Source organism: Triticum aestivum, chromosome 7B, assembly GCF_018294505.1.
Source record: "Triticum aestivum cultivar Chinese Spring chromosome 7B, IWGSC CS RefSeq v2.1, whole genome shotgun sequence".
In the NCBI taxonomy this organism is placed as follows: Eukaryota; Viridiplantae; Streptophyta; class Magnoliopsida; order Poales; family Poaceae; genus Triticum; species Triticum aestivum.
Window position 1 is genome coordinate 3,640,730 of NC_057813.1, and position 71,886 is coordinate 3,712,615.

Genomic DNA, 71,886 nt, shown 5'->3' on the forward strand with positions numbered 1-71,886 from the left:
CCACCACCAAATTTCTTGGTTTGAAGTGTTTCACTCATGGCGTTATTGTTGAATCTATTCGCATTTGATTTCTCTTCAACTTTCAACTTATCTTCATGATTTACTTCACTATGTTGAGTTGATTGCTTATATATATATATATATATACTAGTATTATGTCCTCTACAGCATTCACGTATAGCTATGTCTTCATTTGTGAATCTTTTGAACTAAGTGAATGTGATCGGACCCTAATCTCTCTATGCTTTCTATCTCAAACTCTATCTGTCCAAATCATATGCATTCTATTGAAACTGTCAAATGTCTTCTCTGCATCCTTGTCAGCAGAAGACACAGAGACAAACATCAAGTCCTTTTAAATGATTCATCCTTATTGTTGAAATCCGGAGAAGCCGGAACAACCATCCGACAAACTTGGCGGGCGTGGGAACGTGGGACAAGTCTGAGTATGTTGCATGCTTGCCACGTGTCCCACGGATGTGAATAGGCAGGGGCACCTGCGTAATTGCGCTATGCCACACACCTACTTATAAATACGTGTCCCCTGCGGTCAAGAAAACCTTCTTCCACCTCGTCAAAACCCTAGCGCCACCACTAGCTCTCGACGACGCCGGCGACGAAGCGCTTAGCTGCCGCGACTTCTCCGACGCCATCCTCACGCTGGCCGCGGGCATCGTCCTCTCCGCAGCCGCCGTAGGTGTCCTCCGTCGCCAAGTTAGGGCACGGTGGATTGAACTGCTCGGTCTCCTATTCATTATTCATCCCATCTAGCAGTTCTTCGTGTGGTAAATATAACTCTATTTTTACCATCTTTTTTATCCGCAATGATTCATCCTATTTACCAAAATTGGTTTCTGTCTACATAATGTTAGATCTATTCTGTATGCATCTCATACTGCCTAGTATATTCACTTAAGCTTCATATATAGTTAGATTCCTCACTTGTACTTATTCACGGATTCGTACAAATCTGGAACCAACTCTCAACATATAAGTGAATGTCTTCGCAACATGAGGTCAATGTCTTCAAACTGATTTATCTTCAAAATCTTCTGAGAATGCATATGACCTCTTCCCCTTCCCTCGCATCTCTAATGCTGTCACGGTACATGTCTGTGGGAGAATCCCTTGGTTCTCATAGTCTGCATTCGTTTGCAGAATTCTTACAGCAACACATTAACTCTCTTGAAGCTAGTTCCTATTTGACCAGCAAGCGAAAGCCCTTGAAGCCTTTGAACATATTGAAGCCATTTAGTTTGAAGTTCATGGCTGCAGAGAAATCAGTAAGGAAGGGTGGCAGACAGCGTCGAGGGGGAACATCAAAAGATTTGCCTAATGACCTCGCAGAAATCTACAAGACAGATCCTAAAGAGGATTATAATCAGCGCAAGACCCGAATCCAATGGATTCGACGCTATTGGGCTGAACAATGGTTCAAGTACAAGTTCGTGACCCAGGAGTACGCTGAGAAAAATGCTATCAAGAGTCCTTGGGGTGATATTCTCTATCGAGGCCTCCCCCCCAAGAACAAAGCTAAAGCTATTGCACAAGAATTCTATCCTTGTATGGTCCGTGGACCACAGCCTGAAAATGCCGATCCATCCTCATTGCTCTGGTGTTGTGACGATAATCTCTTCAAGCACAACTTCCAGTATGCAAAGGCATTGGCAAAGGAAAACAAGAAGTCATGGGGATTAGACTTCAATCCTGGTCCCTCTGCTCCCCGAAATGTCGGCACACGTGAAGCTGAAGAAAATGAGATCAACCCCTTCACGAACCTTGATGGCCTAATCTCATACATCTTGGTACAAGGTGCCAAAGTGGATCATTCTGATAATAATGTTGATACTGATGAAGCCCCTGCTCCTCCTCCAAGGCCGCAGAAGCCCAAGCAAACTAAGGCTTCATCATCAGCTGCACCTCCAAAAGCTTCTCGTGTGAAGCCACTGGCCGCTGCACCTCCTGAAGATAGTGTGCAGTCTGAAGATCTTTCACGCATCTCCAAGAAGACGGAGAAGAAAAAGAAAATCATCAAGAGTACTGATCAGACATTGACTCCTTCTGCCATTCTGCGTGAAGAGCACATTGATCTGTCCAGCGATGACGATCTTGCAGATGATGCTCTTGAGCAACTGATCAAAAGCAAGGAAGAAGCAGAGATCTTCAATAATTTGCCTCTCTTTGACGTGGCAATCATCCATAACTTCATTGATGAGTGGTTTGACACACCAAATCTCAGCTTTGATGACTTCCAACTTCCCATTGGCCTCAGCGTCTCCTTCAATGGCGCTATTGCTTCTGAGCTAGCTATTGCTCAGCGCATCGTCGAACTGAAGCACAAGATTGACTATGAAAAGGCTCAGTTCAAGAAGCATGTGGCCACGCTCAACGTGCAAGATGTCAAAAATTTCAAGATCATGCTACACGAGCTCAAAGAAGCCTTTCACAAGAAGCGTGAAGAAGCTCGAGGCTCTAGAGAGCGCATGAAGAATCTGGCTGACAAGTGTGTGCTTGCCTACAATGAGGCAGAGAAGCGCAAGGCTCTTGGCCGTCCTGGCATCGACCCCAGGATGGCTGCAAAGAAGAAGAAGCTATCCACTGTCCAACCTGCACCTTCAAGTCAGGATGAACCACGCATAGTCTTCCCAAGCAGCATGACTGGCTCGAAGCCAAAGGCCCTGTCAACCGCTTCAGAATAGAAGAAGACGAGGGCTGCAGAGGCTGAAGCCAGGAAATGGAAACCCTCAGAAGCCTCTGATGCTGCTCCCTCCAAGAAGAAGCGCAAGACCAAGAAGAATCGGGCTGCTCCCACAGAGCCCCTTGTTGTTGAACCTATCTCAGTGGTTCGCCCTGCATCTGCAAATCAAGAACTACGAATGATTGTTCATGAGCCTGCTTCCACAGAGGCTCATGAAGCTGAAGACATTCCAGCAGCTGATCACATCGCTGCTGAAGACTTTGGTCACCATGACAATGTTGAAGATGATGAAGTTCTTCCTCAGATTGAACACAACGTGGTATCATCGCCTGTTCTCACGAACAGCGAAATCATCAGCATTGGTCATCCTCTGACGCCAATTTCTCAGGATGCATCAGGGGCTGATAGCCCGCAACAACAAGACTCCCCCAGTACTCCCCAACAACAACAAGTCACATCATCTGTGCAAGTTGAAGAGGATGAGGGCCTGCCTACTCCATCTCCAAAGGCGTCGCCTGTATTACAAAGGCTTCGCAAAGGACCAAGGCCTCAAGTCCCTCTTCCGAGCGTTCTAGAAGGAGAAGTGCACCACCAACCTGTTGCACGTCAAGTGTTTTCAGAAGCCACTCCAACTGTGAATGTCTCCGTGTCTGAAGCCCAAGGTGCTGAAGACAATCCGGCTACATCAGCCGATGACGAACATCAAGAAGATCATGCCCCTACTCCCCCATTCCTGAAGTGAATGTGTCTGTACCAGACCCTCCATCTCAACAAGTGGAGGTCGAAAACGTTGAGGCTCCCACCACCAACACAAATGAAGCCACTGACGTAGTCATGGGTGAAGCTAATGTGGAGCCTGCCCCAAGCAACATGCCAGAAGTCAATGCTGCAACCGCTCCTGAAGCTTCTGTTGTGCAGCCTAAAGCCACTGTTGCTACCACTGCTCCTGTTCCGCCACCAAGGCCCTATACAATTGAGCAAGCATACAACCATGGCGAGCTAATCACAGTAAGATGGCCCGTTCTGGTCCCTCCGCCTAATGTCTCTGGTCCTCAATTTGATTATCACATTGAGCATAGGCCTCAGGTCCAGAAACCAAAGCCAAGACTGCCAAGGTTTCCAGGTACTGCCACATCTGTCGGGTCCTTCAATGCAAATGGCTTCAAAAGCCACAACACCTTCTTTGACAGCTCAAAGAACCCCTACTCAAGGCCAAGAATATCATCTGATCGTTTCTGGAGTCATCAGCAGCGAAGCTATTACTCCTGCGTTCTGTATGATCAAGGGCACATTTTCCCTCATATGCGCCTCGACACTGAAGCCATTGCTAGATTGCCATGCTTAGAAGAAGCACTTGACTGCTTTCGTGATGCTGGTCTGCTCAGCTTTGTGACAGACAAAGAACATTGGAATAAAGAACTTTTGCTTCAATTCTATGCTACCCTCCACATTCGCGGCTACAACAGGGATACAAAAACATGGATTCTCGAGTGGATGACCGGAAATGATCATCATGAAGCCAAAGCTCTTGACATCATTGAGCTCACAGGCCTATCCACTCCCAGAGAGCTATACAAACCTGGTTGTCAAAACCACCGCAATGCACTGGAGAGCATCTTCCATAAGCCTGAACCCAACATGACTCAGATGTTGAGCATGATGAAGCCATTGCCACATGACGCTGAATACCCAAAGGAGTTCTTTGTTGATGACCTTGAGTATCTGCCGCGCACCATATATCACATCATCAGGCGGACTCTATGGCCTATCAAAGGACATTCATCAGCTGCAAAACTTGAAGGAGCCATGAAGACATTGGTCTTTTACATCCTCAATGGCATCAGCTTCAATGGACAAGATTTCTTCATCAGGCAACTGGATGCATCTGGATCTGACCTTTTTGGCCTGAAATTCTATGCTCCATGGGTCATGCGCCTCATCAAGCAACACTCTGCTGTCAACTATCAGCCCTCTGCTCGCAATCATGTGATCTTTCTACTAGAGGTTGATATGTCAGTTGAAGCCATATACCCTGAGCCTGCGAAGAAGCCTCTTTGTCTTCAAAATGCTGAACATCAAAGCTTCACTCAGCCTATGGAAGGAGTCCAAGCTGTCACGCGTGTCTATCCGATGGCTGGAAACACTCGTCTGCCTCATCATGCGCCAACTGAAGCTACTGAGAGCACAATTGCTCAAAGGCCAAAGAAGCGCTCTCGGGTCCTAAATGACCGAGAACTTCTTGTGGCTCTGCATCAGAAACAGGATAAGCATCATTTTTCGCTCAAGCGTCAGATGCAAAGTCTCTTGGTGGATGTAAATCGCATTTGCAATCTTGCCACCAAGAATGCATTTGTCACTCACGAAACCTGTCGGCGATCATGGAAGAGTTTGACCCTGCTCAGTGCTGAAGCAGACCTTCAAGACGATGGCTTCACTGAATGATTCAAGTTTGACTCCACTCCTCCATGGAATGCTATCCTACGACGAACTCCATCCCTTGAAGACTCTGACTATTCTTCCTCCGCGGCAACCATGAATGCAAATGTGATCGATGATGAAGACGATGCTACTTCACCACCCCCTACTTCTGCACGCATCGACACTGCACCAAGTTCGTCTGCACCGCCAAACGACAACGACAACCCTGCTGCTTCATCTACTCCTCATGAGGACGAGTAGATGCTCTATGTCTTCAAACCTTTTTGGTCATTATTGACAAAAGGGGGAGAAGCGTATGAGTTTGATAGTCTTCAAGCGGGTTCATATGGGCGGTTGCTTTATATTTTGCCTAGTGGTTACAACTCTTGCTTTTGATACATTTCGTTCGTTGAGTTGTAACACTTAAACTCGATGGTCGTCTGCTACTTATCTGCTCTTTCATGTGCGTTGATAACTTCCACACTTAGATCATTCTGCAGATGTCCATTTTCCATTATGCATGTCATTCTTTGAGTTATATCATTTCATGCATGATGAATTATCTTCATAAGTTGAAGAGGATCTCCACAAGTACAACCTGCCATGTGCATTTGCATTCCAAAAGCAAATTACTTATATGCACATCCTCAGGGGGAGCCCTTGCCACTTATGAAGACAATACCCTATCCTTTACAATTTCATATACTTTATTCCAGTTGAAAACTTCAACCAGTTTGTCATCAATCACCAAAAAGGGGGAGATTGTAAGTGCATCTAGTGCCACCCCTAGTTGGTTTTGGAGTATTGACGACAAAGTTGGTTGTGGGACTAATGTGTTTGTGAGAATTGCAGGATAACGCAGGTAGTGTCCCTCATTGATTCAGTTTACCTACCGAAGATGACCCCTAAAAATGTATGAAGACATTGAAGACAATGGTGGTATGTGAAGATATTCACATTGAAGACTATGACATGAGAAGACATTGAGCGAAGACTGTGGAGCGCGAAGACTGTGTTGTTTCGTTGTTTCCTTTTCTTCTTTGTTGAGTCATAGGAACCACCGTACTGTTAAGTGGGTCCAAGTGAACAAAGTCAGAGTGACTGAAGTGATGCTCAACCCAAATCCTATGTCTTCGAGCGAAGACAATGAGAGCAAATCTTATCCAGAGCTGGATGAGTCAGCTTTTCTTGTAGCCCAAGTAAAGTTGCCGTGTGTGTTTGAAATCTGACCGTTGGAACACGTGTCAGTTCCTTAGTGACCCAGGGTCATTTCGGACATATTAGGTCGGGTTGCCTTGTGGCTATAAATAGCCCACCCCCTACACCATAAATTGGTGGATGCTCAGAGTTAGTTTACGGCTTTTGTCGTTTTGAGAGCAACCCACCTCGAAGCCTTTGAGAGAGAAATCCTTGCGAGGACAAAACCCAAACACCCAGAGCCAAAGAGTGTTAGGCATCACTGAAGTCTTTCTGTCTGTGTGACCTGAAGACTTATTACACTTGAGGATTGTGTATCCTCCAGCCGGTTAGGCGTCACATTCTGAGCATCCAAGAGTCATTGTGGATCGCCGGTGAACGAAGTCTGTGAAGGTTTGGAAGTCTACCTTGAAGACTTGCCAGAGTGATTGGGCGAGGACTGTGTGTCCTTAGCTCAAGGGGAATAAGGTGAAGACGCAGTCTTCTGAGTTGAATCTCAACCTCCCTAACCAGACGTACAGTTGTCACAACAACTGGAACTGGTCCGACAAATCATGTGTCTTCAACAAGTGACTGGTTCTATCCCTTCCCTCCTTTACTTTGAGTTTGTCTTCGTGAAGTCATTGCTTATTTGTCTTACCTATTTGACTTCATTGCTTGACTACTATCGTTGATTGGCTTCATACCATCTTCCATCCTGATCCTTACTACCTAGTTGCTATTAGTCTTTGAACGTTCACATTATTGCATACTTGACTATGGCTTTCTTGTCGTAGTTTATCTTCCGCTGCATATCAATTAGGTCATTTCTACTGTTTGTCTTTGAAACTTCCAAGTTTTGAAGACTTTGATAAAAATCGCCTATTCACCCCCCCTCTAGTCGATAACTAGCACTTTCAAGTTGGAAGTGTAGGTTTGTTCTGATGGCTCTCTCCACGAATGAAGAGGAGGTGGAGGGGTATATATAGCCTCCACACAAAATCTAATTGTTACACACAATTTACCAATCTCGGTGGGATCGAATCAATAAACTCGGTCGGACCGATTCAGTATACCTAGTGACTGTTAGTGATTTCGGTGGGACCGACATGCAACTCGGTGGGACCGATATGGTTAGGGTTAGGGCATAACATAATCTCGGTGAGACCGATTACACAAACTCGGTGAGCCGATTTTGGTAATTAGCTAACCAGAGAGTTGGTCAGGCAAACTCGGTGGGACCGGTTCGCTCATTTCGGTGAGACCGAAATGTTACAAAAAGGAAACAGAGAGTTTACATTGCAATCTCGGTGGGACCGATCACTCAATTCGGTTAGACCAAAACGTTACGAAGGGAAACAGAGAGATTACAATCCCATCTCGGTGAGACCGAGATCCCTATCGGTGAGACTAATTTGCCTAGGGTTTGTGGCAGTGGCTATGACATCTGAACTCGGTGGCGCCGGATAGAAAGAATCGGTGGGACCGATTTTGACTTTAGGTTTAGGTCATATGTGGATATGAGAAAGTAGTTGAGGATTTTTGGTGCATATCACTAAGCACTTGAAGCAAGAGGCTCATTAAGCAACACCTCATCCCTCCTTGATAGTATTGGCTTTTCCTATAGACTCAATGTGATCTTGGATCACTAAAATATAAAATGTAGAGTCTTGAGCTTTTGAGCTTGAGCCAATCCTTTGTCCTTAATATTTTGAGGGATCCACTTTCATCATCCATGCCATGCCATTCATTGAGCTTTCCTGAAATATTTGTCTGGGAATAGTATTAGCTCAATGAGCTATATGTTGATATGAATTACCAAAACCACCTAGGGATAGTTGCACTTTCACTCTCCCCCTATTTGGTATTTGATGACAACATATAAATCAAAGCTTCGACAAATGATAATAAGATTGAAAAATATCGTCGCTTTGAGAAGTATGTGATAAGCAAGAGCTCCCCCTAAATTTGTGCATAGTTTAAGATTTTCTTTGGACTGCAAATGCACAAGGAGTTAGGCTCATGGGTTACTCTTCCATGTCACATACATCTTGGTGGAGCGCTCAAAATAATAAAGATTGAATACATGCACTCATCACCAAGCAAAGTGAATGATCATATAAGGATAAATAAGATAATATCATCTAACAAGCATAAGTGTAGCTTATGATCAAACACATGATCATCAATGTCTCACAGATAATAGCATAGTATCTCAATCAAGCAAAAGCAAACAAAGTTCAACCAAGAAGACAAGAGAGAACAAAAGCAAACTCTCTCTCTCGAAGCCTATGATCTATACATTTTTCTCCCCCTTTGGCAACAAGTTACCAAAAAGTTCCTAGAAAATGCATAGTACTATATCGTCTCTCAGGCTTGGTCTTCAGTTGGTGGTGTAGAGATGGCTCCTTGGACGAAGACTTCAGTTGATGTGGATGGAGCTGAAGGAGTTGGTGCTGGAGCTGGTTGCACTAGAGCTGTAGCTGGTGCAGATGAAGTGGCTCTGGTGTCTATCACTGGCTCTGCAGCTGATCTCTGAGCTCGAGGCACTCTGGCAAATGCATCAGTAGTTGTCCTGCCCTTCCTCTCCTGCATGTCATCCTGTAGCTGCTCCACAACTGACTGAATCTCAGTTACTTTGACATCTAAATCATAGAATTTTTGTTCCATGATTATTTCCAGGCTCTCCTAGTTTTGAGTTAGGGTGGACAACCCCTTCTCAATCCTCAGAGTTGATGCTATCAAGTAACCAAGTTGGTCCTGCTTGCAAAAATGCTAGACTTATGAAACCCAGCTATGTAAAGCTACGTTGTTTCCTTAACGCTAAACTAATCCCCCCCCCCCTAATTTTCAGGGGGTGGGCCTGGGCCTATTTTCCCTCCAACCAAATCAGGCCATGTCACTTTTTACGTAGGTTACGTAAAAATCTTTACGTAGATGTAGCAAAGCTCGTCCTGCTTGCTCTTCAAAAAGTATTCAGATGCCTCCTCTAGAGTTGGCATCTTGGCAGCCTTCTCTTTCTTTGCTCTTGTGGCTGCTTTTGGCAAATTGCTAGGAGTACTTCTGTTGCCATCATCTGAGGAACTGGAGGGACTGCTGCCCTCACTCATCTGAATCTGCTCTTCTTCCCTGTTCTGGCTGTCACTTTGGTCTGACATGATGAGAACTCTGACTGCTGACCCTGTGAATAGTTATGGATGAGATAGAATGGATGAGCATCACAAAATGCGGAGATTTTTGCAAAAGAATGATTCAAAAACTTAGTTTTAGTTTTCCACAGAAAGCATTTCGGATCAACCGATTTTCAAACTCGGTGATACCGAAGCAGTTTTGGAACCTAAACTACTGATCTCGGTCAGACCGAGTCACAGTTCGGTGGCACCGAGACTGCTAGGGTTTCACTGAGTCCTAAAATCGGTCACACCGATTAGCAATTCTCGGTCGGACCGAGAGTTACTAGTGCAATGGCATTAGCCGAACCGGTGGGACCGAGTTTTTCAACTCGGTGGGTCCGACATGGTTTTGGCGGAAACCTAACCCTAAAATTTCAAATCGCATCTATTCTACGGATTGTTTTGACTGGATAGATGTGTTTCAATGGTGGCAAGAATCATAATGTACACAATGTGCTGAGAATCAGACGAGGATAGCACTGTGATCGAGTTCATACCCAAATTCGGCGATGAACTCGCTACGGCGGCAACGGCGGGGATGAAATCCATTGACGGCGGCGGAGACCAGTGACAGGAGGCGGCTGGCGACGAAGTCGACGATCCGGAGACCTAGAAGTCAGAGCGAGCAATGAGCAGGCGAGAGGTTTGGAGAAAGTTTTCCAAAATTTTGCCCGTGTGTATATATAGCCCGACACTGTCGGTGTGACCGAGTTGAGCAACTCGGTGGCACCGAGATGCATAACTATTGACAGTTACAACAACTTAGTGAGACCGAAAAGTTCGAATCGGTTGCACCGAGATTGAAAACCTAGATCGACTTAGTGATCTCGGTATGACCGAAATGGAAGAATCGGTCAGACCGAAAAACACAAACAAGTTTTAGAAGTTTAAGTCTATGATGAATCGGGGACTCCAAGTGCTCCTCACACAGAGTGGTTCGAATCTGACTTGATCAAATTTTGTGATGTAGCATGAATAGAGTTTGAGACAAGAAAAGCATAGATAGCTAGAGAAGGTTCTTAGGCATTCTTGTCCATCCACTTGGCAAAATAAAAAGAAACCAATCAATCAAAGCAACAAGTGGATGTCCTCGAATGAGTTAAATATGCAACCAACATGCTCACACAATAAGATGGCAAATGAAATATGTGGCAAAGCATACACAACCAATTCTAGCATCCATCAAACAATTGGCGATGACTAGGTCATCTATATATGAGTATATTATCTTAGGAGTCAAATTAGAACATTTGATCATAGGTCATACTCATCATTTAAGCTCAAGTGGGGTTACCACTTTTACATAATGCATTGATGTGTTCACATCATTAGAGTTGCTTTGACACAATTCTTAGAGTTAAGCTCCCCCTAGATGTGAGATCCCCCCTTAGAGGGATGAACTAACCTTGGGTTTTGTCGATGATGACTTCATGTAGGTGTTGAAGATGTGGATGCTTAATGTTGATGTAGATCATTTGGAGCAATCCTTTGGAGTGAGTTGCACTTTCAATACCTACATGGGTTAGTCCCACAAGGAACAAACAAGAATATCCATAGACATAGAGTGATGCACACACAAGATGATGTCCATGAAAACATTAGGTTACCTTGTCCCTTGCCTTACCAACATGAGGGTTTGTGACTCCTTGAACTAGTGCAAGATATGGAAGTTGATTGCACTTGTCCTTGCCATAATGATATGAGTGAAGAATGTTGGCGGAGTCACCCTCAAGAACTCTCTAGTTCTTCTTCTTCGGGATCCACATCATCTTAATGGGAATCCTTGGAGTTGTAGTTGTACTTGATGAAGTAGAACTTGACGTAGTCTTGGGAACCCACTTGACCAAGGCCTTAGGTGCTTCTTCAAATGCATCAATCTCCTCGTGAAGCTTGTCCTTGCCTTTGTTCTTGTGGTCTTGAGGTGGAAGATCATCTTGTGCTTGTGTTCCCTTGAAGGAAGTAGGATCATACTTCTCTTGTTGAGGAACAAACTTAGTCTTGGGGTATTGATCTTCTTCCCACTCAACTCCATTGGCATTGAACTTTCGTTCAAAACCAACACCTTGATTCTTCCGGTGCCTTCCTTGCTTGCGTACAATTTCCTCGAATTGCTTACTCCCGGCAAGGCTTTTGTAAACACCTTTCTCTATAATTCCCTTTAATAAGCTATTTTCTTGCTCAAGTGTAACTTGTCTAAGAGATTCATTAGTGGAATCAAGAGAACTACTAGAAGCAACAATATTGGATTTAGCATTATTATTGTTACTACTACTAGAGGAAGAATCCTTCTTGTTCTTGTTACTAGACTTGACTTGAGGCATGTAAGTAGATAAGAGTAAACGCTTGGCAATGTAAGAAGAACTTTTCTTGCGAAGATCATCATTGATTGCCATTAAGAACTCATGCTCTTGCTCAAGATTGAGCTTTTCAAAGCGTAACTTCTCACGAGTCCTCAAAAGTTCTCGATGATCCCCTAAGATAGTTTCATGAGCTAACTTAAGAGTGTTTAGTTCTTTAGTTAAAAGCTCAATCTTCTCCTTATCATTGCCATTCGTTTTATCTTGTTTAGCATGATTAATTGACGTTTCATCATAGTATTCATCACTAGAGTTGTCAATAAGTAAATCATCCTCACCTAACAAGTCATCTTCATCACTATTGAAATCAACATACTCGGGGTGAGTTCCCTTAGGGCCTTTAGCCATGAAGCATCTTCCAATTCCTTCATTTGGTGAATCAAATATGTCGTAGGAGTTGGTCGACACAAGTGCTAGACCGGCAACACCTTCATCTTGAGTATGTTCGGAGTCGGAGTGATAGCTTCTCTCGGAGTGATGTTCAGAGTCAGAGCCGGATACCCATTCACCAACATGAGCTTGATGTCTTTGTTTTGTGTAGCTCTTTGATGACTTGTCCTTCCTTTCTGAATCCTTGCTTCTCCGGGATGTTCTTCGTTCATAACGATCATCTCTACTCCTTCTCTCTCTTGGTGGTGATTCTTCTCTTCTACTTCTTCTCTTGGGAGAATCTTCTCTTCTCTTGTAGGGTGCCGTACACTCATTGGAATAGCGTCCGGGTCTCCCACAATTGTAGCAATTGCGCTCTCGACTGGAAGATCTTTTGTCATTGTAGGACCTTGACTTAGAGCTTCTTTCTTTGCTTCTACTCTTGTAGAATTTGTTGAAATTCTTCACCATTAAGCTCAATTCTTCATTGAAGGTTTGTTTATCACTTGATGATGTAGGAGCTTCACATGAGGCTTTGTAAGCATCACTTGACTTGTTGTGAAGTTCCTCTTTATCCTTGAGTGACATCTCATGAGCAACGATTCTACCAATGACTTCTGTTGGCTTGAGATTCTTGTAATTGGGCATCATTTGAATCAGTGTGCACACGGTATCATACTTTCCATCCAATGCTCTTAGGATCTTCTTGATGATGAATCTGTCGGTCATCTCTTCCCTTCCTAAGCCAGCAATCTCATTTGTCATAAGAGCAAGCCTAGAGTACATTTCAGCGACACCTTCACCATCCTTCATTTTGAACTTGTCAAGCTGACTTTGGAGCACATCCAACTTGGATTCCTTGACGGAGTCGGTACCTTCATGCATATCAATCAAAGTATCCCAAATTTCCTTTGCATTCTCAAGACGGCTGATTCTGTTGAATTCTTCGGGGCACAATCCATTGAAGAGGATATCACAAGCTTGAGCGTTGTACTGCAGCATCTTCAATTCATCCGCGCTAGCTTCATGGTTTGGTTCCCCCCCATCAAAGAATTCACCTTGTAAGCCAATACACACAATAGCCCAAATGGCGGGGTTATGTCCGAGAATATGCATTTTCATCTTATGCTTCCAACTAGCAAAATTAGTGCCATCAAAGTAAGGACCTCTACGGTGATAATTTCCCTCGCTAGACGCCATACTCTCCTAGGTTGTGAAACCAAGGCTATGACCACCAAAAGCTATGGAAATCAAAGCAAATGGAGACCAAAGCTCTGATACCACTTGTAGGACCTTGAAGTATGTCTAGAGGGGGGTGATTAGACTACTTGACCAATTAAAAACTTAACCTTTTCCCAATTTTACACTTTGGCAGATTTTAGCTATCTTTGCACAAGTCAAGCAATCTTCACACAATTCAAGCAAGCATGCAAAGAGTATATGAGCAGCGGAAATTAAAGCATGCAACTTACAAGAATGTAAAGGGAAGGGTTGGGGGATTCAAACGCAATTGGAGACACGGATGTTTTTGTCATGGTTCTGATAGGTGGTGCTATCGTACATCCACGTTGATGGAGACTTCAACCCACGAAGGGTAACGGTTGCGCGAGTCCATGGAGGGCTCCACCCAAGAAGGGTCCACGAAGAAGCAACCTTGTCTATCCCACCATGGTCATCGCCCACGAAGGACTTGCCTCACTAGCGGTAGATCTTCACGAAGTAGGCGATCTCCTTGCCCTTATAAACTCCTTGGTCCAACTCCACAATCTTGTCGGAGGCTCCCAAGTGACACCTAGACAATCTAGGAGACACCACTCTCCAAGAAGTAACAAATGGTGCGTTGATGATGAACTCCTTGCTCTTGTGCTTCAAATGATAGTCTCCCAACACTCAGCTCTCTCTCATAGGATTTGGATCTGGTGGAAAGAAGATTTGAGTGGAAAGCAACTTGAGGAAGGCTAGAGATCAAGATTCATATGGTAGGAATGGAATATCTTGGCCTCAACACATGAGTAGGTAGTTCTCTCTCAGAAATGGTAAGTTGGAAGTGTAGGTTTGTTCTGATGGCTCTCTCCACGAATGAAGAGGAGGTGGAGGGGTATATATAGCCTCCACGCAAAATCTAACCGTTACACACAATTTACCAATCTCGGTGGGACCGAAACAATAAACTCGGTCGGACCGATTCAGTAAACCTAGTGACTGTTAGTGATTTCGGTGGGACCGACATGCAACTCGGTGGGACCGATATGGTTAGGGTTAGGGCATAACATAATCTCGGTGAGACCGATTACACAAACTCGGTGAGCCGATTTTGGTAATTAGCTAACCAGAGAGTTGGTCAGGCAAACTCGGTGGGACCGATTCGCTCATTTCGGTGAGACCGAAATGTTACAAAAAGGAAACAGAGAGTTTACATTGCAATCTCGGTGGGACCGATCACTCACTTCGGTTAGACCGAAACGTTACGAAGGGAAACAGAGAGATTACAATCCCATCTCGGTCAGACCGAGATCCCTATCGGTGAGACTAATTTGCCTAGGGTTTGTGGCAGTGGCTATGACATCTGAACTCGGTGGTGCCGGATAGAAAGAATCGGTGGGACCGATTTTGACTTTAGGTTTAGGTCATATGTGGATATGAGAAAGTAATTGAGGATTTTTGGTGCATATCACTAAGCACTTGAAGCAAGAGGCTCATTAAGCAACACCTCATCCCTCCTTGATAGTATTGGCTTTTCCTATAGACTCAATGTGATCTTGGATCACTAAAATATAAAATGTAGAGTCTTGAGCTTTTGAGCTTGAGCCAATCCTTTGTCCTTAATATTTTGAGGGGTCCACTTTCATCATCCATGCCATGCTATTCATTGAGCTTTCCTGAAATATTTGTCTTGGAATAGTATTAGCTCAATGAGCTATATGTTGATATGAATTACCAAAACCACCTAGGGATAGTTGCACTTTCACTCTCTCTCTCTCTCTCTCTCTCTCTCTTATGTTCTTGATATGGCACGATCTTGATGTACCGCGAGCTTTGCTATTCTTATGATGTTTCTCCCCCTCTACTTTCTTGTGTTGAATTGAGTTTTCCCTTTGAAGTTATCTTATCGGATTGAGTCTTTAAGGATTTGAGAACACTTGATGTATGGCTTGCATGTGCTTATCTGTGGTGACAATGGGATATTCATGTGATCTACTTGATGTATGTTTTGGTGATCAACTTGCGGGTTTAGTGACCTTGTGAACTTATGCATAGGGGTCTTGACTCTCTGGTAGAAACTTTAGGGCACTCTATGAAGTTCTTTGCGTTGGTTTGAATAGATGAATCTAAGATTGTGTGATGCATATCGTATAATCAAACCCGTGGATACTTGAGGTGACATTGGAGTATCTAGTGACATTAGGGTTTTGGTTGATGTGTGTCTTAAGGTGTTATTTTACTACGAACTCTAGGTCTGTTTGTGACACTTATAGGAATAGCCCAATGGATTGATCGGAAAGAATAACTTTGAGGTGGTTTCGTACCCTACAATAATCTCTTGGTTTCTTCTCCGCTATTAGTGACTTTGGAGTGACTCTTTGTTGCATGTTGAGGGATTATTATATGATCCAATTATGTTATCATTGTTGAGAGAACTTGCACTAGTGAAAATATGAACTCTAGGCCTTGTTTCGAAGCATCACAATACCCTTTCACTCACTTTTACCACTTGCTACCTTGCTGTTTTTATAATTTCAGATTACGAAAACCTATATCTACCATCCATATTGTAGTTGCATCACCATCTTTTCGCCAAACTGGTGCACCTATACAATTTACCATTGTATTGGGTGTGTTGGGGACACAAGAGATTCTTTGTTATTAGGTTGTAGGGTTGTTTGAGAGAGAGACCATCTTCATCCTACGCCTCCCGCGGATTGATAAACCTTAGGTCATCCACTTGAGGGAAATTTGCTATTGTCCTACAAACCTCTGCACTTGAAGGCCCAACAACGTCTACAAGAAGAAGGTTGCGTACTAGACATCAAGCCCTTGATCAAAGCTACATTGTCTATCTAAATCAAACTCAATCTGTCATTTGTGAGATCATCGAATCCAAAAAATTCAAATTGATACTCACACTCATACACAAACCAATGAATGGGCTTTACAAACAAGGATCCTACTATTACCTTCACCAATCTAATACCAATCCATTGTTGAGATGAGATTGCCCCCATACGACAGTCTTTGAGCATACATAAGCGATAAGTGGAGTATTTCCTTTGTTCTCGTACACACCTCCACACATGGACATCAAGACTACCTTAAAGGGGCTCACAGTGGCATAGTCAGTAATAGGACAAAACATATCCCATAGACATATAACACATCCCGACATTGCACATGGACAACAAAAGACGTGCATTGCATGTTTTTTCATTCAACTATTTGGATTTTCCACTAGTTCCACCCAAACATCGCCATCTGGGCCGGTCTTGGCATGCCGGCCTGTTAGTATACATGTCCATCCTGTCACGATCCTGGCATAGCACATGGGTGAACGGGCCATGTCGGCACAACATGTTTATTTTTTGCTGATTTTTTATACACATCTGACACGACCCAGGTAGCTCGGTTTGGTTCACCTAGACCTAGCCAGATGGGCCCGTCCCGGCTTGGGCTTAAGCGTGTCAAACACGCCACGGCCCACCACAACATGCTTACTACATAGGTTGTGCCCGACGGCATGACCCCTGTAGTAAACGGGCCAGCCTGGCGGCATGTTTAGCCCGCTGGCATGTGTAGGATTTAACCTATTGAGCTGTTTTGCGCCTATATCAACCTATTGGGTTGGTTTGCGCCTATATCAGCCTATTGGGTTGTATAAAAACTAAACGGGTTGTGTCATGCGGACACTCATGCCCAGCCTCGTGGCCTAGGGCTATTGGCCCGGCACACCAGGACCGGCCCATTTGGCCAAGTTTGGTTCAACCTCAGTTTTTCTCACAACAGAAAAAACAAATCGATGTCTCAAAGAAAAAAACAAATCAAGGAAAAACAGGGGAACAAATCTGGACGTGGATAGGGAGCGCTTGGGTGCTCGTTCGTTTGATCGGGCACACCTTCCCTTATAGGAAGGAAATTCCCTGGTCTCCTCTAATAAGGAAATCTGCCAAGATCTCTATCACATGCATTTATTCGTGTTTTTTTCTTTCTAAAAGCCATAACTTTTGATTCGATTTTTAGAATTCTAATCCGCTTTCACCGTTGGGTTTATCATCATGATTTTTCAAAAGTAGATCTCATATAGGTAGGTTTCATAGAACTTTTTCTATGAGCAACTTTGGATGCAATGGAGGCAAATTTAGTTCCATAGGGAAGCAACTTCTTCTTTTTGGCCTAATAGGACTGCCAATTAGCTTGGTTTGCGTAAAAACGAGAAGCATCACACAAAACATGAGGCACATTTAGTGCTACATAGAAACAACTTCATTGCACTATGTGTATCTGTGAATTTTGCTACCATTATCCCAACTTGCCTATCATGGCTGCTCAGTTGCGTATTGTTGATGGTCAATTCCCTATGGTTGATGCTTAGTTACCTATAAATACTATAAATTGACTATCATGGATGCCCAGTTGTCTGCTATTGATAATTAGTTGCTTATCGTTGCTTCTCAGTTGGCTAGATCTACTATATCTAAATAGCTAGCCCCCACTACTAGGAATTCTCTAGCTTCTTCTTGAGCCACATCACCCAAATTAATTTAGCCCTTGGATATACTAGATCAATTAAGAATATTCGTCAGATCAACACACTCAAAGCTACTACATCTACCATATGTAGTAACTGCGGCATGCAGTATCTCCAGCCTACAAATATTTTACTCAAGGAAAAAAATACTGATGCATGCATGTAGCTCATAGCCTCATACTGGTGCTCTATCTATGAAAGAAAAGTGAGTCGTGCATGCTTATTTTATTTTGTTTTGGTCTAACTCTGAATTACAGATAGAGATATTTATTTATTTATTTATTTATTTGTAAAATACCGATAAAGAAATTATGTTACTAGAGGAGAAGCTATAAAGACAGTAGCTAAATGGTTCATTCAGTGCAGTTTTTTATTTCATACAAAATCCCGCTGCAACGTGCGGGGCATTTGCAAAAATAGTTGCCTCCAATATTGTGAAGTTGCTTATCAATGTATTTCTAAGTTGCTTACAATCACTATGAAGTTACCCAGATTCAACACCAAGTTTCCTACCATAACAATGCTTTCAAAAAAGTTGCCTACCATAACTAGCAGTAGCTGACAATAGAGCATCAATGGTAGATGATTTTATAGTATTATAGCCAATTTAGAAATAACGACACATGAGCACCAACAATAGACAACTTAGAAATATCGGCGACGAAGTTAGGAGAATGTTAGAAAAAATTAACTAGGACACAAAATATAGTGAAGTTGCCTAGTTTTAGCACTAAAGTTGCCTAGTTTTAGTACTAAAGTTGCCTCCTAGAAGGAAAATTGCTTATGATGGTGACGTGATGTAATCTCTATTTTAAAATCGTTCACTATTACTGGTTAGTTGTTTATTGTTGTTTAATTAGTTACTTTTAATAGTGTGAAGTTGCTTTTGTTTAGTGTTAAAGTTGCCTCATCTAGTATTAAAGTTGCTTTAATAAATCATCAAAACCTATCTATGTGGGGTTTAGTTTGAAGAGTTCGTTGCGACCTGGCTAGCCAACACCTGCACACTCAGTGCCGTTGGCGGGCAGACTCCCCCACACCAGATCTAATTTTGAAGGTCTCATTGCAAAGAACCCAACGGTGAAAACGGTTCTTTCCGACACTCGGTTCAAAAGTTGTAGCTTTCTGAAAAAGATTGAAACAGAATAAATGTGTTACGTTAGCACATGGGTGTGCACAAGTGTTGTTTATCCACGTGCACGCGGCGAGGTCCCTACACACTGTCATCATCTGATTTGTTAATAGTCACTTGTGTCATACCCACGCTAACTCTTTCTATCTGGAGGTGGAAGACGTGTATACTAATTTATCTGTAGTGTGTGCGCTCGCGATGACAAAAAAGCGCAGCTGCACTTTCTAGTGTAGCTGGCCAAACGGGCCGGCCCAGCACAACCCGGCCCGCCATGGCACGATTATTAGTCGGGATGTGTCGTGCCGGCCCGCATTCTGCCCCCTCCGGCCCAAGCACGGCCCAGGAGCCAAACGGGCCGGCCCGACGGCATGCTAGGCACCTGGCCCACTAGCTTGATGGCCTGCTAGGCTCTTTCTTGGGCTGATTTTGGTCTGCTGGGCTGTGTTTTATGTGTTGTATATATAAGAAAATCTGGATAAGAAATAAAAAAGATAAACGGGCCGTGCCGTGCCTGCACGCATGCCCAGCCTTCAGGCCCAGGCATGGCCCGATTAGAGCGTGTCGGGCCTGGCCCATCACGTGCCATGCCAGCATGCTTGCGGGCCGGCATTATGCCAGGCCCGGCCCATTTGGCCAGCTATACTTTCTAGCATTTAGGAAAAAATCCACCCCAACGCTGGCAGTTTTTTTTTCTTTTTTTTTGAAGCTTCAACGCTGGCAGTTCAGCCCTCGAACAACGGAGAAGGCCAGCTCGTCGGAAGACCTTCGACCACCCCGGCGATCTCGAGGGGCAATCAATCCGGCCGACGTTCGCACGGCCGCCGAACGCCGATTCACCATGGCTGGGGCGGAATCGGCCGGCCTGCGGCGCGGGGCGGGGGCGCGGAGGAAGGCGAAGGAGGCAGCGGTGGGCGCCGCCGCGAGGGCGCTCTTCTACCCGACGCTGCTCTACAACGTGGTGAGGAGCAAGGTCCAGGCCGAGTTCCGGTGGTGGGACGAGGTCGATCAGGTGCGTGTGCTGCCGCTACCATAGATCGGCTTTCCAGCAGCCTTATCCCGGGGGAGACAAAGATTGAGACTACCTAGTGATTTGTCAGATGAGCAAGTAATTTCCTCCATCGCGGTGAACTTTTAGATGCAAACGCGTTATCATTTTGTTTTAGTTTAACGGAATTAGAATGCATTATTTGGAGTGAGAAGAAACATTTATCTGAAATGTGCTAATCTATTCCGTGGGGGTGTCAGAGTTAGCAACTAGCAAATCCAGAATTGAATGTACCATGTTTGGGTGCTCTCCATATGATGTTGGTTCCGTTTTCAGTCATTGTCAGAAATTAAAGAGTTACACTATTCGCGGGTCTGATTTGATGTTTTCCAACAATTTCATAGTGTAAAGTTGTGTTCGACTTTATCACTTCTAATAGCTAGATCACAAATGTTTGCTTATAGCTGCACTGACCAGACGTTTAGGCCTGCCTGATGCATTTTTCTCTCTTAAAACACGAACGAACAGAAATCAGAATTCAGAAGCCAAACCAGAAATAGTCCTATTCGTTATTAATGGCTGTTGTGCAATGGTGAAGTGAGAAACAAGCGTTCTAATTTCAAATCTTGACTGGCTTAAGTTAATGTATATGGTACTTTTACATTTGCTCATTTGATTGCTGTTTATTATCAGTCTTAGTCACGGTTCTACATTGTGTCAGTTTCCCCATTCACACACTGATTACTGTGATCATGACCATGGTATTTAGTGCGGATTAGTTGCTGGTTCTGCATACTTCTTTCCATGGATGTGAAGATCAAGATTTGGATGTACTCACATTTGCCTTTAGTTTTGCATTATGTGATAGTAATGCAATCTTTCTGTTTGAGTATTTATTTCATTCAATGAGATTGAAACCTATTACTAGTTTCTATGCTCTTATTCTAACTGATAAAGATAAGATGAATATGTGTCCTTGATGTAAACATTTTCTCTTTACCAGTTCATTTTGCTTGGAGCTGTTCCATTCCGTAGGGATGTTACACGCTTGCAGAAGCTTGGAGTACATGGCGTTGTAACCCTGAATGAACCATTTGAGACTTTAGTACCATCATCAGTATATAAGGCAAGTAACACACAAATAATTTTATACTGTATGTAAAAGATGAATAGCATTGTACAGAGCCTCCAACCCTTTATAATTGCACGGAATTGTGTCCACACTCTAATCATAACTGTTGCAATTTGAGTCATGACCAACTGGTATTCCTTATGACATAAGTGCTCATCTGTTAAAAATTTACAGTCGCGTGGGATTGATCACCTTGTTATTCCTACAAGAGATTACATGTTTGCTCCATCACTTGTGGATATTAGTCAAGCTGTTGATTTCATTCATAGTAAGTGGGCATCAGAGTTTGTCCAAATTGATTCTTATTAACTAAGCAAATATTTAGTTCATTATGCAGAATGGATTATGACATTACTGCCCATTCACAACATCACTTTCTGTCAGATATTAAAGATTTTCAATTATAACTTTTCATGCTTAATCAGGAAACGCATCTCGTGGGAGGATGACATATATTCACTGCAAAGCTGGAAGGGGACGGAGTACAACGATTGTCTTGTGCTATCTGGTAAGGTGTATTCTTCTTCTAGAGAAACTAACATGTCAAACATTCAGCTAAAAACTTGAGATTCATAGCAGGCAAGGTTCCAAATTTGTGGTTTTCGCACCTTCAAGGCTATAATCTAAAAAAGCTACAGCGGAGATATTCACTAAAATCACGCTTTCGGGGCGAAGGACCCGAACTATTCCTAGCTATTTAGATCCTTTATAGTGATAACAAAATTATCACATACCACTTATTTGGAATTAATTTTGCATTTTGCTTCAGTGGAATTTTTTATGCTTGATTTTTATCAGGTGAAGTACAAGAATATGACACCTACCACAGCATTTGAGCATGTGAGATCTAAAAGGGCTAGAGTGCTGCTGACCCGTTCCCAGAGGAAGGTACTGGACCTAACTCATTTCTGAACTTACCGACTCACTGAACTAGCAATGTTTGGTTTTGTTGCTCTCCAGTTGTGTTGTTTCTTGGATGTGACAAGTTCCATACATTTGTCCCTCAGGCCTTCACTATTCCCTCCGTCCCGAATTAGTTGTCGTCACTAAAACGTGTCTAGATAGTGACGACAACTAATTTGGGACGGAGGTAATATTATATACAGATCGACATAAGTTGCCTGTGATATCAACATATAGCTGGTGATAGCTGATAACTAACTGAAACAGAAAATATGTTGCACTTCAGCGCCTTCTCCCATCATTTGGCACTTATCTTTGTTAAGGGATTAGTTGAACTGGCTTCCATCAAGCACAAAGGGAACATCGCTGCCAGGAAATATGTTTGTTCTAACTCTTTGCACCTGGACCAATGACCTGTAGGCTATATGCCATATGTAAAAAATTTTGATTCTTTTGTGGTTTGATCATTCGAAGATGATTAAACATGGAACTCATATCCTATCTGTAAATCAATGCTGCTACCTGTAAACCGCTCGGATCGTGACATGTTAGCCACTTTTATCGCACAGCTGCACTAAATTTATATAATGTGGACCAAACTCACTCCCAGTGGACCTAATCCAGCCCACTAATTATAGAATGAATTAAAACGAATTATCTACTTTCCAGCAGTGCGATCACTGTAGAACTTCGGAGGTGGTCTTGAAAGAGAGGCAGCTCCTTATGTGCCCATGTTGGTCCCTTGGTAGAAGATGGTTTAATTACATTAAATTAAATCAATACCTGTCGAAAATACTTAAATATATTCCTGTCTGGTGGCCCTGATAATGGCAGGTGGTTCAAGAATTCAGTACGAAGGTGGCTGGAACAGCAGCAGCAACATCATCATCTCCATCAGGGGATGCGGTACCGCAAACTGAAGATGGCTCTGGTTTGCCAGGCGTTATCAGGGAGGATGCCAGCTCGCCTTCTCACAAGGCCACCCCATCAGGGCCAATGATGAAGAAGATGCTGGCATGCCTGCTTCCTTCCCCGATGCGATCTGGCGGCGACTCGCCGTCGCATGCCGACCTGCGGGCACCCTAGCGCCGTACCGTACCGGTCCCGGTCTCAAGTGGTTCGTCGATGTGGAGCCGATGCGATCGATTCCTCTGCCGGAAGATCTTCCTAACCGTGCCGCTCATCCTGTTCCTCATGTGTTCTCACGTTGCTGTGTTGGATCAAAGTTCATTTGGTCCATGCTCCGTGCATACATCGTTGCTGGGGGCTGGTTCTGCATCTTGTGCTTGCATGACTGCCCTTGTGTAAGTTTCTACAGAAGTACATAACCAGGACCTCTGCTTTATTTATTTTTGTAAATAAAGTAGCAACTGTTTAAACTTGCAAGGCCAACATACAACTTCTGCTGAAGACTAGTTGCGGAGTTTCGAGATTGGTGAAATCGGATAAGTTGCAGAGTTTCGAGATTGGCGAAATCGGATAAGTTGCGGAGTTTCGAGATGGGCGAAATCGACAGTTTCCATGGGAAAAAGCTCTGTAGAATTTTCTTGTGGACGGCAGCGCCCGGAATAATCTTTTCTGCTTGAGTTGGGCACCGGATCTGTTCGGGGGAAAGTGAACCCCAGTTGGGACAGCAAAATCGGTGCTCCAGCCCTGCAAGTTTCCTCCTGTCGCCGTCGGGATGCGGATCGCCTGATCGGATCTTAATTTAGGATCTGGATTGGTGATGAGTGTTGAGTGGGGTCACCGACAAATCCCCAAAGCAAATGGTTTGGTTTTGCTTTTCTTCTCTTCTTCTCTGATGATAGCTGCCTCTTGCGACACCCTGTTGCCACTTGTCATGAGAGGTTCTTTGATCATGCCTCCCTTTTCTCGACTTAATTAGTATTCACTTGGTCCCAAAATAAGTGTCTCAATTTTGTACTAACTTTAGTATAAAGTTGTACTAAGCTTGAGACAGTTACTTTGGGACGGAGGGAGTACTATCTCTAATAATTATCTAAAACGTCTTATGTTAGTTTATATAGGGAGTGCTTTTGAACCGTGGCCTTTTTTTTTTTTTTGATCCGTCGACTGTTGATACAGCACCAACCTAAAACTATAACACTTATCTAACTCGCCAATGAGAACTATTTGGAGAAGTTGCACTGATCCCCCACATGTTTTCCACTGCCATGTCAAATCGTTGGGTGGCCCTACACTTGTTCTTATGACAAGATATTTAGATGGATCAACTTATCTTCTACCTAGATAAATATTGGCAAATGCTATGAAAATCATGCCGCTGTTCCCTTTGCATAATATCGAGCGAGCAACACCTGGCGTGTTTCCAAATACTTCTTGATGGTTAATTGTTCATCACCTTTGACCAAAACTATCATTATTGACTTGTTCCACTCCGTCCAAAGCTTTGATTCATTACGGAACTACGTGTCCACAACTACCATCCCATGAAAACATACTCCCTACGTAAACTAATATAAGAGCGTTTAGATCACTATTTTTGTTATCTAAACGCTTTTATATTAGTTTACAGAGGGAGTACAAGGCATTATGAAATGCATGGATTCCTTGTGAACAGCCACACCTTACAGGTTTCGTTTACGTGGTGACTATTAAATAACACAAATAGTACAGTAGTCGACCTCCTCAAATGCCACATGCCCATCTTTGCACCGCCAACCATCTTTGACCATAACAATAACAAATGGACGCCAGATAGACTCAACAACATGTTGGTAATAAACACAATGGGTTATCAAAACCGACCTAAAGTTATTTTAACCCGCCAAAAGAAAACTAATGTAAACCAAAATGATTTTTCTTGGAGGCGACCTTCGTCCCCTATGTTAGCGCGCGACCCCTCTACTCTTCTTCTTCCCGATGATGATCTTCCTCACGTACTTCTTTGTTCTTCCGTCTCGTATCACACCCCTAAACTCTTTTCTCTTGCCTCCTCCATGGGCATCCACCAAATTTCATCTACCCCGAGGCCCGAGCTATCGACCACTTCATTCCTTCGCCACTTCAACGTCCTCCTTATGCCGTCGTCGAGATCCTTCGCCACTTCAAACCAAGACTAAGACCGGAATTCGAACATTCGCACGGTAAACTACTCAATAAAAAGAAAAGGAAAAAACCACAGTCCTTCCATTCTCTCACCATCACAAAAGTCAATAATAATTACTTTCCATTTTTAGAAAGGTCAAAGGCAAACAAAAAAGTAGGGTTTGTGAGGACCTCCCTCCCACACATGCGCAATCGATATACTCCCCATCCCAATCATCACATCTTCGCACTGCAACGTTACACATTGTGTGTTAAATAACACCAAAAATACGGTAGTCGATTTCCTCAGACGCCAATTTGCACATCTTCACACTCGCAACAATCTTTGACCATAAAAATAACAAGTGAACGTGGGCTAAACTCTATAAGACGTGGTAATAAACGCAATGGGTTATCAAAACCAACCTAAAGTTATTTTAACCTGAGAAAAGAAAACTATTGTTACAAAATGATTGTTATTTTTTTTTTGGTGAAAAGAAGGATCCAGAAGGACCCCAACGCTATATTAAGCATAAAGCGATGGCGCATAACATCTAACACCAGGACCCTTAACAACTAAGAAATAACAAACTAGTCCCTGAAGATTACAAAGAGGACCCAAACAGCTGATGCAGATTGCAATCGGGTCTCAAGCCGCTCCTGCACAAACCAAGCCTTGTCGTGGCGGGGACGGCACCACTTAGGACAGCAAAAACTCTATGGCACCTCGCCATGGACCTCATGTTGGAGCTGCACTACCGCCCATTAGGCATCTTAGCCGGGATGAAGAAAGAAAGCCGCCATTCGGCCAGAAGATTCGATGGTGAAACAAAGGCCTCTTCGTGAGAACCACCGATGTTGTGCGCGAACCCAATCATAATTTCCACCACCCCATAACTCCTCCACCACTGAGGTGACCTTGGAAGCATGGAACTTGGAGAGCCTCATCCAGACCTGGGAACCAGATAAGAAAGAAGAAAGAAAAATGAAGGGATTATAATCGATAGACTGGCAACACCAATCCTTCAACGAAATTGCTACCACCTCCATGGTGGCTAGCTTAAGTGGAAGAAGGTTGCAACATCAAGGATCTGAGAAGGCGCCATTTGTAACCCCGACGAAGGGCCTCGGGTTTGCTTCCTTGAAGCACTCTCGGGTCCTCAATCCCAACCACTATGGGTGAGATGAAATGAAGAAGGACGATAACCATATATGGTCTATTGAAAAGGGAGAAGACCCAAAGGCAACCATCAGGGACTCGTCTACTGAACCTACTGCTACAAAGGAACATGAGAACCCCTCTCCCTCACCTCCTCGGATAGCAAGGCCGTCAGATCAGGGAAAGAGATGGGACAATGCAGGAGGAAGAAAGGAAGACAAAGGAAACAAGGAGCGGGTGTAGGAAACGAGGTTGGGACAAAAAAAGATTGTTCTTGGAGGCGACCTTTGCCCCCTATGTTTGCGCACAACTCTTCTACTCTTCTTCCTGACGCTGCTCTTTTTCACCTACTATTTTCACATTCCTTCGTATCGCACTCCTATACTCCTTTCTCATGCCTCCTCTTTGAGCACCCATCGAATCTCGCCCACCCCAACCCATCGCCCAACTAGCTCCTTCACATGCTTCAACTAAACATTCTCCTCCGCCGCCGTTGAGATCCGGTCACCACCGCAATCCACCATCTGGCGTCTTCGGTGAAGTCAAATCAAGAGTAAGATCGGAATTCGAACACCCACACAGTAACTCTCGAGCAAATTCCTCAGTAATACTCAATAGAAAGAAAAATGAAAACAAATCTCACTCCTCCCATTCTCTCACCACCACAAAAACCAACAATCATTCTTTTCCATTTCTAGTTTCTAGAAAAAACGTAAAAGGCAAAACGAAAAAGTAGGGTTTTCCACCCGGACCTCCCTCCCACACACACGCGCACGCAACCGATATATTCCCCCCACCGCACCCCACCCCATCCCATCCCAGCCCAGCCAGCCGTCAAAGCACGACACATCCAGGTCCAAGCAAAGCATCCCCAGCCGAGACCGCGTGCGCTCCACGCAGCAGCCGCCGAGAGAAGTCGCCGCCGGAGAAGGAGGAGGATGTCGTGGCAGACGTACGTCGACGACCACCTGTGCTGCGAGATCGACGGCCAGCACCTCACCTCCGCCGCCATCCTCGGCCACGACGGCAGCGTCTGGGCGCAGTCCCCCAACTTCCCCCAGGTACAGGCCCCCGCTCCCCCCGCTGGTCCGCTCTGTTTCGTTTCGTTTCGTTTCGACCCTGGTTGACCCGCCGCGCTAGATCCGCGCTCGATCTGCCCCCCGCGCCCGGATCGGGCCCGAGGCGGGGGGAGATCCGGATCTCGGCCGACCCGAGCCGCGGATCTCGTGGCCTCCGTGGCGGCGGTGCCTGGCGCCGTTCCCGTGGTTGCTGCTGCTGGTGGTTCGTGTGCAGGGAGGGGGGGTTATTGATGTGAATTATACGAGGCGTCTTGTGAGTTGAACGATGTGTAGATGGTGGAATCGCCGGTGGGATCGGATTCGTTGCCGGCCGTGTGACGCTACTCAACTTACGGTCGAGTAGCTCATACAAGTATCGGAAGTATAGTAGGTTAGTGTTGGGTTACATAGAAATCTCATAGTCGGGGTAGCTGCTAAAGGATAACCGGAGCCTTTGCTGGACGAGAAACGCGCTCATGTCATCGATTTATGTCCGGCCATGAACCTGTGTTGCCTAGGTGTGCCTGATATCGTTTTGACTGTCCTCTTTAATTGCTTGACTGGGAAAATTATTGTCAAGGAATGATGTAGCATTGCCTTGGTTCACTTTGGCTGGTGGTTAAATCATGCCGTATCATATCGTTGTATTCGTATGGTGCTGGTGATAACTATAGTGTCGTTTCATAAGGATCACAATTCACCATGAAAGCCTATTGTACCGTGTCGTGGGAGCTCATGTTTATTATGAGTGTTATTTTATTTTATTTTGCCTGCTTCATCTGACTTTTCCCTTGTTTTCTGCTTCCGGATGCTGCAGTTCAAGCCTGAGGAGATTGCTGGCATCATTAAAGACTTTGACGAACCTGGACACCTTGCACCAACTGGTCTTTTCCTTGGAGGCACAAAGTACATGGTCATCCAAGGTGAACCTGGGGTTGTCATCCGAGGAAAGAAGGTACATTTCTTTTGAAAGAAACTGCCCGCAAACCATCAACGCTTTGTGACTTTTCTGTAACACTCATGTTAGCTTTACCCAGCAAACTGAATTAGTTTATTCTGTTGGTACCGGTTGTTTTATGAATAATTTCTTACCAAACCTCATTCTAGGATCTACTATACCGCTGTACCCCCCGATTAATGCAAGCGCGTTCATCAGATGAATGCTCTCACACATCATCCATTATAAACAGGACAACTCATGCTGCTTGATAAAATCGTGACAGCATAGCATGTACAAGCCTCATATCTATTAGCTCGTACATGCACATTTCCTTTCCCTGTATTGTGTAGACTAAAGGACTTGTAGTTGCTCTATCTTTCCCTGCATGCATGCCATCTATTATAGGTTCAGCTGCTAGATTGTCATTAGTGTGTTTCCATTCTACCGAATGGTGATACTTATTTGCTGATATTCCCCACAAGGAGAAGTTGGTAGTCATTACCCGCATAATGCATTTTAGTCAAGTTGCACAAATCCATATAATGTTACTTCTATAACTGGGACAAGAGAGTAGAGAAGCAGTCGATTTTCCTTTTTTTGCTGAAGAGAAAGAGCAGGTTCTTACATGTTTCCCATGATGTTTCTTATAGGGCACCGGTGGCATCACTATCAAGAAGACGGGCATGGCCCTGATTCTCGGTATCTACGATGAGCCCATGACTCCTGGCCAGTGCAATTTGGTCGTGGAGAGGCTTGGCGACTACCTGGTCGAGCAGGGTTTCTAAGCCCGCCCTGATATGCTGTTATTTTGGTCGTCTGGGACTAAGTTTGCTCTACTGTGGGCTTTGCATCCATCTGCTTGGCGTACCGCATGATATATGCAGTGAATAATTTTAGCTTGGGGTTTGTCGGTTGATGATGTGTCGAAGGGAAAAAATGGATTTACTATGTTTTTCTTTTTAATGTTTGGCATCGCGTCGTATCAAACTCAGCCGCTCTTTCGCTGAGTAATGTACATTTGCCTGGTCGTGGTAACTTGTGGGTTCTGCTGCTGCTTTATTGAAGATGATTGCAATTTTACTGACGTGCTTGCCTGGTCATGGTACTTTGTCATTGCATTACTGTTGTCTGTGGGCTAGCGTTAGATGGTTGATGCTAATAATTGGTGCAAAATTCAATCACCACCCCGCCACGTAACATTACAATTCCATTTGTCAACTCGTAAATTGCGCATCTATGCAGCCATGATTCAACTATTTGTTAACTCGTTTCAGTCCATATTTGTTCACTTATTTCAGTTCATGTTGAAATATCCAAACCATCTTATAATTCAGGATGGAGGTAGTACTTCTGAATTTCTGATACACTCACCTATGTGATATGTTGCCCATACCGTAGTAATAGCTAGGGTTGAAAATTTCCACAGCTAGTCGTTTTAAAAAAATTACCGGAGCTACTCCCTCCATTCACAAATATAAGATGTTTTCAATATTTTAGACCATATATGGATTGAAATGAGTGAATAAATACACTAAAATGCGTATATATACAACAGAATCAGAAAAAAGGTTGGAACATCCAATGTTTTAAGGCGGTAAGGCGTGGCAAGGTGCCTCACCACCTAAATGGTAAGGCATAAGTCAAGGTGGATGCCTTAGAGAGTTCTAAGCAACAGAATGAAGTAGAATTTGGTAGGCAACTATGCGTATACACTACACATCTTGCACTTAGTGTTCATATAGCATCCGTCCTCTCTTCTCCCCAACGGTAATCATGCATTATTCTAACCATCCAGGCTGAAAAGCAGCAAGCAATGAACAACTAAACATGGAATAAGCAGAGCAGAGGAGGGTGGGGGAGAAGGGGGAGGGAGAGGAGTAGATGGGCTCCTTGTTGTTGCCTGTTGCTGGTTGTTGCTGTACTGAAGAGGAGGATGAGGAGCCTGTTGCTGGTTGCTGCTGTACTGAAGAGGAGGATGAGGAGCTGCTGAAGAGGAGGGGAGGAGGAGCTGCTGGAGAGGAGCTGCTGCATAGGAGGGAGCAAATCTGCTGGAGGAGAGGAGCCAGAGAAGGAGGAGATGCGTGTGGGTTGGGGGCTGTTTCTCTCTCTCTTTCCCCCCTCTTACCTGTTGGTGCTAACAACATCTCTATTTCCCACCAAGATTGTTTCCCGCCTAAAACTGCTTTCCTTCCTGGCTGGCAGGCTCAAGGCGTCCAACATGGACTAGGGCACCTACCTGGATGCCTTAGCACCGCTTCAGACGCCTTAAAGCTTAAGGCAGACGCCTTACTCAGGTACCTAAGGCAAGCTGGACCCCTTGAGCTTGCGGGGTGCCCTGACGCCTATGCGTCGTCTAGGCGACACCTTATGGACACTTTAAAAACAATGAGAACATCTTATAATAGTGAATGAGGGAGTAGTTATTTTCATCAGGTCAGAGATACAAGCGAAGTTTGTCGCATTTTGCAAGTTGTACTAAACTGAAGGCACATGGCAAGTTTATGTACCGTCAGTGTAGTTACCTGAAAAGATTGATTAGTATGGCCAATTTTGCACACACAACCTTTTGTGTTTTGAAAGGTTCGTCACACTTCTGTTTTTAAATTCTCACACTATCATACTACTCTGTCATAATACAGTGCATAATAGTTTTGTTTCAAGTCAAACTTTGTAAACAACTGCCAAATCCTTAGAATTTTTTAACTGAAATATCAAATTAATACCGTTAAATTCATTATAAAGTACATTATCAGATTGTACATATTTGCTATTTAAATGTTCGTATAATATTTTTACAAACTTGGTCAAAATTTACAACGTTTGACTTAGGATAAATTTAAATGACTATATTTTGACATAGAGGGCACAATGTATTTTTTAAGAGTACTTTGTGCGTACCATATTTTTATAGAAGAGTAGAAAATGTCTACAATAGTCACTAGAATAATCACAGTCTGATAGTAGGGCCACACCATACCAGAAATACATGGGCACTGTATGAATTATCGTATTTTGTTGGAAAATTCACAAGATGTATTGGACACCCAATAGTGTTGTCCCTATTATTGGATTATCTAGCAGTAGATGTAATTATCCTTTGGATTTGCCGTGCAAAATAATAATTTCTCTGGAGTTAGCCACTCTTGGAGACATCCACTGGGTAACGATGGATGCAGCTAGCCCAGGGTCCATCCATACGTGAAGATGGTTGTATACACACCCAACCAACGGTGTTGCACTCGTACCCTGCACCGAATCCGATCATCCACACCCTATTGCCTTTCTTCATCCGGCCTTTGGCCTCGATGTATGATAACTCATACCACACCGATGATGTCGATTGGTTTCCAAATCGATGCAGCGTCATCTTCGATGGCTCAACATGCTTGTCTGATAGATTAAGACCACGTTGTACCGAGGTGATAACCGCCGGTCCGCCAACATGGATGCAGAAATGCTCAAATGCAACACAAAAGTTGGGGATGTATGGTCTAATCTTCCACCAACGGAGCACCTTTTTCGCCACATAGAAGAACAAAAACTTGAGAAGCTCTGATGCGGGTAGGACAAGAGGCCCGGTTGTCATGATATTTTCCTTGAGTGCGTTCCCAGCGACATCCATAAGGTCTTTAGAGAGAGCAATCCCTAGGTTGCCCTTGTCATCTTCCTCTTGATAAACACATCGGTAAGCAGCGTTGTTTGCCGCAGTGATCGTCCGCGTGAAATGTCCAAGACGAAACCGGGCCTTTGACTTAGAAGTCGATAACAATTTGGCAGCACCGCCTATGCGGAACAAGACGTTAACCAACTGCATAGAACGCTTATTCCCCGCATAGTAGAATGGCCCAATGGTCTCCGTCGACACCACCAACACATGTGACCCCCAAGGCATCACTTGCAACATGTTGCTTGCGAGCCCCACTGCGGTCACTGATGCAGAACACGCCATCCCAGAGAGGTTAATGACACGGAGATCACCTCGTAACTTGTACCTGTTTACAATCATGTCAGCCATAGATGGTACCGGACTAAATGTACTACAGTTGGTGATAAGAGCACCAATTGTGCCGTGGTTGATGCACGTCTTGGCGAAAAGGTCATCCATCACAGAGAAGACCACCAACTCTGCTTCGGCACGTCCTTCGTCAAGCCCACAATGTGGCTCTATATAGTGATGTGCATGCGGGACATGTGTCTCATCGCTCATGCCCGAGCGCTCAAGAACAGTAGCTATGAAGTTGACAGTAGAATTATCAAACAAAGGCGAGACATGTGCATGCTCCAGGAAGGCTGCCTTTGGGATTCTTAAGTTGGAGCTCGGCCGGAAGCAAGCATAGTCAACAAGGTATACAGTTCTACGGCGGAGTGCAAGGTAGATGGTAGCCGCGACGATCGGTAGAACGACGGCAAGGAGTAGATGGATGGGATAGATGGCACTGAGTTGGGGCATAGTCTCAAGTGAAGCAGGTAGCCATGGTGCAACTCTCTTGAGGACGCCAGGTGCGAGTGTCAACGTGGTGACAATTCGCAGGAGGAAGGTGCTGGCAGCGCGGTGGTATAGAAATACGAGGCTCTTGAGATGAGACAGCAAACCCATGGTGTTGGGTGGTTTGGTGTACGTGCATGTAGAGGTGGCCGATCGAGGAGGATATATAGGAGGGAACAGCAAGGGCATATGCTATACTTTGTAATGTTGTACTACTTCAAAACATTTGCAAAACTAAAACCTCCAACCGTGCAAGTGTCAACTGCCCGTGTCCAGCATTTCTTTCCACTCAAAATATTTCTTAACAAAAACGTGGGAGAAATACCTAACGTCATAGGCTAATAGGGAATCTAGATTATTGCTCAATAGTGCATGAACGATGATAGTACGCTGTAGGATGGCTCATTAATTGCGTGCCAGATAAACCATTTCACAGAATATTATCATGTGCACATTTGTGTAGCCCATGTTTTTCACATCGCGCTGCAGGAACGCACTCTCATTTCAGATTTGACGTACGGAAATAATATTCAAGAGGCATAATCTCTACTCTTAATGGAGCAGTTGATAGGATTGGTAGCCTGGTATGGTTTATTCTCATCCGGTTTATGCTCATCCGATCCCAGGAGGCCGCTGCAGATCATGCACTTACAGGACACTCCTGTTTCTCGCCGTCGTCGCGGAACCCCAGGGATGCCTCCGTCGCCGCCGATCCGTGGGAGGCCGCCGCACAACACCACGCACGCATTCGCCTCCGCCGATCTCACGAAGGCCGCCGCGGATCAGGTCCAAATCTCGGTCTTGGCCTCCTCCTATCCTCGCGCCGCCCCTCCTCTACCATTGCATGGGCAGCCCTCAAGCCACCTCGCTACCACCGCGGCCGGTGTCCTCCACCATCGGATGAGCAGCCCTGAAGCCGCCACGTTGCCGCTGCGGCCGATTACAGTTAGATCGGACTGCTGTGGATGGCAGCGGTATGCACTATAGACCTTCCCCTCATGTCGTCACGTTGCCACCATCCTTGTTGCAAACGGCCGAGTCGAGGTAAGGAGCCTCACAACTGGTTTGTCCTATTGCTTGCCTTTCAGATTACATCTTGTTTCTATGTCTCCTCTCGCCGCTACGTCAGGTGACACTCATCTTTGGTGAACAAATTAGCATCACCTGCGTGCTTGCTTGTGTTCGTTTCTAGTAGCCGGCAAGAATCAATCGAGTCTTCCTCTATGTGTGCAACCTTGCCATCATGTGATTGAATCAAGGCAAGGGCAGCCAACATTAAGGATGTGCGAGTCTTGCCGGGATCCGATCTATCAACTCATTCAGCCAGCTATATATGTTGTGTACATTGTACATGCAGAAACCACCAGCTGAGTCAAGGCTCCACCGGCCCTGTGCCAACAACTCAATTATGGAAGCAGAAGAACGGATTATGTGAATTGAATATGTTTTCCCATGTCTTGGTGGTATCCAAGAGTGCATGTCATTCGTGTTTTTGAAACCATCTTCCATCACTTCTGATATTTTTGTTTTTCATAGTTGTAATTGTTCAGCATTTGACTGGCATATGAATGGTATTTGTAATATCTTTCTTTTGTCCATATTACCAGGAAATATGTCGAAACACCAAATGTATTCCATTTGTGGTGGACTAACAAAACAACACAACACATAAACTGAGGAATGTAAGTGCAAACATTTATTTCTCTTTAAATTCTTGAGTATGATGCCATTTTTGTTACAAGTGTTGATTCAGTTCTAACATTTCGAGGTTACTAATCCATTCCAAGTTATCATTGCTTAACAGCAATGTTATCCAAAGCTCATGTGACTTGATTGGTATCTCCTTCTGTTTTATGTCATACCAATAACTTGCAATGTTGAAATTATGTTTTTTGGCGCCCACATTTTCTATATAACTTGGAAAACTATTGAATACGCTATCAGTATGACGTCTGAATAGCACTGCTTTGTCAGATATATAGTCACCTTCAAGTCCATCCATATTTTGTTTGGGTGATATAAATAGCTTTGAAGGAGACATCTACTAGCAGTTGAATGAAGCATCCTTATAGTAACTCTGTGTGAAAGACTTGATATCAAGAAAACTACAAATCTAGAAGATGTAGAAGGTAGAACCATAGAGAGATGTGCATGTTTAATTGACATATATTCAGGAGTACATTTGTGAAGCTGAGATATCTTTATTTTACAGGACATGGTTGCTCTTGCTTCATCTAAACAGTCTGTATGGAATTCCATGGGACCGAGATTGGTGTAGGAAATCTTCAAAGCTATTACATTGGTGTAGAAATAGACATAAAATGTTTTCCCAATTTTGCACCTCAGAAGTCGTAAAATGAGCTTGAGTTAAAATTAATCAGGGGAGACAAGTTCTTGTTTACCATCACAAATATGTACTGTAAATTAGGCATGACACACTGATTGTCTTGTTTGGATTTAATTTGCAACAAGCTATATGTTTGTGTTTCTATAGTCATGAAGAGGAAGACAATGCTTTCCTTTTTGTAAACTAATAATATAAATGTAATTTCTTTGCATTGTTTATTGACCATATGGTCTGTACTTAACCATCAAAAGTAACTATTGCCCACCTGCACACCGGGCACATATCCTTACTCACCGCCGGCGTATGGAAGAACTACGGCGTCGGCGTGCTTTACCTGGAGAGGATATGCAGCAGTGTGTGGCGTTGTACTCCTACATAGTTGTGCCTCAGGTAACCTCAAGTTCACTTGGCCTGGTTGCCTAATCATGTGAACACATAAAAACATTAGGTGAAAGTGTTGGGTTGTCTCTCAACAAGCGCTTTTTTAATGGATTTTAGCTAGGCATGATAAGTTCAATGATGCTCGCATAAAAGATAAGGATTGAAACACAAAAGGAGAGCATCATGAAGCATATGACTAGCACATTTAATTCTAACCCACTTCCTATGCTAGGGATTTTGTGAGCAAACAATTTATGGGAGCAAAATAATCAACTAGTATAGGAAGGCAAAACAAGTATAACTTCAAAAATTTGAACACATAGAGAGGAAACGTGATATTATTGCAATTCCTACAAGCATATGTTCCTCCCTCATAATAATTTTCAGTAGTATCATGAATGAATTCAACAATATAACTATCAAATAAAGCATTCTTTTCATGCTGCATAAGCATAGAAATTTTATTACTCTCCACATAAGCAAATTTGTTCTCATGAATAGTAGTGGGAGCAAAGTCAACAAAATAACTATCATGTGAGTGAAAATTAATATCATGATGACAAGTTTCATACTGAACTAAAACCACGACGAGTAAATCGGAGCGGAGGGAGTAGTTATCATTATACTTTATGCATAAATGTCATCTTCATAATCATCATAGATGACAGCTTTTTTATCATAGTCAATTGAAACCTTTTCGAAGTAGTGGATCCATCATTAAATGAATTCTTGACCTCTCCAAATCCACTTTCATAATTATAATCATCATAAATAGAAGGCATGCAATCATTATAACAAATTTGCACATCAAATCCTGGGGGAATAAAAATATCATCTTCATCAAACATAGCATCCCCAAGCTTATGGCTTTGCATATCATTAGCATCATGGATATTCAAAGAATTCATAATAAAAACATTGTAATCATACTCATCATTTATACCAAACATTCTATTGAATTCTTCTTCTATAAATTGAGCACAATTTTCCTTTCCATCATTTTCACGAAAGACATTATAAAGATGAACAATATGAGGCAACCTCAATTACATTTTCTGTAGTTTTATTTTTATAAACCAAACTAGTGATAAAATAAGAAACTAAAAGATTCAATTGCAAGATCTAAAGATATACCTTTAAACACTCACCTGCTCGGCAACGGCGCCAGAAAAGAGCTCGATATCTACTACACAACTTGTTCTTGTAGACTCGTGTTGGGCCTTCAAGCATAGAGTTTTGTAGGACAGTGGCAAATTTCACTCAAATGGATGACCTAAGGTTTATCAATCCATGGGAGGCGTAGGATGAAGATGATCTCTCTCAAATAACCGTGCAACCAAATAATAAAAAGTCTTGGGTCCCCAACACACCAAATACAATGGTAATTTGTATAGGTGCACTAGTTCGGCGAAGAGATGGTAATAAAAGCTTAGTAATGACAGTAGATATTGGCTTTTGTAATAAGAACAATGAAAACATCAAGGTTGCAATTGATAAAACGGAGTACAAACGGTATTGCAATGCTTCAAAATGAGGCCTGGGTCCGTACTTTCGCCAGTGCAATCTCTCAACAATACTAATGTAACTGGATCACATAACTATCCCTCAACGTGCGATGAAGAATCACTCCAAAGTTCTTATCTAGCGGAGAACATAAGAATAAATTGTTTGTAGGGTACAAAACCACCTCAAAGCTATTCTTTCCGATCGATCTATACAAGAGTTCATACTAAAATAATACTAAAGCAAATTCAGATTCGTAATACTAAATCCAACACAAAGAACCTCAAAGAGTGCCCCAAGATTTCTACCGGAGAAACAAAGACAAGAACGTGCATAAATCCCTATGCATAGATTACCCCAATGTCACCTCGGGAATCCGCGAGTTGAGTGCCAAAACATATATCAAGTGAATCAATATAATACCCCATTGTCACCACAGGTATCCATACGCAAGACATATATCAAGTGCTCTCAAATTCATAAAAGTATTCAATCGGATAAAATGAAATCTCAAAGGGAAAACTCAGTTCATCACAAGATAGAGAGGGAAAAACACCATATGATCCGACTATATTAACAAAGCCCACGATACATCAAGATCGTGACATCTCAAGAACAAGAGAGAGAGAGAGAGAGAGAGAGAGAGAGAGAGAGAGAGAGATTAAACACATAGCTACTGGTACAAACCCTCGGCCCGGAGGGTGGACTACTCCCTCCTCGTCATGCTGGCGCCGGGATGATGAAGATGGCCACCGGTAATGATCTCCCCCTCCGGCAGGGTGCTGGAACGGGGGTCTAGATTGGTTTTCATGGATACAGAGGCTTGCGGCAGCGGAACTTCTGATCTAGGGTCTCCGCGAGGGTTTGTGGAATATTTGACGATTTATAGGGTGAAGAGGGGGTGCGGGAGGCCACCAAGGTGGGCACCCCTAGGTGCTGCTCTGGCCCATTGGATGTCTTCTGGTCCATAAAAAATCAACAAAAAGTTTTGCGGTGTTTGGACTCCGTTTGATATTGATTTCCTGCGATGTAAAAAACAAGCAAAAAACAACAACTAGCACTGGGCACTGGGTGAATAAGTTAGTCCGAAAAATGATATAAAGTTGCTATAAAATGATTGTAAAACATCCAAAAACGATAATATAACAGTATGAATACTTCATAAATTATAGATACGTTGGAGACGTATCAAGATGCAGCTTATAAAGTTTCATACTTCCGCTCCAGTACTTCTTAAAAAAATTCAAAGTGTGCATATGTTTATTGTTCTGTGTTGTATTCCTGGACTTTGTGTGGTCCGAGCCGCTGAATTTTTTGGATTTGGTTTCGCTGTACCTGCAGAAATTTTGGCATGTTTAGCACTTTAGTTATGCTTCTCGAGTAGCATTGGAATTGTTCTCAGACTACTTTCTCTTGTGATAGCTTTAGCGATGATGGAAATTGGAGTGCAGCTTGATTGTTAACACCTCATTCTATGGCAGGCTTGGCAAAAAGGCGGCAGCTGACGAAAGGAGGTCACCACCAAGATGAGCGAGACCGTTTTGACGGACTCAGGTGTGTGCTCTCGTTGGTGGTTTCAGTTTGGTAATTCTCGTTACACCTAGCTTCTGTTCTCTCAATTTCTGGGAATTTTGTGTGCCATTGCATTATTGAATACATGCCAGCAGGATGGAAAGCAGTGAGCAGCGGCGCATCATCCAGAGGCGGCTAGCATGAGGCTAAACCTGCCTTTCCTCCACGTTGATGAATAGCAGGACCTAGGATAGCTAAGGTGTGCATGTAGATAGAGGCGCTCCTGCAAGAGATGAGGGAGCAGTTGGTGGTCCGGACGGCGAAGATCAGGTCAACGTCGGCTGCTTTGCTGTGCCATTGCCACACTTCGGCTGGTACACGCTCGGACGGCCATGGCGCCGGCGTCACTTCGTCATCTTCTCTGGAGCCACACCATTTCTGCGGGATAAGCGAGTTGGAGGAAGATGGGAGAGATGAGTCGCTTACTCATTGACAGAAAATCATTTGGGCGGAACCTCCTTTTCACGAGGGATGATTGATTGTTCCTCCGCCTTCGCTTTTGTGACCTGTGCGTTGCATGTGAACCACTGTTGTTTAGGTTGTTGGTCATGTAAACTATAAGGACATATTAATACAAGGGTCTGTTTAGGACACATCTAGATGTGACATAGTTATATCACATCTAAGTTGATGTCCATCTGTTTGTGGTCTTTCTTTTTGTCCTATTTTTTTTTTTTTTGAGAATCACCGGGGGAGGAGTTCCTCCACCTGAATATATTACTCAAAGTGGACAAATGCCAGAGGAGTGATCCAGTTTATAAGGAAAACCGAATCGAAAACCTTAACAAATTGACCCATTTATAAGGAAAACCAGGCCAAAAACCATACAAGACACAACCAAGCTAGTGGACATAAGACCATCACCACGAGAGACACAAGTAGATGTGGGGTGTCGTCGGGAGATCACAATACCAAGACTTTGCAAACAGCCAAACGCATCGGCAAGCATACCGGCCCCCATGGCACAACTCAGGAGCATCCACAATCAATGAGTGTCATCCCAGACACGAACCTTGACTGGGACTCCGCCACAGGAAATCGGAGCGATAGCAATTTTGAGAGGCATCTTGCACCGACCTTGAGCAAAGATGAGCTGAGACAACACTAAGAGCACGACGCTCGCCGCAACACAATGGGAACCATGAGAGGGTCTTGAGCAACCATCCAACTGAGCCGCACGAGAACACCACCACCGTAGACGAAGAACTCCAATCAACCGAGACCATACATGGTGCCTCAAGGCTATTGGCGCAACCCAAGGGCAACGAGAGACCGAGTCCACACCCGGACGAAGAGTCACACGCAGTTGAGGCTACATCACAACAGCGGCACCGCCAGCGAAGAAGAAGGGCATCAAGGGGCTGAGTCTACATCCGGATCGCTTCACCGTGCATACCAGCGCAAGCCGGCCGCGCCACCACCACCGCATCACACACCACCATCGACCCCTGCCGGCCGCATAAACACACCACCAGCATCTCCGCTGCACCACGACCAACATTCCAGCAGCAAGCAACACCCACACAACAACCATATTGACCCCAAAGATGACGCCTTCAAGAAGGGCCACGATGCTGGTTGCGCCGCCATCATCCGTACAGGATGACCTGGACTAGGGGTTTCCCCGGGGGTCTCCACAAGGGGGGTGCAGACAACAAATACAATGACGCCTCCAAGGAGGTTAGCGGCGCCCACGGGCGTCGCCGCCGCCGTGTGATGCCCACGATTCAATCGTACACTAATCATGCACGCAAACGTGTACGATCAAGATCAGGGACTCACGGGAAGATATCACAACACAACTCTAAAAACATAAATAAGTCATACAAGCATCATAATACAAGCCAGGGGCCTCGAGGGCTCGAATACAAGTGCTCGATCATAGACGAGTCAGCGGAAGCAACAATATCTGAGTACAGACATAAGTTAAACAAGTTTGCCTTAAGAAGGCTAGCATAAACTGGGATACAGATCGAAAGAGGCGCAGGCCTCCTGCCTGGGATCCTCCTAAACTACTCCTGGTCGTCGTCAGCAGCCTGCATGTAGTAGTAGGCACCTCCAGTGTAGTAGTCGTCGTCGACGGTGGCGTCCGGCTCCTGGGCTCCAGCATCTGGTTGCGACAACCAGAAAGAAAGGAAAGGGGGAAAAGGGGGGAGAAAGCAACCGTGAGTACTCATCCAAAGTACTCGCAAGCAAGGAGCTACACTACATATGCATGGGTATATGTGTAAAGGGCCATATCAGTGGACTGAACTGCAGAATGCCAGAATAAGAGGGGGATAGCTAGTCCTATCGAAGACTACGCTTCTGGCAGCCTCCGTCTTGCAGCATGTAGAAGAGAGTAGAGTGAAGTCCTCCAAGTAGCATCTCCAAGTAGCATCTCCAAGTAGCATCTCCAGTAGCATCGCATAGCATAATCCTACCCGGCGATCCTCCCCTCGTCGCCCTGTGGAAAAGCGATCACCGGGTTGTCTGTGGAACTTGGAAGGGTGTGTTTTATTAAGTATCCGATTCTAGTTGTCATAAGGTCAAGTTACAACTCCGGGTCGTCCTTTTACCGAGGGACACGGCTATTCGAATAGATAAACTTCCCTGCAGGGGTGCACCACATTACCCAACACGCTCGATCCCATTTGGCCGGACACACTTTCCTGGGTCATGCCCGGCCTCGGAAGATCAACACGTCGCAGCCCCACCTAGGCACAACAGAGAGGTCAGCCCGCCGGTCTAAATCCTATGCACGCAGGGGTCTGGGCCCATCGCCCATTGCACACCTGCACGTTGCGAGGGCGGCCGGAAACAGACCTAGCAACCTCCATTACAAAGGAAGTTGCGTTAACGCAGTCCAATCCGGCGCGCGCCGCTCCGTCGCTGACGTCAAGAAGGCTTCGGCTGATACCACGACGCCGGGATACCCATAACTACTCCCGCATAGATGGTTAGTGCGTATAGACCAAATGGCCAGACTCAGATCAAATACCCAGATCTCGTTAAGCGTGTTAAGTATCCGCGAACGCCGAACAGGGCCAGGCCCACCTGTCTCCTAGGTGGTCTCAACCTGCCCTGTCGCTCCGCCACAAAGTAACAGTCGGGGGCCGTCGGGAACCCAGGCCCACCTCTACCGGGATGGAGCCACCTGTCCTTTCAGCCCCCTCATCAGAATCACTTGCGGGTACTCAACGAGATGACCCGACTTTAGTCACCATCTGCATAGTATGTATGTATGTATAGTGTATACCCGTGATCACCTCCCAAGTGACCACAGCCCGATAGTATAGCAAGGCAGACTGACAAGAATGTAGGGCCAATGATGATAAACTAGAATCCTATACTAAGTATTTAGGATTGCAGGTAAGGTATCAACAGATGTAGCAACAATGTCAGGCTATGCATCAGAATAGGATTAACGAAAAGCAGTAACATGCTACACTACTCTAATGCAAGCAGTATAGAGGAGAATAGGCGATATCTGGTGATCAAGGGGGGGGGCTTGCCTGGTTGCTCAGACAAGGAGGAGGGGTCGTCGGTGACATAGTCGACCACAGGGGCATCAGCATCGTCACGGGGTCTACCGGAGAGAAGAGGGGGGAGAAACAGTAAATACATAGCAAGCAAGTGCATAACAGGACAACAAGCAGAGCTAGACGTGTTCTATCGCGGTATGAGGTGATACCGGTGAAGGGGGAAAACATCCGGGAAAGTATCCCCGGTGTTCCGTGTTTTCGGACAGATGAACCGGAGGTGAAATGTTGCAGGTTCACTATGCTAGGGACGCGTGGCGGATGAACGAGCTGCGTATCCGGATCCGTCTCATCGTTCCGAGCAACTTTCATGTTGAAAATAATTTAATCCGAGTTACGGATTAAAAGATATGATTTTCTAAAGATTTTAATAATTTCTGGAATTTAATTAATTATTTAATTTAATTCGAAAATGTATTTATGACATCAGCATGATGTCATGCTGACATCAGCAGTCAACAGGGTTGACTGGGTCAAACTGACATGTGGGGTCCGCATGTCATAGACTGAACAGGCTAATCAGGTTTTAATTAAGTTAACTAGTGATTAGATTAATTTAATCAGGATTAATTAAGTTAATTAATTAACGAATTAATATTTTATTTATTATATATATATATATATATAATTTTATTAAGTCCTCCTTTTTTTGTTCTCAGGGGCGTGGGCCCCGTTTGTCATTGGCCTAGAGGCCATAGCGGGCACGAGCGCTAACGGGCATAGCCCGAACGGGCGCTAACCCGCGGGGGCACACCCGACCAGGCAACAAGGGGCGGCTGGTGGGCGCGGGCGCCAGCACGCCGGCGTTGAGCTCCGGCGGCTGCGACCGGGCGGAGCATGGGGAGGGCCGCGGCTGCCGACATGCAGCAGGGCGGCCAGAGGCGGACGACATGAGCGCGAGGCCACGACGAGAGGGGCGGAGGCTCCTCGGTGCAACACAGGGCGAGCGGGGAGGAGCAACGCGTGCGGGCGCGGCGAACTGGTGCGGGGGCTCGCACCCGACGCCATGAGAGGCGAGGGTGAGCGCGCCTGGGGGCCTCGATGGTCGCGAGCGGAGGCGGCCGGGGACGTGCCGGCCACGGCAGACGTGGTGCGCGGGAGCAACGGCCGTCAGGGCGGTGCGTGTGGTGAGCGCGGACGGGGCGAGGAGCAAAGGGTCGGCGCGGCGACGGGCGCGACCGAGCGGCCGAGCGCGCGCACTGGGCGGCCAGGACGCGGGGAGGGGGGGGTTGCGCAACGATGGAGCGAGCGTAGGGAGCAGAGGGGAGTGGAGAGGGGCGAGGCCTCACAGGGGGTTCGTGGGGTCCGGGACAGTGGGCTCGGGGAAGGTTGGGGAGGACGACGGGGACGAGCGGCGGAGAGGAGCAGTCCGACGAGGAGGGTCCGACGAAAGGGAGGTCGAGGCGGAGGTGCTCCTGGCGTGGGGGGGGGGGGGAGCTCCGGGTGGCGTCGTGTGGCGGCGGAGTGGCGTCGAGCGGCGTCGAGCCCGATCCGATCTGGATCGGGGGGAGGGCGCGTCGTGGGGGGGGTGGGTGGTGGCCGGTTAGGGTTTGGGGGAGGGAGTGGATAAGGAGGGGGTAGTGGATAAGGAGGGGGGTAGTGGGCCGGCCGGCTGGGCCAAGTGGGCGAATGGGCCGGCCCGCTGGGTCTGCTGGCCCGGGGGGGGGTCTTTCTCTCTCCTTTTCTTCTAGTTTTAGGTTTTAGTTTTTCTGTTTGTTTTTAATTATTTTCTTTTCTGTTTTAAATCACTTTAAATTATTTAGACATTTTATAAAAATGTGTTTGCTGCACCATAATTACCCTTGTAATATTTGGCAACCACCGAACATTTTTGTTTCAATTTCTGAAAACTTTTATTATCAACAATAATTTTAAATTCGAATTTGACGCGGTTGAACTAACAGACATTTAGCAAAAGTAATCGGGATGACATGGCATCACTAGCAGAGGATCACTGTAGCTTAATTACCCGGGCGTCACAATTCTCCTCCACTACAAGAAATCTCGTCCCGAGATTTAAGAGGGTCTAAGGGGGAAACGTTTGTTTACGAAATTCTAACGAATCTTCTCGGTCTTGGTTGCTCCTCTCAAAGTGGTCGATCCATTATATTGATGTCTTCATTTTTCTGCTTCAGGTCATCAAGATGAAGTCGACATCCTTTCCTTGGGGGTTCCATCGTACTTACGACAGAATAAGGGGGTTATTCCGGGAGAACGAACCTCTACAAGGTTGACTATCTGGTCGATAACATCGGGGAAGGTGGCGGAAAGTAACTCTTGAATTGAAACTTAAGTAAATATCGAGAGCAAGTAATGAGGTTTCATGGGAAGTTTCGAGTGAGCAGGCAACAGTTCGCTGCCTGAACAGGGCTTGAAAAGGGCTCAAAGCAATCGGGACTAAGTATTGCGTCCGGTAACAGATTTGATGATCTCTCGGAAGGTGGCTCGTGAATTACATACGAGGCCACACGCGAGGAAGAACCTTGGGAACAGGGGGTGCAGGAGAGTCAAGTTTCGATCCTGGGAACTATGGGTTATGGGCCCACCATGTGGGTTAAAGGTAGGAAGGGGGGCTGACATCTTACATGGTCACAATAGCAAGGCATGCCAGAGGGTAGCCTATTAGTTATGTCGGCAACAACATCGATACCAAGGGTGAGGGACGAAGAGAACCATTTTCCTGCTCGCTGAACGAGGCGGACCAATAGGGAAAGTTCCCGTCCATCGGTGGTTACCGAAATGTCATCAACAATAGTAACAGGGTCTGACTGATAAGGTAGTACGCCGAGGTGTTTTCGTAAGCAGGAAAATATTAGTGCTTAGATCTTATAGATCACTAGAAAGGTTAAACCAAACAATGGAAAGGATTATATCATTATCAGATTAGACAGAACAATGGAAAGGAAAACGTGTTAGAACACATATCCCCTGGGTATATCCTTCCCACGGACAAGTAAGGCATGATATGCAAGACAGGATACAAAGTAGAAAACCCTTTAGGTAAGGGGAGAGAAACTTCATGACATTACCCATACAACAGTGTCTGGATAATTGAGTAAGAAACATTTAGCATTGGGCTCCGATGGAATCATCGGCAATTCATCGAGATTTAACAAAAGATGGATTTCCACAATTATGTGAACAAGGAGATAACATTTGTCAGATCAAATGGTATAATGATGTATGCTCGAGGAAAACATACACAATTAAACATTGGATGAAAGGTGCACCCGAATATGGGCTGGGTTGCACGACCAATGTCGGAATGGTGATTCAATAATCAATAGGCTAAGGATGAACGGTCAACCATTAACTTCAAAGCAAGAGGGTTGCTAGAAGGGCAGAATCCAAACAACACCGTTCACTTGTGGGTACCCCGGTTGGAATCAACACGAGGACCAAGAAAGAATGGTGAGGGTGAGAAGTTATCACAATACCAAGAACTCTCAAGACGTGGTGAAATTCTCACGACATTCTTGACATAAAAGAAGGTAATACTCCAAGGTAAAGAAGAACAAATGCTGGGGAGCAAGGATCTCAAGGTATACACAAAACACGAAAAAGTTTGTGTTGAACGGAAGGCAATAAAGTGGTCGATGATAACACAAATCATCGAGGGAAGGATGGTATTTCCCATCATGAATTCGATTGGTATCCTGGAAGGAGTTAAAATGTTGATCATGATCACGACACATTTGTCGAGAGATTTCATGAAGATGTAATCGATTGGCGATAACATCAAGTCAAAGGATTTATGAAGCAAAAGGTTATTGGAACCATGCGTACGACACAAACTCAAAATCAAGCTTGTTGTCCAAAGCGAAATGATATGATGAGGAAGATCGACGTAAGCTTAGCTCATTGTCAAAAATTATGCTCTGGGAAGAGGACCAGGTAGCACAGTTAAAATCGGCACGACAAGGATATAGCTAAACATGCTAGGAATGACGTGATTGAGTTCAAACTCGTAAGTAATGAAGGTTACCAAGAGTTGCTTAATCGCGATGCGGACTCGAGTCCGTTATCGGTGTCTTTGAGTGTTAAATAACTCAGAGCCCGTGAAAAATTGGAATCAATGAGAATGTAGCACTTGATGAAGAACTCATAAGAAGTTATGCAGTTCCGTGATAATCTTGAGATACCAGGGGGTAATACTCGACGACAAATCAAAGTAGAGGTTGGACTGGGGTATTACTCTGTAGAAGACAAGTGCTTAAACTTGCACGAGAAATGGTATTTAAAGGAGAACATGGTCGGAACCACGATTGCATAAGACCAGATCCCAGATATAAGATGAACTTATACCAAAGGAATAATTAATTTAAGAGAAGCTTCAATGATACGATCTACATCATGTCCATGGGCATAAACACAAAGTTCAAGGTCGACTCCCACTTCTCCAATGCATAACCTTTCATTCCCTTCTCACTTTCAAAGAAGTTGTAGTGTTGGAATTTTATCTGGCAAAATACCAGAAGAGTATGACTCGTGAAAACTTCCGAGTTCACACATATTAAGGAAGGCATAGGTTCAACCCATCGGGTTATCTTATAAACATATGCCACCAGCTACAAGAGTAAATGTCACCAGCTCCAAGCAGAGCAGGGTTGGCCAAATCAGAGAATAGGATTTATTAATGGCATTAGGTATCAGGGAAAGAACTTCTCGAGGTTTTCGTATACAACGGACTCTGTCGGATGATAATTCAACAAATGACCTGATGGTCCGTAACGGAGCTGATGTGAGTATCGCCACACAACCGGCGAAAGAAACAATACAAAGGCATTGGATTATAGAAGCAACTGACTATTTCAAAGCACAATTGCAAAGGAATTATGATTTCTAATTCAAGGGATCAAAAGCAACGCTCTGATTAGGGATGGATAACTTGAATAGCCTTAGGGGTACAATCAACGATAATTTGATTGGTCGAGAACCAGCTCATGTTCAAAAATGACGTCTGAGCCGGAAGGACGAACTCTAATTGCGACTGACGATTGTGAACATCTGCAACATATTGAATCAACGGTCTCAAAATGATAGTGCAAAGGATGTCAATGAATAATGCTAGGCATTTGGATTTAACCATAATGCAGGCAGACAAGAATTTCTAGAGCCATAGGCTGCAAAGGATTCTCGAAAAATCGGATAATATTTCGAAGAATTTTGTGAAACACCTGAACAACTGGGGGAATGAGCGGATACTCGATAAGGGCAAGAAATTATCCGTAGGGGTATTCATATGGCAAAGAACTGCAAGGCAGTAGGCACAAAATATCCTAGGAACAATAGAGAGGATTTCAGGGTATCTTGTAATAATAAGATCAACTAGGAATAGAAGTAAGAATGAGAAGTGTATGCAATTTTCATAGGGGTTGACGGTGGAAGGAAATCGCAAATGCGATGGCACAAAGACTTGAGAGAACATTGTAGAGTAACTTCGACATCTTCTAGTGCAGCAGGCGATCTGAATTGAGGGGCTCTCCGGGAGAAAGTATTTTCGAGAACCTAAAGTTAGTTTTGTTTTTGGCAAAATCATTTAACCCGAATAGAAGAGAGATCAGAGTCCCAGAGTATAGGTCGAGGAATAAAAGATCCTAATACCACCCAATGGCGACGTGGGCCCATGGGCTGCACAGCCATGTTAGTAAAACAGTTTTCATCGACTAGACTCAACTTCGGCCAAGGAGTTGGAAAGTGGATTCCTACAGGCAGTCGGCTCTGATACCAACTTGTTACGCCCCCGATTCAATCATACATTAATCATGCACGCAAACGTGTACGATCAAGATCAGGGACTCACGGGAAGATATCACAACACAACTCTAAAAACATAAATAAGTCATACAAGCATCATAATACAAGCCAGGGGCCTCGAGGGCTCGAATACAAGTGCTCGATCATAGACGAGTCAGCGGAAGCAACAATATCTGAGTACAGACATAAGTTAAACAAGTTTTCCTTAAGAAGGCTAGCATAAACTGGGATACAGATCGAAAGAGGCGCATGCCTCCTGCCTGGGATCCTCCTAAACTACTCCTGGTCGTCGTCAGCAGCCTGCACGTAGTAGTAGGCACCTCCAGTGTAGTAGTCGTCGTCGACGGTGGCGTCCGGCTCCTGGGCTCCAGCATCTGGTTGCGACAACCAGAAAGAAAGGAAAGGAGGAAAAGGGGGGAGAAAGCAACCGTGAGTACTCATCCAAAGTACTCGCAAGCAAGGAGCTACACTACATATGCATGGGTATATGTGTAAAGGGCCATATCAGTGGACTGAACTGCAGAATGCCAGAATAAGAGGGGGATAGCTAGTCCTATCGAAGACTACGCTTCTGGCAGCCTTCGTCTTGCAGCATGTAGAAGAGAGTAGAGTGAAGTCCTCCAAGTAGCATCTCCAAGTAGCATCTCCAGTAGCATCGCATAGCATAATGCTACCCGGCGATCCTCCCCTCGTCGCCCTGTGGAAAAGCGATCACCGGGTTGTCTGTGGAACTTGGAAGGGTGTGTTTTATTAAGTATCCGGTTCTAGTTGTCATAAGGTCAAGGTACAACTCCGGGTCGTCCTTTTACCGAGGGACACGGCTATTCGAATAGATAAACTTCCCTGCAGGGGTGCACCACGTAACCCAACATGCTCGATCCCATTTGGCCGGACACACTTTCCTGGGTCATGCCCGGCTTCGGAAGATCAACACGTCGCATCCCCACCTAGGCACAACAGAGAGGTCAGCCCGCCGGTCTAAATCCTATGCGCGCAGGGGTCTGGGCCCATCGCCCATTGCACACCTGCACGTTGCAAGGGCGGCCGGAAACAGACCTAGCAACCTCCATTACAAAGGAAGTTGCGTTAACGCAGTCCAATCCGGCGCGCGCCGCTCCGTCGCTGACGTCAAGAAGGCTTCGGCTGATACCACGACGCCGGGATACCCATAACTACTCCCGCGTAGATGGTTAGTGCGTATAGACCAAATGGCCAGACTCAGATCAAATACCCAGATCTCGTTAAGCGTGTTAAGTATCCGCGAACGCCGAACAGGGCCAGGCCCACCTGTCTCCTAGGTGGTCTCAACCTGCCCTGTCGCTCCGCCGCAAAGTAACAGTCGGGGGCCGTCGGGAACCCAGGCCCACCTCTACCGGGATGGAGCCACCTGTCCTTTCAGCCCCCTCATCAGAATCACTTGCGGGTACTCAACGAGCTGACCCGACTTTAGTCACCATCTGTATAGTATGTATGTATGTATAGTGTATACCCGTGATCACCTCCCAAGTGACCACAGCCCGATAGTATAGCAAGGCAGACTGACAAGAATGTAGGGCCAATGATGATAAACTAGCATCCTATACTAAGTATTTAGGACTGTAGGTAAGGTATCAACAGATGTAGCAACAATGTCGGGCTATGCATCAGAATAGGATTAACGAAAAGCAGTAACATGCTACACTACTCTAATGCAAGCAGTATAGAGGAGAATAGCCGATATCTGGTGATCAAGGCGGGGGGGGGGGGGCTTGCCTGGTTGCTCAGACAAGAAGGAGGGGTCGTCGGTGACGTAGTCGACCACAGGGGCATCAGCATCGTCACGGGGTCTACCGGAGAGAAGAGGGGGAGAAACAGTAAATACATAGCAAGCAAGTGCATAACAGGACAACAAGCAGAGCTAGACGTGTTCTATCGCGGTATGAGGTGATACCGGTGAAGGGGGGAAACATCCGGGAAAGTATCCCCGGTGTTCCGTGCTTTCGGACAGATGAACCGGAGGTGAAATGTTGCAGGTTCACTATGCTAGGGACGCGTGGCGGATGAAAGGGCTGCGTATCCGGATCCGTCTCGTCGTTCTGAGCAACTTTCATGTTGAAAATAATTTAATCCGAGTTACGGATTAAAAGATATGATTTTCTAAAGATTTTAATAATTTCTGGAATTTAATTAATTATTTAATTTAATTCGAAAATGTATTTATGACATCAGCATGATGTCATGCTGACGTCAGCAGTCAACAGGGTTGACTGGGTCAAACTGACATGTGGGGTCCGCATGTCATAGACTGAACAGGCTAATCAGGTTTTAATTAAGTTAACTAGTGATTAGATTAATTTAATCAGGATTATTTAAGTTAATTAATTCTTTAATTAATTAACTAATTAATATTTTATTTATTATATATATATATATAATTTTATTAAATCCTCCTTTTTTTGTTCTTAGGGGCGTGGGCCCCGTTTGTCATTGGCCCAGAGGCCATAGCGGGCACGAGCGCTAACGGGCACAGCCCGAACGGGCGCTAGCCCGCGGGGGCGCACCCGACCAGGCAACAAGGGGCGGCTGGTGGGCGCGGGCGCCAGCACGCCGGCGTTGAGCTCCGGCGGCTGCGACCGGGCGGAGCATGGGGAGGGCCGCGGCTGCCGACATGCAGCAGGGCGGCCAGAGGCGGATGACGTGAGCGCGAGGCCGCGACGAGAGGGGCGGAGGCTCCTCGGTGCGACACAGGGCGAGCGGGGAGGAGCAACGCGTGCGGGCGCGGCGAACTGGTGCTGGGGGCTCGCACCCGACGTCATGAGAGGCGAGGGTGAGCGCGCCTGGGGGCCTCGGTGGTCGCGAGCGGAGGCGGCCGGGGACGTGCCGGCCACGGCAGACGGGGTGCGCGGGAGCAACGGCCGTCAGGGCGGTGCGTGTGGTGAGCGCGGACGGGACGAGGAGCAACGGGTCGGCGCGGCGACGGGCGCGACCGAGCGGCCGAGCGCGCGCACTGGGCGGCCAGGACGCGGGGAGGGGGGGGGTTGCGCGACGATGGAGCGAGCGTAGGGAGCAGAGGGGAGTGGAGAGGGGCGAGGCCTCACAGGGGGTTCGTGGGGTCCGGGACAGTGGGCTCGGGGAAGGTTGGGGAGGACGACGGGGACGAGCGACGGAGAGGAGCAGTCCGACGAGGAGGGTCCGGCGAAGGGAAGGTCGAGGCGGAGGTGCTCCTGGCGTGGGGGGGGGGGGGGGCGAGCTCCGGGCGGCGTCGTGTGGCGGCGGAGTGGAGTCCAGCGGCGTCGAGCCCGATCCGATCTGGATCGGGGGGAGGGCACGTCGTGGGGGGGGGAGTGGGTGGTGGCCGGTTAGGGTTTGGGGGAGGGAGTGGATAAGGAGGGGGTAGTGGATAAGGAGGGGGGTAGTGGGTCGGCCTGCTGGGCCAAGTGGGCGAATGGGCCGGCCCGCTGGGTCTGCTGGCCTGGGGGGGGGTCTTTCTCTCTCCTTTTCTTCTAGTTTTAGGTTTTAGTTTTTCTGTTTTGTTTTTAATTATTTTCTTTTCTGTTTTAAATCACTTTAAATTATTTAGACATTTTATAAAAATGTGTTTGCTGCACCATAATTACCCTTGTAATATTTGGCAACCACCGAACATTTTTGTTTCAAGTTCTGAAAACTTTTATTATCAACAATAATTTTAAATTCGAATTTGACGCGGTTGAACTAACGGACATTTAGTAAAAGTAATCGGGATGACATGGCATCACTAGCAGAGGATCACTGTAGCTTAATTACCCGGGCGTCACACGCCGGCTCCAGGTGGAGCAAAGCTTTCGCCCAAAGTTGATCTGACACACTCCCGTCGACCGGTTGAGTGAGGAGGGTAGATTATCTGCACAAGCACAAGGACCATGACTGCCCCGATGCCGCACATGGTCAGAATCAAACCTGGGAGGAAGTAGCGCCGCCAAACCCATCCACCGGCAGGACCACCCGCACCACGCAGAGGCCACCACCCAGGAAGTCCAGCAGCTCAAACCGGCACCACGCCGGCCGAAGCACACCATAAGAATCTCACCAGAACGCCGGCCCGGCCGAGCAGCGCCGTCCAGCAGGAGAAGCAGGTTGGGAGCGGCCGCTCCAGATCCACCCGCAGCCGACCAGAGCCGCCGGCCCCCACCATGCACAGCCGCCCTGCCGCCCGCGCGGGCCAGAGCTGCCGCATCTCGCCGACGGCCCGCGACAACCAGATTTAGGCCCGAAACCCCGATCCACCACCAAACGGTGCGCCACCATGCCACTCGACCGCGAGGATGAGGGGAGGACGACGCAGCCGCTGCCTGGGGCCACCGCCCCAGCACCCAGCGCCACCGCACCACAGATGTGGCCAGGCGGCTAGATCCGCCCCGACGCGTAGCCTCGCGAAGCACGCCGCGCCGTCCAGGGCCGGCCACCGCGCGCGACCGAGCGAGGGAGGCCCGCCGCCGCCAGCTGCCGCGCGGGCTTTGCCCGGCGGTGCGGCCCGACGGCGGCGAGGGGGAGCGGGAGGGAAGTGGGGGGTGGCTGCGGCGGTGTTGGGTTTCGCCCGAGCCGCTCCCCTGGAGAGCGACGCGAGCGTGACTGTGGTATGTATATAGAAATAAAATCATTTTTTTTATTTCTTGTTGATGCATTATATATTTGTTGAAGCTTAGACGTGACATCCTTAAAAAACATCTAGATGTGAATTAGACAAACCGTTAATATAATATGACTCCTAAACCCTTTAACACTGTGAAGTACATCCAGCAACGTGGAAGGGGCGTGTCTAACATGGCACCTCCCAGCTTTCTATCAGGTGGCTAGTGCACTAAATATATGTTCATGCTACACTCTCATGTCGATATTAGACAGAAGTCTCTCATGTACAAAATTAGACAGATGTTGGCGAGAAGTGCATGGATGAACCCGGGTACATATGAACCCACTTTGAAAAACACATTTCTAAATTCTAAAAAAATCTGGAAAAAAATTGCACGGGTACGTCTCCATGTTCTATGTGCGTGCATAAAGTTTCATGAAAAAATAACTTTTTTTGTGACCTGTGCAAAAAAGACAAAAAATTATGTCGTGAAACACTATTTAAAAGCACTGAAATTTGTCTTTTTTTGCGGAGGCAAAACAAAAAGATATTTTTTGATAAAACTTTGTGCCGCGTACACACATTTGCGAACATATATGCGTGATATTTTCTTTTGATTTTTTTGACATTTTAAAACGTGCTTAAAATGCATTTTATGAAAAGTGGGTGCATATGCCCATGGGTTCAGATGGTGCCCTCTCGATGTTGGCGGACCAAACTAGCAATTCCCATGGGTCGACATCGGGGGTCTCATTGGCACAGTGTCATCCTTTGGTACAAGAAAGCATAGGTACCTCATAATATCAGTTAGTAGTAGTAGTTAGCAAGAGAACAGTTAGTGCACTAGAACAATATCCAGCTTCCCTTTGGTTGCTGCCCTCGCAACTTCACAGTATATGTACACCCCTCGATCGGTTCTCAGGAGGCAAATTAAGGTCTGCATCATCATCCAGATATGGAGCTGCTCGCAGTCCCCGTCCTGCTGGCGGCCATGGCCATGGCCTTGACCTATCTGGCCTGGACGGCCGCCTCCCGTCGTCGGCGTTCACAGTGCTACCTCCTCGATTACGTCTGCTACAAACCGCCAGACGACCGCAAGGTGACGACGGATATGGGGGTCGCACTGGCCGAGCGTAACAAGCGGCTCGGCGCCCCTGAGTTACGCTACCTCTTCCGCCTAACGTCTCGCGCCGGTCTGAGTGAGCAGACCTACCTCCCTTGTGGCATCTTGGCAGGCCGCGAGAAGTGCCTCACCCACCAGGACGCGCTCGACGAGATGGACGCCTTCTTCATCGACGCCGTCGCCGGCCTCTTTGCCAATACCGGATTCGGCCCCCGTGACGTGGACGTGCTCGTGGTCAACGTCAACATGTTCAACCCGGAGCCTTGCCTTGCCTCGCGGATCGGGCACCACTACGGAATGCGCGAGGACGTCGCGGCGTACAACGTCTCCGGCATGGGCTGCAGCGCCACGCTGGTCTCGTTGGATATCGTCCAGAACGTCATGCGGGCACGGTCGCCGCGCCCCGTGCTTGCGCTTGTGCTGTCGACGGAGGTGCTCTCGCCTGGAAACTACCTGGGCACGGACAGGTCCATGATGCTGGGACTATGCCTTTTCCGCTGCGGCGGGGCAGCGGCGCTGCTCACCAGCAACCCCGCGCTCGGTGGACGCGCCAAGATGAAGCTACGCCGCCTTGTGCGGGCCAACGTCGCCGCCGCCGACGATGCGTACTCCGCCATCTTTCAGCGCGAGGACGCAGACAACATAACAGGGTTCAGCATCAACAAGACACTCCCAAAGGCTGCCGTCCGAGCGTTCGCCGCCAACCTGGAACGGGTCGTCCCTTACATCCTCCCTGTCAGGGAGCTCCTCCGACTTGCCACCGACTTGATACGTCAGAAGATGTCTCGCCGCCGGCGATTCAAGATCGATGTCAACTTGAAGACTGGGGTCGACCATTTCTGCCTCCACTCGGGTGGGGTTGCTGTCATCGACGCTGTGAAGAAGAACTTCGGGCTCACCGAGAGGGACGTGGAGCCGTCGAGGATGACGCTGCACCGCTGGGGAAACACGTCGGCCAGCAGCGTGTGGTACGTGCTGGCATACATGGAGGCCAAGGAGAGGCTCAAGAGAGGGGACAGAGTGCTTATGGTGACCTTCGGATCGGGCTTCAAGTGCAACAGTTGCATGTGGGATGTGAATCGCGATCTGGCGGACAAGGGTCCGTGGGCCGACTGCATTGATGAGTACCCGGTGCAGAGCACAGCCAACCCGTGCTTGGACAAGTATAGCTGGATGATGAATGACAACACTGATGACGATTCCACATTCCCTCTGTTGTAAAACACGTGGACGGCGCGTACGTCAATCACGGATCAGAAGGGCCGCGAATAAGAGCATAAGAACTTCTCTTCGTCAGATTATATATGGGAGTAAAAGTACTTGAAAAACTAGCATGATGACACTCACAACTGCGAGGGCATCATCTTTAGAGTATTTATTGAATATGCGTGCGCGTATAATATTTATGTTTTCAAGATACTGAGAATATATATTTCAAATATATATGGCAGTATAGCCACCGAAAATGTTAAATAAAATATGAGATGGGCAGAAAATATTTTGTATCATTTTAGTTTGTGGGATAATAATAGCATACAAGTAATCCCCCCAAAAAACTGCTAGATGTGCAGCACCGGCTGCACAACCGCTCAAAAGTCCTGGCTAGTGGCTAGTGAGGAAGCACATATTCCACATACAAATATACTAGTAAGGTACACGTGCATTGTATCCATAAGTTTTTGTAACCAAATTACAAATGAATACCACATTATAGTATGTAAATATGTAAGTTTTGAGTTATATAGGTGTGATGTGGATGTTCATTTAATTCTTGTAGTAGTTCATCCCAATCAAAATCAAATTAATGCTACAAAATATCAAACACCATAGTATAATACGAGCACTAGCCATCAAGGTTCTTGCTAGCCATAGGAATTAAACCAAGTTAGTCGTCCGATCCAGTAGGAAGGAATCATGCGTTGAGCTGTCTCTTTCCTCCACTATGATTACGTGCTTCTAGTAAATGATCCTGTAGCATGTCCTCTCCGGCCGCTAACCTCTGTCCTCCACTAATTACGCGTTGAGTTAATTAATTGATCCTTTCCCCGTCAAGGAAGCATGATGCATGACACTGAATATTTGCTTCCAGTTTCGTTTCGAATATTTGCTTCCGAACCTATACTAGTAAAAAAATATTGTGGGCCAGAAGCATATTGTTCCATCGTCTAGAGAATTCATTCAACCTAACAGTGATTTAGTTCAACTCAAAAAAAAACCAGTGATTTAGTTCCTTCAAAAAAAAAACATTTTCCACTTGTTTCAAAAGTATCAACTTGGTGCTTCCATCAACTATAAAATTGCTTCCAACCAAATAGTGATAAAAGTGCAAAGAAAGCAATCTTTTAGTATAAAGAAAAAAATTGCTTCGCAAAGGAATCATGTGGAAGCACAACTTGAATGATGACGCATTGTTCGAAAAAAAACTTGTTTTAAAAGCATCATTCTCGTGCTTCCATCAACTACAAAATTGTTTCCAGCCAAATACCAATAAAATTGCATGTGAAACGATCTTTTTTGTATAAAGAAAATTTTGCTTGACAAATAAATCATGTGGTAGCACAACATGAATGATGACGCATTGTTAGAAAAAAACATAGTTCTGCTTGTTTCAAAAGCATCAATCTCGTGCTTCCATTACCTATAAAGTTTCTTCCAATCAAATAGTAATAAAATTGCAATTGATACAATCTTGTTATATAAAGAAAAAATTTACTTCGCAAATAAATCATGCGGAAGCACAATGAATGATGAAAGTAATCACGTGGAAATAATGCTTCCAAACACAAATCATGCTTCCTAATCTATAGTTCCCCGCTATGGTCCATCCAACCGTGTACGAGCTTGACAACCTTCAATTCTCCCACAAATCTGCGGGTGTCAACGCCGGTGAGCATCGACGCCGTTGAGGGGCCAACGATCTTGACCTTTGGCCACCAAGTGTGTGCCATGCTGGTTTGCCTCCATACTCATCTCACGTTGCGGACCATGCCTAGTATTGATCATCGTGTTATGCTCACTGTCAGCAAGGCATGGTCTTCCGCTGCTGTCGACCCTGCAGAAATAACAAAATGAGTTGTTTGAATTGAATTCAAACACAACGCCAACAAAACATTATGAAGCATGCAAATGAAGCAAACTGGACACGGTGTAGGGCTAGAAGCATATGTATGAAATATATGAAGCAACCATACACGGTGAAGAACTATAGCTATGTATGTATGAGGCAAATTGTATGTCGGGAGGAAGCACACATATAATCAATATTTTAAATAGCACGCTATTTCGCCGTTATAACGCGGTTATAGCATATTTGGAAGGGAGACGTTACGTTTTGGCAAAATCGGACGCTACGGCGCTAATCGCGTAATTAGCGCGCTACACACGCTATAACGTTGTAACGTTGTAACGTTACAACATGCAGACCATGCAAAATTGAAATAAGCACAGCCCAGCAGGCCTAGCAGGCCAAAACGAACCCACGAGCACTAGCTTTCTCACTCCTTTTATCAGATTCTCCCACGAGACCTAACCGGCTAACCCTAGTTCTCACTTCTCATCCCTTTCTCACTCCTTTTTATGTGCTGGATTTGGCCCTTATGCATATATTGCTTGCTCCTATGAAAAATTTAGTTGCTTAAATACTTTATTTCTAGATATATTTGATTTTTTTTGCAAACGCTATTTTAAAATATAGCACGCTATTAGCGCGCTATAACTTGTGTAGCATTTAGAGAAGGGCTTCGCTATATTTTGTAGCACGCTATTTAAAATATTGCATATAATACGTACCAAGCATGGAAATTTGGAAGGATATATACTCAGTCTCATACAATAAAATAGTATCTGCATGGATGCAACAAATTCGGCAAAAAAGAACATCCAAAAGGGACGTGGGCTGATTCTTATGGCTTCTGATACTCCCTGCATCTGTTTTTTTTTTGCGCATAACAAAACTTTCATTACTTAACCAGAGTCATTACAATCCTGTTGACATAAGATGTCAACCTCATCAGGGGCACAACGAAGCCAAACAGAAGTTTTGGGCAGTAAACGGCCCATTTGTGCGAGAGCGTGGCTAGCTTTATTCTGCTCTCGTTTAATCACCGCTATTTCATGTGGCCGGACAGCTAGGATCTGCTTGATGTCGCCAACCATGGCCGCCACTAGAGCCCTGTTGGTTTCGGTGTCCCTGACCATGTGAGCCGTCGTCGAGCAGTCCGTCTCCCCTATCAACCTGTCGAGCTCCGCTCCATAGCCGGAGTCACTCCCTCCATGAGCGCCGCCATCTCTGCCTCGAGGGCGTTCGTACAGTGTGGGATGAACCGGCAAGAAGCGAAAATGGCGGCACCTATATGATCACGAAGTATCATCCCAGGACCTCCTGTTCCCTCCTATTACTCCCATGCACCATCCACGTTTAGTTTTACCCAGCCAAATGGAGGTTAGCTCCAGTGCTCACTGCTCAACAGGACGTGAGCAAGTGCTTGGTATTTGATGTCGTTCTTTGCCGGACGTGCGGCCACCATAAGTAATCACTCCCTTCCCCTTGGCAATGTCATCAGATGGATTTTGCTGAATGTACAACAGCGTATTGATGTAGCTGGACAGGAATCTGGTGGAAGCCTCAAGTGGTGGTGCAGGTTTGTGGTGGTATACTTCATTACGTACATACCAGCTCCGCCAAAGTGTCATCACCACAGGGAGTGTCTCCTCGTTCTTGCATTGGTCTAGCAGGTGGATGATCCACTCTAGCCCAGTGTTGACGACGGTCTCCAGCTTGGGCATACTCCATGTACGCGCCACCGCCGTCCATAGTTGTCGGGCCAACGGGCAACGGCATAGAGCATGGTATGTGTCCTTGCATTCCAAACACATAAAGCACATATATTAGACACCTCCAGTGTACGTTTATGTTTATTTTCAAGCGTTGCCAGACAGTGCATCGCAACTCTCCATGCAAAAACTAGTACCTTAGGGGGAGCAGGGCACCCCCACACTGCTTTCCAGACAGCACGAGTACCGTCCGGTGCCCTGCTCGTGGCGCACGCGGTGGTGCTAGTCCGCTCCTCAAGAGCGGTCTTGTATGCGCCGCGGACACTGAAATTGCCCCGCGCGTCCGGCGCCCATGATAGGACGTCTTCCATCCTGCGTGGGCTGGCCTTGATCGCCAAGATGCATTCCACGTCGGGGGCGCTGAAGTGTTGTTCGAGGAGGTCCACCCGCCACCTTCCATTAGCATCCAATAGCTCTGATACCCGTTTGAGCAGGCATGTTCGCCGTTGCGTGATGGGCCTGTAGGAAGTTGGGCGTGGGATCCACAGGACGCACCAGATGCGAATTTGCTCTCCATTGCCCACGCGCCATAGGAGCCCGCGTTTGAGTAGCTCGAGACCATGCTGGATAGCATGCCAAGTCGGTGACGCGTTACCTGAAAAAACAGTGTCCTCAAGGGACCCATTAGGGTAATATTTTGCTTTGAGAACCTGGGAGCACAAGGAGTCCGGCCTTGTTATAAGGCGCCAAGCTTGCCGAGCTAGCAATGCTTGGTTGAAGATGCGGAAGTCCCTGAAGCCAAGGCCCCCCTTTCCTTTTGGTTCAATCAATTTCTCCCATGCCTGCCAATGCGTCTTCCTCTTGCCTTCTTTAGACCCCCACCAAAAGTTTCTGACCAGACGGGTGAAATCATCGCACACAGAATAAGGTAGTTTGAACACTCCCATTATGTAAGTGGAGATAGCTTGCAGGACATATTTGATCAATGTCTCCTTCCCTGCCTGTGAGAGCCTATCCCTCCAAGCCATAATTCACTTAGTTAAGCTTGCTTGCAGCATTTGGAATCTACCTTTATGCATGCGCCCATCCGGGGTAGGTAAACCGAGGTATTTTCCTTCATACTCAACATTGTGTACCTGCAGTACTTGTCTAACTGTTGTTTGTATCACCAAAGGGCAGTTGTCACCAAACTGAATAGAGCACTTTTGCGGATTTATGAGCTGGCCCGTGGCTACCGCATAACTTTGAAGGACACCCTTTACATACTGAGCTTGTTCAATGCTAGCTTTAAAGAATAATACTGTGTCATCTGCAAACAGGAGATGCGATATTGCCGGCGCCCTAATACAAATTTTCACTAGTTGGAAGGCATGATCTTGCACTCCATGTCTCAATAGAGCAGATAATCCATCAGCCACAAAGAGGAACAAAAAGGGGGATAAGGGGTCACCTTGCCGAAGCCCTCGTGTCGGTATAAACTGATCCAGAAGGGCTCCATTAAATTTAACAGGATAGCTCATCGTGGTGACACATGTCATAATCCATTGCACCCACCGGTGAGAGAAACCCATCCTCTCCATCGCTTGCTTCAAGAACCCCCAGTCGACCTTCTCATAGGCCTTTGACAGGTGTAGCTTGTACGCACAGTAGTTATTTTCTGGAATTTTCTCATGCTGAATAAAATGGAGGCATTCGAAGGCAAGTAGTGCATTATCTGTGATTAGCCTACCCGGCACAAATGCACTCTGAGAAGGTGATATGATCTCATTAATAAGTGGCCTGAGCCTGTTCACCAAGCAATTAGCAACAATTTTGTAAATGACATTACATAGAATTATTGGCCGAAAGTCAGTCTTTTGAACAGGATCATCAACCTTAGGAACGATTACCGTTTCATTCACACCATCTAGCATAACCCCTGTCTGGCAAAATTCCTGAACAGTCCTGATAATTTCGGCCTTCATAACTAGCCAATTTTTCTGAAAAAACCTCGCTGGGAAGCCGTCCTTGCCCGGCACCTTCAGGGGTCCCATCTTGAATAAACTGTCAGATATTTCTTTCTCGCTGAATTCAGCACACAGACGGTCATTCATCTCCGAAGTAACTCTCTCATCATACAAGTCCAAGAGATGGTGTTGTACAAGTGAGTCATCGCGGGTGAAGAGGTTTTGAAAATATGAGCTAACCATGTTGGCCATTACCTCATGCTCCCCGTGGTAGACACCACTATCATCAACTAGCCTTTTCACTTTATTATTCCTTGCTCTTCATACTGCTCGCCTATGAAAAAAGTTTGTGTTATGGTCTCCCTCAGGAAGCCAGTCAATACGACTTCGTTGCATCCATAGCATCTCCTCTCGGTACAACAATTCCTGCGTATGGTCGGACTCTTTCCATATCTCATTCCGATTTGCATTCATGCTCATTAGTTCCTCCAGCCTGGTTCTAGATTTTTCAAGTTCATTTGTAATATTATCAAAATTCTTTTTACTCCATGCATGTAGCTCAGTCATGAGCTTAGCAAGGCCTGAACGAATATCTCCAAGGCTAAATTTCTGTCCTGCACTCCTCCATGCTTCTGCCACACGTTCAGGGACGCTCTCATCCCTTTCCCAGAAAGTTCCGTACCTTTTAAAATTAGTACGTACATGATTAGTCTCCTCTTTAACACACTGTAGCATAAGCGGGCAATGATCTGAGCATGGTGACACTTTATGTACCACTCGTGCCTCCCTAAATATATCCCGCCACCGGTTATCCGCAACCGCCAGGTCCAGACGTACCCTCACATTCTTTCTGCCTCTCTGCTTATTGTCATAAGTGAACGGTAAGCCAGAGAATCCAAGATCCACAAGTTCACATACCTCTAGTGTTTCTCTGAATGCAAGCATCTGGCTCTCAGTGCGAGGTGTCACCGAAAAATGCTCAAAGGATCACATGGCCTCATTAAAATCACCCATAACACACCAAGGGAGATCAGATTGTTGTTTAAGGCTTGTCATGAGAGTCCACATCAGATGTAGATTTTCAGTGCATGGTTCCCCATACACACATGTCAACCGCCACAAAGGATCATGCTCAGACAGCCGCACATATCTGCCATTCGATGATTGAACTTCAACATGCAGACTATCACACCAGAAAAGAGCAAGGCCACCACTCAACCCATTACTACTGACACCTGAGAAACCTCTAACGCCTAACCTAGTACGAAATCTTTTTATTTTTTCTAAACTCTGTCTAGTCTCACATAAAAACAAAATTTTTGTCTGTGTTGCCTTCACCATGCCAACTAAGTCGTGAACTGTCAGTTTGTTGCCCCCCCGACAGTTCCAACTCATGCAATTCATTGCTCCTGACGGAGCACCACACTTGGCTCCGTCAGTTGACCAGCGGCCCTTGGGCTGGTTGCCTCCATGATACTATCCACTCCAGCCGCACCTCCCTGCAACATCTCCTGTGTGTACATCTCCTCCATGACCAGCTTCTGTTTCTTTGGTGTGCCATCCAGGACATGCAGTTCAGCATGTACAAGCATGATCACCTTCCATGGTCGTTCAGGTTCCTCTGTGACACCCACTTCCTTTAGGTACAACTCTGTCAGCACCACTTCCTCATCAAGGTCCTCTCCTTTCACGAAGTCTTCAGGTCCTGTGATCATCGGCCGATCCGCCGCCGGCCTCGATCCACCAATTACCGGCCGGACCATGCTTTGTCCGCCTCCTGTGATGGCATTCGCGGCTGCGGAGCTCTCTGGAAGGGCAGCCTTGGATCCACCATTGGCCGGCTTCGGGCGGGTAGCGTCCGCTATGGGAGCCCCATGATCTCCCCCACCGTCTGTTGGTTTCACCTCCACTGCACCCGCCAAAAGATCACTAATGACAGCGGCTTCAACGACACCCCAGTAGGAGGTGGATGATGGAGTCACGTACCTAGGGTAGGGTCACAGACCTGATCTAAGTACCCTACCCGAGGACACCCTTAGAAGAGATCACCTTCCAGTCGACCTACGAGGGACTCACTCGACTGACTTGAAGGACTCGACCACGAAGACTCACTCGACCACCAGAAGGTCAAGAGACACTCTGCTCTGCAACGGTCTGTAATTAAGTAGACTTTATGATAGTAAAGACACTTTATGTGGGGCGTTACCAGTAACGCCCCGGTCTTAATGTACCTTAAACCCTTCATTACGTGGGTTGGCTGGGGACCTGGCGCACTCTATATAAGCCACCCCACCCCACAGGCAGAAGGGTTCGGCACCCTGTAACTCATATACACGTAATCCACTCGACCGCCTCCGGGCTCCGAGATGTAGGGCTTTAACTTCCTCCAAGAAGGGCCTGAACTCGTACATCTCTTGTGTTTACAACCTCTCCATAGCTAGGACCTTGCCTCTCCATACCTACCCCCACTCTACTATCAGGCTTAGAACCACGACAGTTGGCGCCCACCGTGGGGCTGGTGTTTTAGCGATTTTGTGGAGAAGTTGCGATTCTTCCGAGTACTTTCATCATGGTGGCTGCTGGAGTTTTGGTCGAGGGTCGAGAGATCCGTCTCGGTGCTCTCACCTTCGTCGCCGACGACTCCGCCTGGCTCCAGGAGGCTCCACTCGACGTCGATGCGCTCCCCGTCCGCGGTGCGACGCATTTTCGTGCATGTGTCCGCGGCGTTCTGCTGCGGCAACCGTCGACCCCGTATCGGTCGACTCCCCCATCGGCCACCCTCCCGGTTCCCGCCAGCGCAAGCGCTCGGGCCGGTCGAGGCTTCAGCGGTGGGTGAGGCACGCGGTGGCTCGCCAGACGGCCACCACCCAAGTTGCGGCAATCGAGCCCGACGAATCCCTCTACGGCCTGTTCGATCTGTCGACTGGCTCCGTAGAGACTGCATCCGAGTGCGATAGCAGTGATCCAGCGGCGGAAATCCTGATGGTCGACGGGCCCCGCAGTCCCCCTGGCTTCGCCCGTGATGGTGGGGCAGGCGACGGAGGCGACCCCGCATGAGACCACGAAGAGTACCAGCCCGAGCCACTCGACTCTCTGCAAAGAGAGGAACTTCGCCACAGGAACGTGGATGCCCTGCATACTCCCATCGCAGGAGAAACCCCCGAGGCTCGCGCCTTAGAGGAGGCACGTTTGGAGAATCTTCAGCGAGCACTCGACGAGCGCGCGCGGCAACGAGTTCCCGACGCCAGTCGACTTCAACTCTTCCTGCCGACTCAGGTATATCGAACCCCAATCCAGAATTTAGCAGCTGCGACCCGTATAGCAGAGTCCATCCAGCCCTCTCAGTCGGAAGCTGGCAGAGGCTTGATGCAGATCAGGGATCTGCTCCGGGCAGCAGGAGATCAGAATTCAGCCGTGTTGCAGTCAGAATTCACAGTCGATCCGTCGCTGCGAATACGGTTCAGTCGGCTCACAGTCCCAGATCGCCTCCGCGGCGTGAAGGACGCGAGAATCGGCGAGACCAATATGGAGACTGACACGACCGAGATGATAGGCGTCGAGTGCCCACTTCCCCTCCGAGGGGTGGGTCCTACGCTCCTCGTCAGCAAGATGATAGACGTCAGCTCAGTGCAGGGCGAAGAGTTCCAGTCGACCCCAGAGAACCAGGCTTCGACGCGTGATCCATTATTGTGCAAGGCTTGGTCGACCGGAACAGAGCCCATCGAGGTGGACCCGACAGAGATGCGCCCACGAGCAGTCGAGTGCATGTTTCTGGTCCGGAATGTTTCAGCAGAGCTATCAGAGCCGCAGTGATCCCTCCCAATTTCAGGTTGGCAACAGGAGTCAGCAAGTTCACTAGTGAGTCTAAGCCTGAAACTTGGCTTGAGGACTACCGAGTGGCGGTTCAGATTGGTGGTGGGAATGACGAGGTGGCCATGAAGCATTTACCCCTCATGTTGGAAGGTTCTGCCAGAGCATGGTTGACTCAGTTACCTCCTAGCAGCATTTACACTTGGGAAGATCTGTCCCGAGTGTTCGTCAGAACATTTGAAGGAACTTGCAAGCGACCAGCTGGATTGACGGAGCTGCAAGTCTGCGTGCAGAAGACCAATGAGACTCTCAGGGAGTATATTCAGAGGTGGATCACTTTGCACCATACTGTGGAGAATGTGTCTGATCATCAGGCAGTCTGCGCCTTCAAGGATGGTGTCAAGAACAGAGAATTGAGTTTGAAATTTGGTCGAACCGGTGACATGACCTTGAGTCGGATGATGGAAATTGCTACCAAGTATGCCAACGGCGAAGAAGAAGACCGACTCCGAAGCGGCAAGCACAAGCCGAGTCAGTCGGAGAAGGGAAACACCAGTCGGAAACAGAAGCGGAAGGCTGAACCGGCAGCTCCTGGAGAGGCTCTGGCCGTGACTCAGGGAAAGTTTAAAGGGAAACCAAAAGGATCCTGGAACCCTAAGAAGGTAAAGGATAAAGAAGGGAATGACGTGATGGATATGCCGTGTCACATCCACACGAAGAAAGACGAAGAGGGGAATATCATTTACCCAAAGCATACCACTCGCCAATGTCGACTCCTGATCCAGCAGTTTCAAGGAAAACAGTCTAAAGACAAGGAAAAGGAGTCAGGCAAGGCCGAAGACAAGGAGGACAGTGAGGAAGGATATCCGCATATCAACTCCACTCTGATGATCTTTGCAGATGCGGAAAGCAAGAGTCGACTGAAAGTCATTAACCGTGAGGTGAACATGGTTAGCCCAGCAAAAGCAAATTATTTGAGATTGTCCCAAACACCCATCACATTCGACCAATCTGATCACCCGACTCATATTGCCACCCCTGGGAGGCAAGCTTTGGTGGTCGATCCAGTTGTCGAAGGCACTCGACTGACAAAAGTGCTGATGGACGGTGGTAGTGGGCTGAATTTGTTGTATGCAGACACACTGAAAGGAATGGGCATTCCGATGTCCCAACTGAGCACCAGTAACATGAGCTTTCATGGAGTTATACCAGGGAAGAAAGCCGAGTCACTCGGCCAAATAGCTCTGGACGTGGTGTTTGGTGATTCGAAACATTTTCGCAAAGAGAAGTTGACGTTTGAGGTCGTGGATTTTCAGAGTGCATATCATGCCATTTTGGGGAGACCAGCTTATGCACGGTTCATGGCTCGACCATGTTACGTGTACCTCAAATTGAAGATGCCCGGCCCCAAAGGAGTGATCACTGTCACCGGTGATCGGAAAAAGGCAGAAGAGTGCTTTCAGAAGGGCTCAAAGATTGCCGATTCCCAGGTGATAGCGGTCGAGTTTGAAGAATACAAGCAAAATGCAGATCCGAGTGATTTGCTGCGATCCAAGAAACCTGCCACAGAATCTGCATTTCAGTCATCCGGTGAGACGAAGCCTGTTCACATTCACCCGACCGACCCCGATGCAGCCCCGACCCACATCTCCACAACACTCGACCCGAAATAGGAAGAAGCGCTCATCCAGTTCCTCCGTGAGAACTGGGACATTTTTGCATGGAAGCCCGCTGACATGCCAGGTGTTCCCAGGGGACTGGCTGAGCATCGCCTAAGAGTCGACTCATCAGCTAAACCAGTCAAAGAGCATCTTCGGCGGTCCGCCGTCCAGAAGAGAAAAGCCATTGGTGAGGAAGTGGCTCGATTGTTGGCGGCAGGATTTATCCGAGAGATATACCACTCCGAGTGGCTCGCTAATGTCGTCATGGTCCCTAAGAAGGACAAATCACTCCGAATGAGCATTGATTTCAAGCACATCAATCGGGCCTGCCCGAAAGATCATTTTCCTCTCCCTCGCATAGATCAAATTGTTGACTCGACCGCGAGATGCGAGAGATTGTCTTTTCTAGACGCCTACTCCGGGTACCACCAGATCCGTCTGTACGGACCCGACGAGGTAAAAACAACTTTCATCACTCCATTCGGGTGCTTCTGCTATATCACCATGCCATTCGGCCTCAAGAATGCCGGAGCCACATTTATGCGAATGATTCAGAAGTGTCTACTCACTCAAATCAGTCGGAATGTGGAAGCGTATATGGATGATATCGTCGTCAAGTCACGAAAAGGTTCCGACCTGCTCGCTGACCTCGCCGAAACATTTGCCAACCTGAGAAGGTATGATATCAAGCTCAATCGATCAAAATGCACATTCGGAGTTCCTGGTGGCAAGTTACTCGGTTTTCTCGTTTCCGAGCGAGGGATCGACGCTAATCCAGAAAAGATCGGCACTATTCTCCGAATGAAACGCCCTGTGCGAGTGCACGATGTCCAGAAGCTTACTGGATGCTTGGCCGCATTAAGTCGATTCATCTCACGACTCGGTGAAAAGGCATTGCCTCTTTACCGACTGATGAAGAAGGCAGACAAGTTCGAGTGGACTCCAGAAGCTGATGCAGCGTTTGCCGAGCTAAAAGCTCTGCTCTCCACCCAGCCGGTGCTTGCTGCTCTAATCAGCAAAGAGCCTCTGTTGCTTTATATCGCAGCCACAGGACAAGTCGTCAGTACAGTGCTTACGGTCGAGCGGGAAGAAGAAGGAAAAGCTTTCAAAGTTCAGCATCCAGTGTATTATTTGTCTGAAGTCTTGACTCCATCCAAGCAGAGATATCCTCATTATCAGAAGCTTGTGTATGGAATATACATGACCACAAAGAAGGTTGCTCATTATTTCTCTGATCATTCCATCACAGTCGTCAGCGACGCTCCACTATCAGAGATTTTGCACAACAGAGATGCAACTGGTCGAGTGGCGAAATGGGCGATTGAACTTCTTCCCCTTGATATCAAGTTTGAGGCAAAGAAGGCCATTAAGTCCCAGGCAATAGCAGATTTCCTCGCCGAGTGGATTGAACAACAGCAGCCGACTGAAGTTCACTCGGAGCATTGGACCATGTTTTTTGATGGCTCTAAGATGTTGAATGGTTCCGGTGCTGGGGTTGTCCTGGTTTCCCCCAGAGGAGATAAGCTCAGATATGTGCTCCAGATTCACTTTGATTCCTCCAACAATGAGGCAGAGTATGAGGCCCTCTTATACGGATTGCGCATGGCCAGTTCACTCGGCGTCCGTCGCCTGATGGTCTATGGCGATTCAGATTTAGTGGTCAACCAAGTGATGAAGGAGTGGGACGTGAGAAGCCCAGCCATGACTGGATACTGCAGTGCAGTGAGGAAGCTGGAAAAGAAGTTCGAGGGGTTGGAGCTCCATCATATACCCCGACTGAAAAATCAAGCAGCTGATGATCTAGCAAAGATAGGTTCCAAGAGAGGAGCCATTCCGAGTGGTGTGTTCTTGGAGCATATACACACTCCGTCAGTCAAAGAAGATCCTTTCACCGAAGAAGCTCCACAGCCCAAGAGTGCCACAGATCCGACTGAGGTTGAAGTCCCAGCAGTGGTCGACTTGGTCATGGAGGTCTTGGTGGTCATTCCCGATTGGACAGTTCCGTATATCGCGTATATCCTGAGAAAAGAGCTCCCGGAGGATGAGGAAGAGGCTCGACAGATCGTCCGTCGATCTAAAGCCTTTACCGTAATCAAAGGACACTTGTATAGAGAAAGCGCGACTGGAGTTGGTCAGAAGTGCATAACACCAGAAGAAGGTCGAATCATCCTTAATGATATCCACTCGGGAACCTGTGGTCATCATGCGTCCTCTCGGACCATCGTGGCCAAAGCATACCGAGCCGGATTTTACTGGCCAAAGGCGAATGAGATGGCAAAGGAAATAGTCGATAAGTGCGAGGGATGTCAGTTCTACTCTAATATGTCGCATAAGCCTGCATCAGCTCTGAAGACCATTCCACTCGTTTGGCCTTTCGCAGTATGGGGGTTGGACATGGTCGGTCCTTTGAGAACAGGGCGAAGTGGCTTCACGCATGTACTGGTGGCAGTCGACAAGTTCACCAAGTGGACTGAGGCTAAACCAATCAAGAACCTTGACGCCGGTGCTGCTGTTAGCTTCATCAGGGAACTGATATTCAGATATGGAGTCCCGCACAGCATCATTACGGATAATGGGTCGAACTTTGACTCGGAAGAATTCAGGGATTTCTGCAACTCTCAAGGCACACGAGTCGACTACGCTTCGGTCGCCCATCCGCAGATGAATGGACAAGCAGAGCGAGCCAATGGCCTGATTCTCAAGGGATTGAAACCCCGACTGATGCGTGATCTCAAGCATGCAGCTGGAGCTTGGGTCGACGAACTTCCCTCGGTGCTTTGGGGACTGCGGACCACACCTAATCGGTCGACCGGAAGAACTCCATTCTTCTTGGTCTACGGAGCTGAAGCAGTCTTGCCGAGTGATCTTCTCCACAATGCTCCTCGAGTTGAAATCTACAACGAAGCAGAAGCTGAACAAGCGCGGCAGGACGCAGTCGACCTTTTAGAGGAAGAAAGGGAGATGGCTCTGATCCGGTCGACCATCTACCAACAAGATTTGCGTCGTTTCCACGCCAGAAATGTGAGGGGTCGAGCCTTCCAGGAAGGAGATTTAGTTCTCCGAGTGGATCAGAAGAAACAACACAAGCTTGCTCCTTCTTGGGAAGGACCCTTCATCGTCACCAAAGTTCTCCACAACGGGGCGTACCGTCTTTACAACGTCGAACATAATATCGACGAGCCCCGAGCTTGGAACGCGGAACTACTCCGCCCATTTTACACTTAAGTTTATCACTCGGATGAGTTGCAATAAAGTACTTCTGTAGTTCATGTATCTCAAAATAATAGTGTCATAGTTCCTCCATAATTTTTGTCACTTTTTATTTTATCCAATAAAATTTTCCCCTCAGTGGGTGACTTAGCCACGAATCCGTTTCGCCTAAGTTTGTAAAAATCCTACCGAGTGGTGAGCCAGACTCCCACTCGGAGGCTTAGCTGCGAATCCATTTCGCCTAAGATTAATAAAATCCTACCGAGTGGTGAGCCAGACTCCCACTCGGAGGCTTAGCTGCGAATCCGTTTCGCCTAAGATTAAATAAAATCCTACCGAGTGGTAAGCCAGACTTCTACTCGGAGGCTTAGCTGCAGTCCAAGTACTCGCCTAAGTTATGAAAATCCTACCGAGTGGTAAGCCAGACTTCCACTCGGGGGCTTAGCTGCAGTCCAAGTACTCGCCTAAGTTATGAAAATCCTACCGAGTGGTAAGCCAGACTTCCACTCGGGGGCTTAGCTGCAGCCCAGCGCTCGCCTAAGTTATCAAAATCCTACCGAGTGAAGAGCAAACCTCTCACTCGGGGGCTTAGCTGCAGCCCAGTGCTCGCCTAAGATATAGAAATCCTACCGAGTGAAGAGCAAATATCTCACTCGGGGGCTTAGCTGCAGCCCAGCACTCGCCTAAGTTATCAAAATCCTACCGAGTGAAGAGCAAACCTCTCACTCGGGGGGCTTAGCTGCAGCCCAGCGCTCGCCTAAGTTATGAAAATCCTACCGAGTGGTAAGCCAGACTTCCACTCGGGGGCTTAGCTGCAGTCCAAGTACTCACCTAAGTTATGAAAATCCTACCGAGTGGTAAGCCAGACTTCCACTCGGGGGCTTAGCTGCAGCCCAGCGCTCGCCTAAGTTATCAAATCCTACCGAGTGAAGAGCAAACCTCTCACTCGGGGGCTTAGCTGCAGCCCAGTGCTCGCCTAAGATATAGAAATCCTACCGAGTGAAGAGCAAACCTCTCACTCGGGGGCTTAGCTGCAGCCCAGTGCTCGCCTAAGTTATCAAAATCCTACCGAGTGAAGAGCAAACCTCTCACTCGGGGGGCTTAGCTGCAGCCCAGCGCTCGCCTAAGTTATCAAAATCCTACCAAGTGAAGAGCAAACCTCTCACTCGGGGGCTTAGCTGCAGCCCAGTGCTCGCCTAAGATATAGAAATCCTACCGAGTGAAGAGCAAACCTCTCACTCGGGGCTTAGCTGCAGCCCAGCGCTCGCCTAAGATATCAAAATCCTACCGAGTGACGAGCAAACCTCTCACTCGGGGGCTTAGCTGCAGTCCAGTGCTTGCCTAAGTTATCAAAATCCTACCGAGTGACGAGCAAACCTCTCACTCGGGGGCTTAGCTGCAGTCCAAGTACTCGCCTAAGTTATGAAAATCCTACCGAGTGAAGAGCAAACCTCTCACTCGGGGGCTTAGCTGCAGCCCAGCGCTCGCCTAAGTTATCAAAATCCTACCGAGTGACGAGCAAACCTCTCACTCGGGGGCTTAGCTGCAGTCCAAGTACTCGCCTAAGTTATGAAAATCCTACCGAGTGAAGAGCAGACCTCTCACTCGGGGGCTTAGCTGCAGCCCAGCGCTCGCCTAAGTTATCAAAATCCTACCGAGTGAAGAGCAAACCTCTCACTCGGGAGGCTTAGCTGCAGCCCAGCGCTCGCCTAAGTGGATTAAGGAATAAATCGACTACAGTGAGCGTCTTGCTTTGAACCTGCAAAAGACATTTCGAGCCAAAAGCAATCATATTCAAACACCAAATTCAAGTTCAGATCGATACCTAAAGGAACCGAAAGTGCTCAGGCGCTAAGCCTGTTAAGGTTTATCGGTTACAACTCCACTCGGCATATCGAGGCAAATTTAAAGCGTCGATCTAAGAAGAAGTTTTTTACCCCTCCTGTGGAGGGATGGAAGGTGCAACAAACTCATCAAGATCAATTCCATCTGCGATCCGAGTGGCAGCAGCAAGGAAAGTTTCCATAAAGGACCTGAAGTCGTGTTTCTTGGTGTTGGCCACCCGGAGGGCAGCCAGCTTGTCTTCTCGCGCATCTTTGCAGTGGACTCGGGCCAGACACAGAGCAACATCTGCACCACACCGAGTCGAGGACTTTTTCCACTCCTGCACTCGACCAGGGACAGCGTTCAAACGAGCCATCAGCGACTCGAGGTCGTTCTGGAGTGTCTCCCCGGGCCAGAGCGTTGAGTCGATGCGAGATGTGGCGACCTTCAGCCTTGCAAGATAGTCCACGGCAGCTGCAACACGGGACTCCAGTCGGAAAACATTCATGGCAACTTCGTCGTTCACCGGAGAATTGACGGGGTCAAGGTTTGGTTCCAGCCGGCTAGTCTCTTCTTCAAAGTTTTGACAAAATTCTGCAAGGACGATCACCGAGTCAAGGCAATGGTCGAATGAAAAAACCACAGTTGAAAATGATTGTTGGAAGGTTTACCTTCAAGCATAAGAAACAGCTTCTTGGCAAGACCACTCAGGAAGACCTCCAGATCATTTTTCTTCCCAAGAACAGCTTTCAGAGTAGCATTTTCTTGCTCAAGCTTTGTGACTGAAGCTAACTTCTCGTCAACAAGCTTGATCTTCTCAGCTAGTTCAAGGTCTTTTTTCCTTTGGGCCTCCCTCACCTTACCTGCAAGTTACAACAAGATCAGATTTTGAAACAAATGAAGGGAAAAAGCAGTCGTCGAGGTCTCACCAAACATACCTTCGGTCTCCTCCTTTGCCTTCGTCAGATTCTCCTGAACCAGCTTCAAATTCAGCTCGAGCTGAATGTGCTTGTTTTCCAGTTCAGTGTAGCGAGCCGCAAGGTCACAGGAGTTCTGCGAAGAACCAATCGACTAAATGTCAAAGATAATTCAC

General features: G+C 46.6%; 4 protein-coding genes across 4 annotated transcripts; 3 read left to right on the forward strand and 1 right to left on the reverse strand.

Moving 5' to 3' along the window:
• The first annotated feature begins 19,751 nt into the window (after positions 1-19,751).
• LOC123162270 (phosphatidylglycerophosphate phosphatase PTPMT2) lies at positions 19,752-23,928 on the forward strand. Its single transcript, XM_044580045.1, has 6 exons — positions 19,752-20,072; positions 21,052-21,174; positions 21,355-21,448; positions 21,606-21,688; positions 21,979-22,068; positions 22,918-23,928. Exons 1-6 carry the CDS (start codon positions 19,902-19,904, stop codon positions 23,167-23,169), a joined length of 813 nt encoding a protein of 270 aa, XP_044435980.1. The 5' UTR covers positions 19,752-19,901; the 3' UTR covers positions 23,170-23,928.
• Positions 23,929-27,062: 3,134 nt separating this feature from the next.
• On the forward strand, positions 27,063-29,372 carry LOC123155801 (profilin-1). Its single transcript, XM_044573932.1, has 3 exons — positions 27,063-27,351; positions 28,166-28,303; positions 28,939-29,372. Exons 1-3 carry the CDS (start codon positions 27,229-27,231, stop codon positions 29,071-29,073), a joined length of 396 nt encoding a protein of 131 aa, XP_044429867.1. The 5' UTR covers positions 27,063-27,228; the 3' UTR covers positions 29,074-29,372.
• A 1,931-nt stretch (positions 29,373-31,303) lies between these two features.
• LOC123162598 (3-ketoacyl-CoA synthase 4) lies at positions 31,304-32,903 on the reverse strand. Its single transcript, XM_044580368.1, has one exon. It carries the CDS (start codon positions 32,883-32,885, stop codon positions 31,422-31,424), a length of 1,464 nt encoding a protein of 487 aa, XP_044436303.1. The 5' UTR covers positions 32,886-32,903; the 3' UTR covers positions 31,304-31,421.
• Positions 32,904-53,387: 20,484 nt separating this feature from the next.
• LOC123161816 (3-ketoacyl-CoA synthase 12-like) lies at positions 53,388-55,010 on the forward strand. The gene has a single exon (XM_044579628.1). It carries the CDS (start codon positions 53,402-53,404, stop codon positions 54,788-54,790), a length of 1,389 nt encoding a protein of 462 aa, XP_044435563.1. The 5' UTR covers positions 53,388-53,401; the 3' UTR covers positions 54,791-55,010.
• The last annotated feature ends 16,876 nt before the right edge of the window (positions 55,011-71,886 follow it).

Bases quoted from the DNA above. Each gene is read 5' to 3' on its own strand.
- LOC123162270 (XM_044580045.1), top strand. From the start codon at position 19,902: ATGGCTGGGGCGGAATCGGCCGGCCTGCGGCGCGGGGCGGGGGCGCGG. The intron at 20,073-21,051 runs GTGCGTGTGCTG...TCTCTTTACCAG, and splicing joins GGTGGGACGAGGTCGATCAG to TTCATTTTGCTTGGAGCTGT. The intron at 22,069-22,917 runs GTACTGGACCTA...TGATAATGGCAG, and splicing joins TGACCCGTTCCCAGAGGAAG to GTGGTTCAAGAATTCAGTAC.
- LOC123155801 (XM_044573932.1), top strand. From the start codon at position 27,229: ATGTCGTGGCAGACGTACGTCGACGACCACCTGTGCTGCGAGATCGAC. The intron at 27,352-28,165 runs GTACAGGCCCCC...CGGATGCTGCAG, and splicing joins AGTCCCCCAACTTCCCCCAG to TTCAAGCCTGAGGAGATTGC. The intron at 28,304-28,938 runs GTACATTTCTTT...TGTTTCTTATAG, and splicing joins TTGTCATCCGAGGAAAGAAG to GGCACCGGTGGCATCACTAT.
- LOC123162598 (XM_044580368.1), bottom strand. From the start codon at position 32,885: ATGGGTTTGCTGTCTCATCTCAAGAGCCTCGTATTTCTATACCACCGC.
- LOC123161816 (XM_044579628.1), top strand. From the start codon at position 53,402: ATGGAGCTGCTCGCAGTCCCCGTCCTGCTGGCGGCCATGGCCATGGCC.